The sequence below is a fragment of the Nicotiana sylvestris genome, chromosome 1 (genome assembly GCF_000393655.2).
Source record: "Nicotiana sylvestris chromosome 1, ASM39365v2, whole genome shotgun sequence".
Taxonomy (NCBI): Eukaryota; Viridiplantae; Streptophyta; class Magnoliopsida; order Solanales; family Solanaceae; genus Nicotiana; species Nicotiana sylvestris.
In genome coordinates this window covers 52042886-52114974 of record NC_091057.1, presented here as the reverse complement: position 1 = coordinate 52114974, position 72089 = coordinate 52042886, and the positions used below count along the sequence as shown (strand labels likewise).

The 72089-nt window shown below is 42.2% G+C and overlaps 2 protein-coding genes and 2 long non-coding RNA genes across 4 annotated transcripts; 2 read left to right on the top strand and 2 right to left on the bottom strand.

Annotated features, from left to right (window-relative positions):
* Positions 1–1275: 1275 nt before the first annotated feature.
* LOC138874876 (uncharacterized) lies at positions 1276–14528 on the top strand. The gene is made up of 3 exons (XR_011401654.1): positions 1276–1498; positions 7025–7090; positions 14466–14528. It is a non-coding gene; the product is annotated as an uncharacterized lncRNA (long non-coding RNA).
* Positions 14529–19924: 5396 nt separating this feature from the next.
* Positions 19925–37982, top strand: LOC138879546 (uncharacterized). The gene is made up of 5 exons (XR_011402701.1): positions 19925–21055; positions 25865–25932; positions 26905–26974; positions 34889–34961; positions 37930–37982. It is a non-coding gene; the product is annotated as an uncharacterized lncRNA (long non-coding RNA).
* A 21157-nt stretch (positions 37983–59139) lies between these two features.
* On the bottom strand, positions 59140–59448 carry LOC138870071 (uncharacterized). The gene has a single exon (XM_070147618.1). It carries the CDS (start codon positions 59446–59448, stop codon positions 59140–59142), a length of 309 nt encoding a protein of 102 aa, XP_070003719.1.
* A 4874-nt stretch (positions 59449–64322) lies between these two features.
* LOC138870070 (uncharacterized) lies at positions 64323–65084 on the bottom strand. The gene has a single exon (XM_070147616.1). The coding sequence runs from the start codon at positions 65082–65084 to the stop codon at positions 64323–64325; it is 762 nt and encodes a 253-aa protein (XP_070003717.1).
* Between the last annotated feature and the right edge of the window lie 7005 nt (positions 65085–72089).

Below are 72089 nucleotides of genomic sequence, written 5' to 3'. Positions count from 1 at the left end.
ACCACAAGTGTCACCAGCTGAGACCACCAGAGGCCATGGATGCGGTCGTGGTCGCGACAGAGGTAGAGCAATGAGGGTAGCACCTGTAGATCCACCAGCTGCCCTAGCTCCGGATCAGGCTCCAGCTATGGATGCTCCAGCAGCACCAGTTCAGGCACCAGCTATGCCCATCATGATTCCAGGTCTTCAAGAGGCCTTGGCACAGATCTTATCAGTTTGCACTGGCCTGGCTCAGGCAGTTTCAGCCACTACAGTAGTAGCTACTTCACAGGCCGGGGGAGGCAATCAGACCCCCACTACTCGCACACCTGAGCAGGTAGTGCAGGGACTTCAGACGTCGGGGGCACCTCCAGCCCAACCGGTTGCACCAGCTTAGGAGTTTGTTGTGCCAGTTATGCCGGATGATGAACAACGTCGTCTTGAGAGGTTTGGTAGACTCCATCCTCCGACATTTAGCGGAGCAGAGGGCGAGGATGCCTAGGGTTTCTTGGATAAGTGCCAGCGGATGCTCCGTACAGCAAGGATTCTTGAGTCTAGTGGTGTGGAATTTACTACCTTTCAGTTTTCTGGGGTTGCCTTTACTTGGTGGGAGGCGTATGAGAGGCGTAAGCCGATTGGAGCAGCGCCCCTTACTTGGCATGAGTTCTCCGTTCTCTTCCTGGAGAAGTATATGCCGCAGTCTCGCAGAGAGGAGTTGCGTAGACAGTTTGAGTGGTTGAGACAGGGGGATATAACTGTGTCACAATATGAGTCGAGGTTTTCTGAGTTGGCTCATCATGCCATCTAGATTGTTCCGACAAATCGTGAGAGGATCAGGAGATTTGTTGATGGCCTTAACTACCATCTCCGTATTTTGATGACTAAAGAGAGAGTGCCGAGTGCTATGTTTGAGGAGGTGGTTGATATCGCTCGCGAGATTGAGACGGTTCACCATCAAGATCGGGAGGAGAGGGAGGCAAAGAGGCATCGAGGATCTAGCAGTTACAGTGGTGCTCCTTCGAGGGGCCAGTTCCAGTATGGTAGAGGTCGTTCTTTCAGGCCTGCTCAGTCAGCCCGCCCAAGTTATCGTGGGGCATCTTTGGGTCATGGTTATCACGAACTCAGTAGGGCCAGTCATTACTTAGTGCCCTCCCAGCTTAGAGTTCATCTCGTGCCCCGTCAGCTCAGGGTTCTTCTATGCCAAGTGCGTCAGCTAGTCACTCTGGTGCGAGGGGTTCCCTTCAGTCCCCTTCTCCAGCACTTGGGAGTTGTTTTGAGTGTGGAGAGTTTGGGCATATGTGGAGGCAGTGTCCTAGTCGTGTTGCTAGTTCATCCCAGCAGAGGGGTCAGCCCTCGACTTCTGCTCCAGTTACTTCACCACCCGCCCAGCCAGCTAAGGGTGGAGGTCAGGCATCCAGGGGTCGCCCCAGAGGGGGAGGTCGATCAGGGTGCGGTCAGGCCCGTTTCTATGTACTTCCAGGCAGGCTAAATGCCATTGCTTTAGACGCTATCATTACAGGTAATGTTTCAGTCTGCCACAGAGATGCTTCTGTATTATTTGATCCCGGTTCCACCTTTTCTTATGTGTCATCATATTTTGCTCGTTATTTGGGTATGTCCTATGAGTTTCTTGCTTTACCTGTTCATGTATCTACTCCGGTGGGCGATACTGTTGTTGTGGACCGTGTGTACCGGTCATGTGTGGTGACTATTGGGGGTCTGGAGACCCGAGTGGATCTATTACTATTTAACATGGTGGATTTCGATGTCATTTTGGGCATGGATTGGTTATCTCCGTGTCGTGCTATTCTAGACTGTCATGTTAAGACCGTCACTTTGGCTATGCCGGGTGTACTGCGGATCGAGTGGCGTGATGTGACTAATTATGTTCCTAGTAGAGTGATCTCTTTCTTGAAGGCCCAGTGTATGGTTGGGAAAGGTTGCCTTTCATATCTAGCGTTTGTGAGGGATGTTGGAGCTGAGACTCCTAGTATTGATTCTGTCCCAATTGTGAGGGATTTTCCCGATGTTTTTCCTGCAGACCTGCCAGGCATGCCATCGGAGAGGGATATTGATTTTGGTATTTTTCTATTCCGCCGTATTGTATGGCACCGGCGGTGTTGAAAGAATTGAAGGAACAACTTCAGGAACTCCTAGATAATGGGTTCATTCGGCCTAGTGTGTCACCTTGGGGTGCGCCGGTTTTGTTTGTGAAAAAGAAGGATGGCACAATGAGAATGTGCATCGATTATATGCAATTGAACAAGGTAACAATTAAGAACAAGTATCCCTTGCCTCACATCGATGATTTATTTGACCAGCTTTAGGGAGCGAGAGTGTTCTTCAAGATTGATCTCCGTTCGGGCTATCACCAGTTGAAGATCAGAGAGTCAAATATTCTTAAGACTGCTTTCAGGACCAGATATGGTCATTATGAGTTCATTGTGATGTCTTTCGGGCTAACTAATGCCCCAGCAACGTTCATGCATTTGATGAACAACGTGTTCTGGCCTTATCTTGATTTGTTCGTTATAGTATTCATTGATGATATCCCGATGTACTCGCGTAGTCAGGAGGAGCACGCGGAGCATTTGCGAGTTGTATTGCAGAGATCGAGGGAGGAGAAGCTTTATGCAAAATTCTCCAAATGTGAGTTTTGGCTCAGTTTAGTGGCTTTCTTGGGGCACGTAGTGTCTAGCGAGGGTATTCAGGTTGATCCAAAGAAGATTGAGGCAGTTCAGAGTTGGCCTAGACCGTCCTTAGCCATAGAGATTCATAGCTTTCTTGGGTTGGCAGGCTATTATCGCCAGTTTGTTCAGGGATTCTCATCTATCACATCGCCCTTGGCCAAATTGACTCAGAAGGGTGTTTCATTCGTGTGGTCGGATGAGTGTGAAGAGAGCTTTCAGAAGTTCAAGACGGCTTTGACCACAGCTCCAGTATTGGTCTTGCCATCAGCTTTAGGTTCATATACCGTGTATTGTGATGCTTCGAGAGTTGATGTTCAAGCCTTGGCCAATCGGTTCGTAAGGTTGGATATTTCGGAGCCCAGTCGGGTGTTGGCTTGCGAGGTTTCTTGGTCTTCCTTATTTGATCGCATCAAAGAGTGCAAGTATGATGACCCACATTTGCTTGTCCTTAAGGACAAAGTTCAGCATGATGATGCTAGAGATGTGACCATCGGTGATGAGGTGTTGAGGATGCAGGGCCGGATTTGTGTGCCCAATATGGATGGGCTGAGAGAGTTTATTTTGGAGGAGGCCCATAGCTTGCGGTATTCTATTCATCCGCGTGCCGCGAAGATGTACCAGGATTATAGGCAGCACTATTGGTGGAGAAGAATGAAGAAGGATATTGTGGGATTTGTAGCTCGATGTCTCAATTGTCAGTAGGTGAAATATGAGCATCAGAGACCGAGTGGCTTACTTGAGCAGATGGTTATTCCTGAGTGGAAGTGGGAGAGGATCACTATGGACTTTGTTGTTAGACTTCTACGAACTTTGAAGAAGTTCGATGCTATTTGGGTGATTGTGGATCGGCTGACCAAGTCCACACACTTCATTCCTATTTGTACTACCTATTCTTCAGAGTGGTTAGCAGAGGTATATATCCGAGAGATTGTTCGGCTGCATGGTGTTCCAGTTTCTATCATTTCAGATCGGGGTACTCAGTTTACTTCCCAGTTTTGGAAGTCTGTTCAGCGAGAGTTGGGTACTCAGGTGGAGTTGAGCACAGGTTTTCACCCTCAGACGGACGGACAGTCCGAGCGTACTATTCAGATATTGGAGGACATGTTGCGTGCTTGTGTTATTGATTTCGGAGGTTCATGGGATAAGTTTCTACCGCTTGCAGAGTTTTCTTACAACAACAACTACCAGTCGAGTATTCAGATGGCTCCATATGAGGCTTTTTATGGGAGGCGGTGTAGATCTCCAGTTGGTTGGTTAGAGCCCGGTGAGGCTAGGCTATTGGGGACAGATTTGGTTCAGGATTCCTTAGAGAAAGTGAAGGTGATTCAGGAGAGGCTTCATACAGCGCAGTCGCCACAGAAGAGTTATGCTGACCGGAAGGTTCGAAATGTGTCCTACATAGTTGGTGAGAAGGTCTTGCTGAAGGTTTCACCCATGAAAGGCGTTATGTGATTTGGGAAGAAAGGAAAGTTCAGTCCACGGTTCATTGGGCCTTTTGAGCTGCTTTAGAGGATTGGGGAGGTGGCTTATGAGCTTGCTTTGCATCCGGTATTTCATGTTTCTATGCTCCAGAAGTATGTTGGAGATCCGTCTTATGTCTTGGACTTCAGCACGGTTCAGTTGGATAATGATTTGACCTATGATGTGGAGCCAATAGCAATTTTGGGTCGTCAGGTTCGAAAGTTGAGGTCAAAGGACATAGCTTCAGTGAAAGTGTAGTGCAGAGGTCGGCCCGTTGAAGAGGCTACCTGGGAGATCGAGCGGGAGATGCGGAGCAGATATCCTCACTTGTTTGAGGCTTCAGGTATGCTTCTTGACTCGTTCGAGGACGAACATTTGTTTAAGTTGGGGAGGATGTGACGGCCTGGCCAGTCGTCTCATGAGTTACCGCTCCCCCCTATTTTAGCTTCTTTATGCTTCGTTATCTGTGTTTTATGTGATCGGGTTGATTAGTTCGAGTTCGGAGAGGATTTAGTAAGAAATGAGACACTTAGTCTCTTTTAAGAAGGCTTAAGTTGGAAAAGTCAACCGAATGTTGGCTTATGTGTTAGAAGGCTGGGAAGTGAGTTCCGATGGTTCGGTTAGCTTCGGGAGGGGATTTGTGACTTAGGAGCGCGATCAGAATGAGTTTTGGAGTTGTAGAGAAGATTTAGGCTTAAATTGGCGGAGTTGATATTTTGGCGGTTCTAGTTGATAGGCGAGATTTTGATATAGGGGTCCGAATGAAATTCCGAAAGTGATAGTAGCTTTGTTGTGTTATTTGGGATGTGTGTGCAAAATTTTAGGTCATTCAGACGAGATTTGATAGACTTTTTGATCGAAAGTATAATTTAAGAGTTCTTGGAGTTCTTAGGCTTGAATCCTATGTTAAATTGGTGATTGATGTTATTGTGAGCGTTCCGAAGTTTTGAACAATGTCATGGGATGTGTTGGTATAATTGGTTTGAAGTTCTGGGAGTTCCGGGTAGGTTCCGGGATGTTTTAGGCCGAAAATCATAGCTGTTGCAGGTCCAGAAGGGTTGCGGGCCTCGGAACTCACCTGTGCGGTCCGCACAAAAAAGAAGTGCGGCCGCGGTAAGTGCTGTGCGGACCGCACAAATGAAGTGCGGCCGTGGTAGATGTTGTGCGGATCGCACAAAATGGTGTGCGGCCGCGGTGAAGAACATTCCGTTGGTCCTACTTCGGAAGCTCATATCTTTTGATCTACAAGGAAATTTGAGATGATTCAAAAATGAAAATTCTAGCCCTTTGTGTCCAGTTTCCAGAAGGGTAAAGATATCGCAATTTGGACATCTGTAGCGAAAGTTATGGCCAAAATACTAAAGCCTGCCACTGCAGAGGAAAACTTGTGCGGCCGCGGTCGTTTTTTGCAGACCGCACTAGTTTTCTGCGGACCACGGCCGATTTTGTGTAGCCTGCGGAGGTGGAAATCTGTGGGGTACTCTATAAATATGAGGTTTTTGGTTTTATTTGATATTTTGACCTAGAGAGCTCGGATTTTGGCGATTTTTCGAAGGTTTTTCAAGAATTTCATCGGGGTAAGTGATTCTAACTCAGATTTGGCTAGAGTACATGAATCTATCATTGAATTCATCGTTTAATTTGTGATTTGGGATGGAATTTGGGAAGAAAATTGTGAAATCTTTCAAAAATATAAAATGATGATTTGAAGGACCAAATGATATCGAAATTGGATAATTTTTGTATGGATAGACTCGTGAGAGTATAAAGATTCTAGTTTTGTGAATTTTGTCAAATTCCGAGATGTGGGCCCGGGGGTCGGGTTTGACCAATTTTTGGAATATTGTGGTAATTCAATTGTTTTCTCTTGGGCTTTGTTCCCTTAGCATATTGTGACGTATTCGTTCTTATTTTTTTGGATAGATTCGACGTGCGTGAAGGCCAATTCGAGGGGAAAAGGCATCGTGAGCTAGAGAATTAGCCGGTTTGAGGTGAGTAATGGTTGTATATGAGGTCCTGACGGTTTGAAACTTCGGATTGCACATCGTAGTGCTGTATTGAGGTGAGACACGCGCTGAGTGATGAGCGTGGGGTGTTTTACTACTGGGGATTGTGACTTGGTCCGTCCCGATTGATGATGTTACCGCGTATTTGGCTGAAACTTATTTGATATCGTCATGATTTGGGCTGATTGCCATATTTGGGCTTCGAGCCAACTATTTGAACCCTCCGGGGATTTTTATCACTAATTCCTCACTATTTGACTTATTACTTGAACTCAGTCCTGTTGATATTTATTGTTTTACAAACTCAGCCACTTTTATTCGTATTTAAACTTAAATGATATCTCTAAATGATGTTTTGGGCTGAGAGTTACTGCTTTACTAATGCCCGGGGGGATTGTGATGATTTTCGGACTGAGTGAGGTCGAGGGTCATATGTGAGGATATGCTGAGTGATATGAGGCCGAGGGCCTGAGATACTTTTTATTGCCACGAGATGGCTTGATATTGCTGCTTAGGCCGTAAGGGGCCCCTCCGGAGTCTGCACCCCCACAGTGAGCGTGGGTACCCATCATGATTTGAGAGTGAGCCCAAGGGGCTGATATTGTACCGAGAGTGAGCTTGAGGGGCTGATACTATTCAGAGTGATTGTTACTATGCCCGAGGGGCGGATTTCTACTTGTTATTCACCTGCTAAATTACCTATTTTACTTGGTTTAAATGAACTTCATTTGATTTCGACATGGATTTACTGCCTTAAGTGATTTTACTGCTTGATATAGAATTGCTTTGTGCCTTTACGTGTTTTCTTGCTTTCAGCCATTATTTATGATTATTACTCACTGAGTTGGAGTACTCACATTACTCCCTGCACCGTGTGTGCATATTCAGGTATCGTAGAGTCCGCTCCTGAGTGCTGATCCTCCCAGTCCAGGCAGTATTTTCGGAGACTACGAGGTAGGTGTTGGCGTCCGCAGCCCCCGTGCCTCCCTTATCTTACTATTTTCATGTTCTTGAACTTTTGTAACAGATTTCATATCTAGTAGATTGGTATCCGAAACTATTAGTTGCTCATGACTTGTGATACCCCGGTTTGGGCTGTGTCGAGATGGTTTCTACTGCTGTTATTATTAAATCCGCAAATTATGGTTATTATATCATGTTTTAGAACTACTTATGGTATTTAACTGTTTAAAAGAGGTGGTCTGTTTTGGTATGGCTGGCCTTGTCTTCACGAGAGGTGCCATCACGACCGGGTTCGGGAAATTGGGTCATTATACTCTTAATTAAGGATTGATTCTTTATGAGATTTTCCCTTAAATTAAGTGGTACTTATTTGATTTTGTCATCTTAATTGATTCCTGACTAATTGCTAATTGATTTGCATACCTTATGTATGTGTGATTGATTCATTACCTTATGTGACCTATCCTATTGCATGCTATAAAAACCTGTTTGTTCTAATTTTCAGGACACTTACACGAACACTCAGAAAAAAACACACACACACATAGAGGAACACACAAATTTCTTGCTCTTATCCTCCATCGCAATCTTCCTACTCTTTGTTTGTTGCACTGTATAGCCGGCTGAAAGCCAAGGCTAGACCCTTGGATCCTGTTTGCTTTACTTTCCTCTTGCTATCTATTAACTGGTATGTCTCCACTCCTGCTATTATGTCTACTTCGATGTAATTAAACTTGTGTACTTCCTGTTTTTCAGTATGTCTATTTCTATTTAAATAGACCTATATGCTTCATGTTATTACTCTTGATCAGCATGCCTACTTACATGTGATTAGACCTAGATGATTTCTGTTTTCAGTATGTCAGCATGTCTATTTCTATTAACTAGGCCTATGTGTTTCCTGCTTTCAACATGTCTACATGTTTGCTTATATGTAATTTAGACGTATGTCTACTTATTTCTCAACTAGCATGTTCTTTCTCTCCTATTTTAAGTATTCACCCCTAACAAACTTCTAATTAATGATTTCCATGCTCCCAACCCCTACTGCCCTTCATATATGACTGTCTGATTGGTAATCTGATCCCAGCATGCCATTTATTTGTTTAATACATGTCCATATGCCCATTAATGAACTAAGTTGAATCTAGGCAATATGAAAATTTGCTTGAAGTTCCTGTTTCTATCTACTGTTTGATCGCTGGAATCTTTGTTTGAATTCTAACTGTTGAAATGACTCTGTTTGTTCCTATTTACCCCAGAAAATCCAAACTGTTTTCTTAAAACTACTTTCTATATTCAACTCCTACTCTTAGAACATCTAGGGTCTTGCCCCTCTAGTGTGAGCACTGCTTAGGAGTCTACGAGACTCCTCTGAACTCTGACGCATTAGGGCTGACTCTCCAAAACTTGCTCACAAAATATTTGTTTAAATTTTTTCTGGTGTGAGCATTGCCCGGAGTCCCTGAGGCCTATCCAGGCTCCCTATAGTATAGCAGGTTCATTCTGTAATTCATTTATATTTGGTTTGTAATAATAATTCCTTGTAAAATAGATATTGGGGTTATTAGTAAAACTGGGAGGGATTCTTTTATATATATATATATATATATAAAATCATGCCTATAGGTTGCTGCGATGTTTGTTTACTTATGTTCATTAGACACCATGCCTATAGGACTCATCTAATTCCTTAAAATCCTGAATTTTCATCCTTCGCATCATTAGAAAACCTATTTCTAAGTCGTTTCTAAGTTTTGAATCGATAATCATGTCTTCAAAACCTTCATGTGTGCATTTGAAATCATGTTTCTAGGAATTTCCTTGTTAAGTCAGCTTGACAATTGATTGATGCTTTACTCGCCTAGAAATCATGCCTATAGGAAACACATATAGAAATCAGTCTTGACACTTAGTCATTCATGCAAATAAGGTTTTAATTCAGTTTCTGCATCTAGATATCATGCCTATAAGGTTTTAAATCGGTTCCTGCATCTAGATACCATGCCTATAAGGTTTTAAATCATTTCTGCATTTAGATGCCATGCCTATAAGGTTTTTGAATCAGCTTCTGCGCTTAGAAATCATGTCTATAGGATTTAAGATAAAATCCAGCCGCTAAAATCAGTAATTGGTTACAGCTTAGACACCCGGTTTATAAAAATCTTGTCTGGTTATCATTTAGGCAATCTTGTAGGTTGATTGAGTTCTGGGTTTTAAAACCATTATTTTCCTACTGCCTGAAACTGCCCAAATTCAGGAAGTAATAAAATCAATAGGCAAACAGATTACGTATTTACTGCTCCACCTTAATAAAACTGCTACATATGTTGTGCTCATCTAGATATCCTGCTATAGGACTTTTAAATTATTTTAAACTGTTTATTTGAGGCGTGCAATTGTTTGTATATTTGTGGAGGTAAATATGAGCCTTTAATTGCATTTTTATGTAATAGTCCTATCTGCATTTTGTTTTTCGCTTATTTATCTCCTTTTTAAACAATATAGGCGAGTTTAGAACTTCCTTAAATAAAGGTCCTAAACACCTCCAGGGCCATAGGCAAGGGACATGTAATGCACGCATAAGGCACGTACTTGATACTATTAGAGCACTTAGGTAACAATAATTAAGGGGAGGGTAATCGGGTAGTAAGGATATGATGACCTGTGTGCTAATGCTATGTGTAGCACCCCAACTTGGGGACGATTATCAAGTATTGCACAGAAGTGATCGTATAGGCTAAAAAACCTATGACCCCTTTACTCCTTGTTTTAAACGTAATATCTATTTGTCTAAATTGCTTTGTTTGCTTATAAGACTAATTCACCTAATTCGAGTTTGGACGGGACCCACCATTGTGGACCTCGAGGGGTGCCTAACATCTTCCCCTCAAGGTTATTTCAAGTCCTTATCCAATCTCTAGTTATGCAAACCGGTTTATGAGTTATTTGCTTTAGGTGCCCTAGCGCACTTTAAATCTGTTAGGTGGCGATTCTTCAAATTTCATACCCAATTCCCAAAAGGAAATGAGTTGTCTCAAAGAAATGTCGAAACCCAGACTCCGTGAGGAAAAGGGGGCGCGACAATGGTGTTTCAGACCCCTACTTGAGGATTTAAATGTCCTACGGTGATGATAAGTTACTCGAATGTTGCTATGGTTCCCTTGGAATGAGTTAAGTGAAAGGTTTCTGTATGATGGAGTTTATTCCCTATTAGTAGTTTGGGAAATATGATGAAATATTTATACTCTCGCATATTAGCATGATCTGTGCAGTGAGCGGTATGAAAAATATTTGAAAGTGAGGATCAAGTTTGTGGTTCGGTATGGTCAAGGATGTCACGAGCTTGAATGAGAAGAGAAAGGGATTTGAATGTTTAGCGTAAGCTAGTATTAATTTCAGTGTCACCCGAGGTCGGTGTTTTGTGAAAGAGGCTTTGCATCCTAGTTCTGGATTCTTGATTTGCTTTACACCGTTAGTGCGTCTGGTGGTATGGATGTGTTGACTTGTTATCTGGTGCGGAAGGTCGTGGGAGCGTGTGTCATGAAGAGATTATATGAGTGCGACATGTAGTCACTTAATTGATAGAAAATTTAAACCAAGTGTGAAGGTTGTGGTAATATCACCGATTTGAGAGTTTATGCCTAAAGGGCACTCAATTTATTGGGTTGTGGACTATGGAGGTTTACTCCGGTTATGATGGTTTTTCTTATGAATCATGGGAAAGAGGGATTGTTATGGACCCTTGAAAGGTTATTAGCCTAGTACGGTGCGATCGGGATCGACTTGAGGTAGGTGGGTAGATTTAAATATGAATATGCGCTCTATATCAGGCCAGATGTGTTCAGTTCAGCGTAGCACTCCTTATGGAGGAGTATTCGAGCGTGGGATACTGTTTCATCATTGGCTATTTCATGAAATGCTATATTGTGTCGTGTGAGTTGTGAATGATTTGATAATTTTCGTATGTGTTGAAGTTCCACGTAGCGATGTGTTATGAGCAGTATGGCTGTTGAGTTTCAGATCATATATTGCACCTCAGTTGTGCTTGTGTTTTTTAGCTTATGGCACTATATGTCTCCCAAGGGATGGTATTATGCACTTAGCATGCTTGTGACCGATATTCAGTATTTTGTAAGTAATGAGCAATTTAGCTTGGTGTGTATATCCTCATGTGAATTTTATGTGTGGAACGGGTGGCACGCTGCAACGGGCATGTTATTTAGATCAGGTTGCACGCCGTAACAGTATGATGTTGATTATAGTTTTTATATTCTATTTTGTGTGTTTTGTTGCTCCTTTTTTTGAGGGTTGGGTAGTCCCTTCCAGAGTTCGTTTTCATTATGTATCACATTCGAATTGGTAGCCTATTGGCACATCATGGCAGCATATGAGACTTTTGGTCATGACTGGGATGGCTTGTTGCTTGAGCAGTTTGTACTGGGTGAGACAAGGTTATTGGATCTAGGATCAGTGCGTCCAAATTATATGAAGTATGTTAAAAAGCAAATACCATCATTTGGTTCAATATAAGGTGATGATTCTTGTCAGGAGTATAGACTCAATGGTTTGTCGGTTCGACAGTTGATTATGAATTCTTCACATCTCTTCCATTGTTGCGGTATTGTAAGAGTTGGAACAAGACTTATATATATCATGAGGTGCATTGGGAGCATCAGATTTGTGGAATTTCAACTATTATTATTAGAGAATGCTATTATGGTCATGTGAATTATGCAACGCATAGTGTGGACTTAGAAAGGGTATGCAATCATGTATCAATGCATCATGTGGTGATTGATACGGTGTTCGTAGGTTGGCAGCGGGCCTGGCAGAGAATTTTGAATGTTGAAATTTGGGTTCTGTGATGATCCGGCCAGTCGTCTCATGAGTTACCGCTCTGTTTTCTCTATTTCTGCTTCTTTATGCTTTGTTTATCCATGTTATGTGGTATCGAGTTGGTCGGATCAAATTCGGAAAGGAATTGGTAAGGTTTGAGACACTTAGTCTCTTTTGAGGAAGGTTAAGTTGGAAAAATCAACCAGATGTTGACTTATGTGTTAGAGGGATCGGATGTGAATTTCGATGGTTTAGTTAGCTTCGGGAGGTGATTTATGACTTAGGAGCGTGATCGGACTGAGTTTAGAGGTTCGTAGTAGATTTAGGCTTGAATTGGCGAAGTTGATATTTTGGCGATTTCTGGTTGGTAGGCGAGATTTTGATACAGGGGCCGAAATTGAATTCCAAAAGTTGCAGTAGTTTTGGTGTGTCACTTGGGATGTGTTTGCAAAATTTCAGGTCATTCGAACGTGGTTTGGTAGGGTTTTTGATTAAAACCAAAATTCAGAATATTTTAGAAAGTTTGGCTTGAATCCGACGTGTTTTGGTTAATTTGATGTTGTTTGAGTTGTTTTGAAGATTCGTACAAGTTTGAATAAGGTATTACGATATGTTTGTGATTTTGGTTGAGGTCCCGGGGGCCTCGGGGTGATTTCGGATGGTTGACGGAAAGGTTTGAGACTTGTTACAGTTGCTGAACTTTGCTGCTTCTAGTATTTCCGCACCTGCGGATTGGGGACCATAGGTGCTACGCCGCATGTGCGGGCGATTGATCGCAGAAGCCAAGAAGGGCTTGAAGTGCAGAGACCACCGAAGCGGTTAGGGTGACCCATCTGTGATGTCGTAGATGCGGGTAGGGGATCGTAGATGCGGACTAAGGGGAGTTAAGTGATTTCCGTAGAAGTGGAGGAAGAACCACAAATACAGTACCGCAGAATCAGATATCGGGGTGAAGATGCAAAAATGTCTGGGCAGAAGGTATAAATTGTGGCCTTTGCGAATTTTTAGCTATTTCACCTTTTTTTACTTCGGCTTTGGAGCTTTTTGGACGATTTGAAAGAGGGATTTCAAGGGAACTTCATTGAGGTAAGGAATTTGGACCTAAAACTCGTTCCTATGCTATTATTTCACGGATTAGAGCTAGAAATTATGGAAATTAAGGGTTAAAATTGAAGAACTAGGGCTTAGAAATTCAGACCTTTGATTGAGGATTTGAAGGACCATTTGAGGTCGGATTTCAGAACTTTTGATATATATGAACTCGTGGGGAGATAAGGAATCTATTAATGTAAAAATTATCGAATTCTGAGACGCAGGCCTAGGGGGGTCGGGTTTTGGTAATTTCGGGATTTGTGTCATATTTTGATTATTTTTGCTCGGGCTTCATTCCCTTAGTATATTTTGACATCCTCATTCTAATTTTGGATAGATTCGACGTGAGTGGAGGCCGATTTGAGGGTAAAGGCATCGTGAGCTAGAGATTTGACAGGTTCGAGGTGAGTAATGATTGTAAATGATGTTCTGAGGGTTTGAAACCCCGGATTGCACATCGTAGTGCTATATTGAGGTGACACACATGCTTGATGAATGCCATATTTTCTATTGTAGTCAAATACACGGTCAAATCGCGACCCAAAGGGTTCATCGTAGTGTTATATATATGAAATCGTAGTGACTACGATGTGTCACATCGTAGTGCTCGCGACTGTGTATTTGACTGAAATCTATTTGCTATCATCATGATTTGGGTTGAATGCCATATTTGGGCCTTGCGCCAACTATTTGAATCCTTCGGGGATTTTTACTGGTATTTCCTCACTGTTTTGACTTTATACTTGAACTCAGTCATGTTATATTTCATTGTTTTTGTACTTAGCCATGTTTACTCTGTTTTAACACTTACATGATCTTCTAAATGATATTTTTGGGCTGAGAATCATGTTTTACTATTGCCCGAGTGGCTTGTGAGGATTTTGACTGAGTAAGGCCGAGGGCCTATGTTGTGAGAAACATTTGAAATTGATTATGAGGCCGAGGGCCTGAGATATGTACGCCACGAGGTGGCTTGATTTATATGAGGTCGAAGGCCTAGTGATGATGCCACAAGGAGGCTTGATATTGCGCTTGGGCCATAAGGGGCCCCTCCATGAGTCTGTACACCCCCCCAGTGAGCGCGGGTACCCATTGTGATATGAGATTGAGCACGAGGGGCTGGTATTGTTCTGAGATGTTGCCCGAGCGACGAAATTGTTGATACTGTGCCCGAGGGGCAAACCTTTATGTGTTTAATTTTCATAATTGACTGTCAATTACCTGTTAAAATGTTGTAAAAGGCTTTTCATGAAGTGAAATTTGGGTTAAAGGGTTTATACCTATCTTTCACTGGTTTTTACTATTTTTAATGGTTTTACTGATTCATTATAGCATGCTTTTGTACCTTACATGATTTCCTGCTTTCAGTCTTTATTTATGATCATTACTCACTGAGTTGGAGTACTCACTTTACTCCCTGCACCCCTGTGTGCAGATTCAGGCGTATCTGGTCCCTCTCCCGAGTGCTGATCATTCTGGCTCAGATGGAATCGAGGAGTCTCTAGGTAGATATTGGCATTCGCAGCCCGGAGCTCTTCCCTATCTTATTCCTTTCTATTCTTAGTTTTTGTATTAAACTCTGTAGTTATATATTTGGAGTATTTTGCTTTGTTAGATGCTCATGACTAGTGACACCCTGATATCTGGCTGTGTTGGTTATTTTTATGCTATTATATGTTAACTTTGGATTATTTTATCATGTTTTAGATTTAATTCTTATGGTTTAATTGTTAATAATTGGATATAGGAAGTGTCGGCTGGCCTTGTCTTCACGAGAGGCGCCATCACGACTATGTTCGGGTTTAGGGTCGTGACAAGTTGGTATCAGAGCCTAGGTTACATAGGTCAATAGAATCTTACGGATCGGTACGGAGACGTTTGTATTTATCACAGAGAGGCTGCAGAACCTTTAGGAAAAACTTAAAATTCTTAAAATTCTTGTTGTGAGAATTTGTTTATCCAAGTACTAAACTTCTGTTATTCAATTCTCTTACAGATGGTGAGGACACGTGCTACCGGTAAGGAGGGACGACCACCAATACCACCAGTTGTGGCCACCAGAGGTCGAGGACGCGGTCGTGGTTGTGGTAGGGATAGAGCACCTAGGGCAGCACCTATAGACCCACTGGCCACCCCAATTCAAGATCAGGTCCCAGTTATGGGCCCTCCAGCAGCACCAGTTCAGGCACCAGTTGTGCCCATTGTGATATCAGATCTATAAGAGGCCTTGGCTCAGATCTTATCAGTTTGCACCGGTCTAGCTCAGGCGGTTTCAGCCACTAAGTTGCAGCAACTTCTCAGGCCGAGAGAGGCAATAAGACTCCTGCTGCTCGTAAGCCTGAGCAGGTCGTGTAGAGACTTCAGATGTCGGGGACATATCCAGCCCAGCTGGTTGCAGCTGCTCAGGACTAAGTAGTTCCTACGATGCCGGAGGATGAGTAGCGTAGGTTGGAGAGGTTTGGTAGACTGCAGCCTCCGACCTTCAGTGGTGCAGAGGGCGAGGATGCCTAGGGTTTCTTACATAACTGTCAGAGGATGCTTCGTACAACAGGTATTCTGGAGACCAGCGGGGTCGCTTTGAATACTTATCAGTTTTCTAGAGCTGCCTTCACTTGGTGGGAGGCTTTTGAGAGGTGTAGGCCTATTGGTGCAGCACCCCTTACCTGGTAGAAGTTCTCCGTTCTCTTTCTGTAGAAGTATGTGGCGCAGTCCCCCAGAAAGGAGTTGTGTAGGGAGTTTGAGTGGTTGCATTAGGGAGAGATGACTGTGACGCAGTACGAGATGAGGTTCTCCGAGTTAGCTCGTCATGCTATTTGGATGGTGCCAACATATAGAGAGAGGATTAAGAGGTTTTTTGATGGCCTCACTTATCAACTTCGTATTATCATGACCAGGGAGAGGGTGATTGGTGCTACCTTTGAGGAGGTTGTAGACATTGCTCGGGAGATTGAGTCTGTTCGTCGCCAGAAGCGCGAGGAGAGGGAGGCCAAGAGGCCTCGAGGATTTGGTAGTTACAGCAATACTCCTTCGAGATGTCAGTTTCAGCATGGTAGAGCCCGTCCATCCAGGCATGCTCAGCCAACTTGCCCAGGTGATCATGGGGCGTCATCGGGTCATGGTTCTCATAGTTATTATCAGAGCCAGTCATCACTTAGTGCCCTTCCAGCTTAGAGTTCGTCCCGTGCTACATTGGTTAAGGGCTCTTCTATGCTAGGTGCATCTGCTAGTCACTCCAGTGTGAGGGGTTCTGTTCAGTCCCCTTCTCCAGCACCTGGGAGTTGTTATAAGCGTGGTGAGATGGGTTATTTATGGAGGCAGTGCCCTCATCGTCTTGCGAGTTCATCTCAGCAGAGGGGTCAGTCATCGGCTTTACCGCTAGTTACTTCACCACCACTCGCCCAGCCAGCTAGGGGTGGAGGTCAGTCAGCTAGGGGTCAGCCCAGAGGGGGAGGTCGATTAGGTGGCGGTCAGGCCCGTTTCTATGGACTTCCAGGCAGACTTGATACTATTGCTTCAGATGCTGTTATTATAGGTATTATTTTAGTCTGCCACAGAGATGACTCTATATTATTTAATCCCGGTTTCACCTTTTCTTATGTGTCATCATACTTTGCTCGTTATTGGGTACGCCTCATGAGTTTTTGCTTCACCTGTTCATGCATCTACCCTGGTGGGCGATACTGTTGTTGTAAACCATATGTACCGGTCATGTGTGGTGACTATTGGGGGTCTGGAGACCAGTGTGGATATTTTATTATTTTGTATGGTGGATTTCGATGTCATTTTGGGCATGGATTGTCCATCTCCGTATTGTGCTATTCTGGACTATCATGCTAAGACAATCACATTAGCTATACTGGGTGTGCCACAGACTGAGTGGCAAGGTGTGACTGATTATGTTTCTAGTAGAGTGATCTCATTCTTGAAAGCCCAACTTATGGTTGGGAAGGGTTGTCTTTCGTATCTAGCCTTTGTGACGGAGGTCGGTGCTGAGACTCCCAGTATTGATTCTGTTCCAGTTGTGAGGGATTTTCCCGATGTATTTACTGCAAACTTATCGCGCATTCCACCGGACAAGGATATTGATTTTTGTATTGACCTTGTGTCGGGCACTCAACCTATTTCTATTCCACCGTATCGTATGGCACCAGTGGAGTTAAAGGAATTAAAGGAGCAACTTCAGGAACTCCTTGATTGTGTCACCTTGGGGTGCGCCGGTTTTATTTATGAAGAATAAGGATGGCACTATGAGGATGCTCATTGATTATATGCAATTGAACAAGGTAACAATTAAGAACAAGTATCCTTTGCCTCGCATTGATGATTTATTCGACCAGCTTCAGGGAGAGAGAGTGTTCTCCAAGATTGATCTTCGTTCAGGCTATCACCAGTTGAAGATTAGAGACTCCAATATCCTTAAGACAGCTTTCAAGACCCGATATGGTCATTATGAGTTCTTGGTAATGTCTTTTGGGCTGACCAATGCCCTAGCAGCATTCATGCATTTCATAAACAATGTGTTTTAGCCTTATCTCGATGCATTTGTCATAGTCTTCATTGATGATGTTCTGGTGTACTCACATAGTCAGGAGGAGCACGCAGAGCATTTGAGAGTTGTGTTGCAGAGATTGAGAGAGTAGAAGCTTTATGAAAAATTCTCCAAGTGTGAGTTTTGGCTTAGTTCAGTGGCTTTCTTGGGGAACGTGGGGTCCAGCGAGGGTATTCAAGTTGATCTGAAGAAGATAGACGCGGTTCAGAGTTGGCCCAGACCGTCCTCAGCCACAGAGATTCGCAGCTTTCTTGGATTGGCAGGTTATTATCGTCGTTTTGTTCAGGGATTCTCATCTATCGCAACACCCTTGACCAAGTTGACGAAGAAGGGTGCTTCATTTGTATGGTTGGACGAGTGTGATGAGAGCTTTTAGAAGCTCAAGACAACTTTGACCACAACTTCAGTGTTAGTTTTGCCATCAGCTTCAGGTTCATATACCGTGTATTATGATGCTTCAAGAGTTGGCATTGGTTGTGTATTGTTGCAGGAGGGTAGAGTTATTTCTTATGCTTCTCGTCAGTTGAGGCCCCATGAGAAGAACTACCCCGTTCATGATTTGGAGTTCGCTTCCATAGTTCACATGTTGAAGATTTGGAGGCATTACTTGAATGGTGTGTCTTGTGAGGTGTTTACTGATCATAGTAGCCTCCAACACTTGTTCAAATAGAAGGATCTCAATTTGAGGTAGCGGAGGTGGTTGGAGTTGCTTATGGATTAAGATATCACTATATTGTACCATCCGGGAAAGGCCAATGTGGTGGCCGATGCTTTGAGCCGAAAGGCAGTGAGTATGTAGAGTTTGGCATATATTCCAGTTGGGGAGAGACCTCTTGCAGTTGATGTTCAGGCCTTGGCCAATCGGTTCGTGAGGTTGGATATCTCGGAGCCCAATCGGGTATTGACTTGCGTGGTTTCTCGATCTTCTTTATATGATCGTATTAGAGAGCGCTAGTATGATGATCCGCATTTACTTGTCCTTAAGGACAGAGTTCAGCATGATGACCCCAGAGATGTGACCATTGGTGATGATGGGGTGTTAAGGATGCAGGGCCAGACTTGTGTGCCCAACATGGATGAGCTTCGGGAGTTGATTCTGGAGGAGGCCCATAGCTCTTGGTATTCCATTCATCCGGGTGTCACGAAGATGTATCAGTATTTGAGGCAGCACTATTGGTGGAGGAGGATGAAGAAAGACATTGTGGGATTTGTAGCTCGGTGTCTCAATTGACAACAGGTGAAATATGAGCATCCGAGACCGGGTGGCTTGCTTCAGCAGATGGATATTCCCGAGTGGAAGTGGGAGAGGATCACTATGGACTTTGTTGTTGGACTTCCTTAGATTTTGAGGAAGTTCGATGCTATTTGGGTGATTGTGGATCGGCTGACCAAGTCCGCACACTTCATTCTTGTGTGTACTACCTATTCTTCAGAGCGGTTGGCAGAGATCTATATTCAGGAGATTGTTCGTTTGCATGGTGTCCCAATTTCCATCATTTCAGATAGGGGCACTCAGTTTACTTTGCAGTTTTGGAGGTCTGTGCAGCGAGAGTTGGGTACTCAGGTTGAGTTGAGCATAGTTTTTCACCCTCAGACGGACGGGCAGTCCGAGCGCACTATCCAGATATTGGAGGACATGTTGCGTGCTTATGTCATTGCTTTTGGAGGATCATGGGATCAGTTTCTACCGCATGAAAAGTTTGCTTACAACAACAACTACCAGTCGAGTATTCAGATGGCTCCATATGAGGCTTTATATGGGAGACGGCGTAGATCTCCAATTGGTTGGTTCGAGCCCGGTGAGGCTAGGCTATTGGGGTCAGACTTGGTGCAGGATGCTTTGGAGAAGGTGAAGGTGATTTAGGAGAGGCTCCGTACAGCGCAGTCGTGACAGAAGAGTTATGTTGACGGGAAGGTTCGAGATGTGTCCTACATGGTTGGTGAGAAGGTTCTGTTGAAGGTTTCGTCCATGAAGGGTGTTATGAGATTTGGGAAGAAAGGAAAATTGAGTCCTCGGTTCATTAGGCCTTTTGAGGTGTTTCGGAGAATTTGGGAGGTGGCTTATGAGCTTTCTTTACCACCCAGCTTGTCGAGTGTGCATCTGGTATTTCATGTTTCTATGCTCCGGAAGTATATTGGGGATCCGTTTTATGTTTTGGATTTCAGCACAGTTTAGTTGGATGGTGATTTGACTTATGATATGGAGCCAGCAGCTATTTTAGAGCGTCAGGTTCGAAAGTTGAGGTCAAAGGATATAGGTTCAGTGAAAGTGCAACGGAGAGGTCGGCCCGCGGAGGAGGCTACCTAGGAGACCGAGCGGGAGATGCGGAGCAGATATTCTCACCTGTTTGAGGCTTCAGATATGTTTCTTGACTCGTTCGAGGGCGAACGTTTGTTTATGTTGGGGAGAATGTGACGATCCGGCCAGTCATCTCATGAGTTACCGCTCCGTTTTCCCTATTTCTACTTCTTTATGATTTGTTTATCCGTGTTATGTGGTATCGGATTGGTCGGATCGAATTCGAAAAGGAATTGGAAAGGTTGGACACACTTAGTCTGTTTTGAGGAAGGTTAAGTTGGAAAAGTCGACCGAATGTTGACTTATGTGTTAGAGGGCTTGGATGTGAGTTCCGATGGTTCGGTTAGCTTCAAGAGGTGATTTATGACTTAATAGTGTGATCGGAATGAGTTTTAGAGGTTCGTAGTAGATTTAGGCTTGAATTGGAAAAGTTGATATTTTGGCAATTTCCGGTTGGTAGGAGAGATTTTGATATAGGAGTCAGAATGGAATTCCAAGAGTTACAGTAGTTCCGTTATGTCATTTGGGATGTGTGTACAAAATTTCAGGTCATTCGTACGTGGTTTGGTTGGGTTTTTGATCAAAAGCGGAATTTAGAAGATGTTAGAAAGTTTGGCTTGAATCCGACATGTTTTGGTTTATTTGATGTTGTTTGAGGTGTTTTGAAGATTGGTACAAGTTTGAATAATGTATTAGGATATGTTTGTGCTTTTGGTTGAGGTCCTGGGGGCCTCGGGGTGATTTCGGATGGTTGACGGAAAGGTTTGAGACTTGTTGCAGCTGCTGAACTTTGATGCTTCTGGTATTTCCGCACCTGCGGATTGGGGACTGCAGGTGCGGCGCCGCATGTGTGGGAAATTGGTCGAAGAAACGAAGAGTGGCTTGAAGTGCAGAAACCGCAGAAGCTGTTAGGGTAACCGCATCTGCAATGTCGCAGATGCGGGTAGGGGACCACAGATGCAGACTAAGGGGAGTTAAGTGATTTCCGCAGAAGCGGAGGAAGAACCGCAAATGCGGTACCGCAGAAGCAAATATCGGGACTGTAGATGCGAAAACATCTGGGCAGAAGGTATAAATTGTGGCCTTCGCGAATTTTGAGTTATTTCACCATTTTTGACTTTGGCTTTGGAGTTTTTTGGACGATTTGAAAGAGGGATTTCAAGAAAACTTCATTGAGGTAAGGAATTTGGACCTAAAACTCGTTCCTATTGTTGATATCCAATTTTTTCGTATATATTTTTTATATGAAAATTACCTTTCAAATAGAATATGTATGCATATATAAGTATGTCCAAGGGTTTTCTTATTTTTCATTAATTTTTAAAGATTTTTGGATCAATTTATTGCCCTGTTTTATCAAGAAAAACCCAATAATTATTCTCAAAATTGTCATTTTGGCAATTCACTTACTAGATTCTCATATTTATACTAAAATATAGCTAACATAATTTTTGCATAATTTTACAAATATATTTAGTATTTTTAAAAGCTAAATTGCATATAATTTCAATATTTGCTTATTTTAAGATTTAATTGTGTTTATAATTATAAAATTGACTCCAGTATTATTATTTTTATAATTATATATTATTAATCATTTAGTACCTCTTATTATTTCCAGAAATTATTTTACTAGTTTTTATAAAATAAATAAGGGAAAATGGCTATTTAAATGTTAGCCCATTTGTATTTCAATTCTGGCCAGATGGGAATCCCTAATTGAACCCAATTTCAGATCCCATTACCCGGCCCAAATCCTAAATTTACCCGACCCACAACCCTCTTAATAATCCGCTCGAATCCCTCTTTCAATCCGAGCCATTGATCATTTAGATCAACGACTCATACTCACCCTTTCCTTTTTAATTTCCCAATACCCCCAAACCCTAATCATTTCTCACCGGTAGCCGCCCCCGGATTCCCCCTCTCCTAAATTCTCTTTCAGAAACCCTATCCGACTCCCTCCACTTCCACCCTAAAACCACCGAAATCCATGGCTTCCAAGGCCATAAAAGTCCTATACCGGCCTCCTATAACTCCTACACGTTTGGTTACTGAAGTTTCAATGCCTGACCATGAAGAAGCTTGGCCCAGAGTTTGTTTGATTCGAGTTCTATGGCCACCTCCGGCCTTGCTCCGGCATGCCACGACTATTCGAGCCTGATCTCGACTTCTCCTGCTCAGATCAACGACTCTCCAAGCCTTTCTCACCATCTGGTTTCTTCTGAAACCCTAACTTTTGAGGTTCTTCTGATTTCTTTAGATCTGTTCTAGATCCGTGTTTTCCCTAAACTTTTAAATGGTTTCTCGAGATTTCTTTCAACAAACTATGCTTTCAAAACCTTTATCTTTCCGATATAGGGTTTTTGTTAAGTTATTTAGATGTTTCTCTGATTTTCTTTTTATCTTGTGTGTTTCTTCTACTATGTTTCTTATTAGTTTCTTCTACTGTGATTTTTATGTGTCTCTCCTAGTGTGTTCTTACGAGTTCTTCTACTGTGTCTTCCTATGTGTTTCTTCTACTATGTTCTTATGAGTTCGTTTACTGTGTTTCGCATATTGTTCTTTTACTATATTAATCATGAGTTTCTTCTACTGAAAGATGCATGTTAAAGGTCTCAGTTCCTTTCTGAAATCTCTGAACTTGTTTCGTTAGTATCTTTTCCTTGATTACTTGTGATTTCATCTCTACACTCGATTGATGGCAAGAACTCTAGAATTTGGGGGTTCATTCGAGTTTTGAGACCATTAGTTATGTGATTTGTTTGTTCTTCATCTCTGAACTTGTTTGATTTAAAAAAAAAGCCCTAACTTCTTTGTACCTATTTCGAGTTTCTGAAGTTATCTCATCTACTACTCGATTAGGCGTTCAAAGCTTTGTTTCGACCTTTATTTCTTTATATGGTTTTGATTCCCTGTTAAACTCTTCTAAGGTCTTTCTACTGGACCCTTTGTATGCTATTTGATACTCTCTCTCTTCTACATTGCTGAGTTACTGAGACTGACCTATGTGACTACCATGTTCCTATAGTTTAAAATCCTTAATTAAAGGAAGTCTCGTACTAATTGATTTTAATTGATACCAGTTCCTTAATTATCGCCGTACCTTCTTTCTGCCTGTTTTCACACTATAAATACCTGCTCTTCATTGACACCAACACTCATGGTCTTTCTGAACTTATACCCATACTCAAAAGTATTTTCTCTTGTCGCCTGTTTGCAAGTCCTACTACATGCTTTTCTCTATTTGCTTCTTTGAAACTGGTATGTCCTGATTTAAGGTTTTCAGCACCACAACAATGTGTTTATTTACTACCTTTGTATGCATGTCTACCTACTGCTTCTGTATAGTTCAACACTTATTCTAGCATGCTAAAATTTCTTTCAGCCTGTTCTATTATGAATCCCAAACCCCTACCCCTATGTGTTCATGCTATGGTTTGAGGCACGACAATACTGCAAATTATTGTCCATGAATCAAACTTGATCCCCTGGGATCCTAGCCTCTAATAATGTGTGTTCTAGAAAACTTATAGGTATGCTAGCATTCTCCATTGCTGGGCATGCCTAAAGCCTGCCCTTGCATAAGCAATAGGCTCTTCACAATTTCCCTATTCCCCTGGACCCTTTATGGGTACTTATTTGTAGCTGTTTCCCTCTCTTTTCCCCCTTTTAGCATTTTGTTCTTCACTTGCACACTTTCTTAGTCTTTAAGTTCTCCCCCCCTCTTGTGAGCCTTGCCTTAGGACCCTTTGAGCTCCCTATGAACTTGGACACTTGAAGGCTAGCCCTTCCACACTGCACTTATCCCTGTTTTAATAATACGTTTGCGTGTCAGCATTGCCCTGAGTCCCATTGAGGCTCTTAGGGAACTTTGACACACTCAAATGGGAGAAAGGCTTTGGATCATGATCTCTTGGAGTTGGTTTACCTCATAACTCAGTGAGGAAGTCAGAATCAGGCTTCCTCTAGTTGTACTTTTATTTATGTTTTTTCTGATGTATTCTTATTTTATTCCGGGCTGTAATAATTTGTAATAAACTCATGGGGATGGTTAGTGAAAAGGGTGGGTAACTATGTATGCAAAGGGTAGATACCTTGTCCATAGGTATTTTGAATTCTACATATTCAAAATGCATATAGAAATCATGCCTATATGTCATTTTGAATTTTGCATCTCCAATTCTCACATAGATACCATGTCTATAGGTATTTTGAATTCTGCATACACAAATGTATATAGACATCATGCCTATATGTCGTTTTGTATTCTGCATATCCAATTCTCATATAGAAGTCAGTCCTGTAGGATTGTTCAATTCTACGTATTCAATTACACATAGATACCATGCGCATAGGCCTTAAGCAAAATTCTGCAAACTAGATACCATGTTTATAGGATTAAAACCAGTCTTACACATCTAGATACTATGCCAATAAGTTTTTTTTTGCATTTGTACACCACGTCTACAAGGTTCAAAATCAACAACGCATAGAGAGCATGCCTATAGGAACTCCTAATCGAAGCTGAGCCGCTTCATTCACGTATAGAGCTAAAATTGGAAATAATGGGTACTGTCAGTTGTAGAACTTGTAACCAATTCATTAAGACTTGCCTCTCTTTTAACAATCTGACTACCCTTATTTAGCGAGTTTAACCAGTATATTTCAGGCCCTACTATTTCATTGTTTTTCTGAATCCAGTAGATATTATGCCTGTAGGATCCTTGTCCAACGCTTAGGCAAGCCTTAGGGTAAAATTATAAGCTGAATTTGTTTCTGTTAATTATTATAACCAACAGGAAGGCCTGATTCGGACTTATTATATGAGTTATGTAATAAACTAAAAATGCCTCAGTAACCGTCCATCTTCATCTATAATAATCAGACCTAAACAGTATGTGTAAGTCATGCTGATTACGTGTTTCTTTGTTCAAGGAGGTATATCTGAGCCTCTGCTTGTTATGTGATTTCCCTCAACTTTCAATACGTGTTTTGTATGTCGCCTTAGGTTTTTTACCTTTGAAACTACAAATAAGCCCAATATCCCTCCTTTAGGATTAGTAGTCCTAAATGCCTCCGGGACTGATAGGATTGGGACGGGTAATAGCATGCAATAAGTAAACGAGACCAACCCGCGCATTAAATACCTTAACGGGGTGGGAAGGGTAGATATGGATATGATGACCACGCGATAACGTCATGTGTAGCCCCTCATTGAGGAAGATTACCGGATGTTGTGTGGGGTGATCCATATTTTTAGTAAACCTAGACCCCCCTTTCCTTTATTCTTATTTCTTTAATATTTTCATTCTAGAATTCGCTTCCTCAAATTGCTCTTTTAAACTTTGTCTATTTTCAAACCTTTATATGTGAAATCCCCTCCTATTTGAGCTTTATTTGTCTACATGTTAATTGCACCCCAAATTCACAATAATTGTCTGGCCGAGAACCACACTAGTGGATTCTGAGGGGTTCCAAACACCTACCCATTTGAATAATTTCAAGCCCTTACCCAATCCCTGGTTACTCAAATCAAACCCTCTTGGTGTCCTAATGAACCCTAATCATTAGGTGGTAACTCCTCAAATCAAACCCAATTCCCAAAAGGAATGAGTTGTCCCTCCAAATGTTACAAACCCGATTCCGAGAGGAAAAAGGGGGCGCGACACCTATGCTATTATTTCACGGATTAGAGCTTGAAATTATGGAAATTAAGGGTTAAAATTGAGAACTAGGGCTTGGAAATTTAGACCTTTGATTGAGGATTTGAAGAACCATTTGAGGTCGGATTTCAGAATGTTTGATATGTATGAACTCGTGGGGAGATAAAGAATCTATTGATGTAAAAATTATCGAATTCTGAGACGCGAGCCTAGGGGGGTCGGGTTTTGGTAATTTCGGGATTTGTGTCATATTTTGATTATTTTCGCTCGGGCTTCGTTCCCTTAGCAAATTTTGACGTCCTCATTCTGATTTTTGATAGATTCGACCCGAGTGGAGGCTGATTCGAGGGGAAAAGGCATCGCGAGCTAGAGATTTGACCGGTTCGAGGTGAGTAATGATTGTAAATGATGTTGTGAGGGTTTGAAACCCCAGATTGCACATCGTAGTGCTATATTAAGGTGACGCACACGCTAGATGACGAGCGTGAGGTCGTGCACTGTTGGGGATTGTGACTTGGTCCGTCCCGAATGACTATTTTACCGCGTATTTGACTGAAATCTATTTGCTATCATCATGATTTGGGCTGAATGCCATATTTGGGCCTTGCTCCAACTATTTTAACCCTTCGAGAATTTTTACTAGTATTTCCTCACTGTTTTGACTTTATACTTGAACTCAGTCATTTTATATTTCATTGTTTTCGTACTCAGCCATGTTTACTCTGTTTTAACACTTACATGATCTTTTAAATGATATTTTTGGGATGAGAATCATGTTTTACTATTGCCTGAGTGGCTTGTGAGGATTTTGACTGATTAAGGCTGAGGGCCTATGTTGTGAGGAAACATTTGAAACTAATTATGAGGCCGAGGGCCTGAGATATGTACGCCACGAGGTGGCTTGATTGATATGAGGTCGATGGCCTAGTGATGATGCCATGATGAGGCTTGATATTGCGCTTGTGCCGTAATGGGCCCCTCCAAGAGTCTGTACACCCCCAGTGAGCACGTGTACCCATTGTGATGTGAGATTGAGCGCGAGGGGTTGGTATTGTTCTGAGATGTTGCCCGAGCGGCGAAATTGTTGATATTGTGCCCGAGGGGTGAACCTTTATAAGTTTACTTTCATAATTGACTGTCAATTACCTGTTAAAATGTTGAAAAAGTCTTTTCATGAAGTTAAATTTAAGTTAAAGGATTTCTACCTATCTTTCATTGGTTTTTACTATTTTTAATGGTTTTACTGCTTCATTATAGCATGCTTTTGTGCCTTACGTGATTTCCTGCTTTTAGTTTTTATTTATAATTATTACTCACTAAGTTGGAGTACTCACTTTACTCCCTGCACCCCTGTGTGCAGATTCAGGTGTATCTGGTCCCGCTCCCGAGTGCTGACCTTTCTGACTTAGGCGGATCCGAGGAGTCTCTAGGTAGTTGTTGGTGTTCGTAGCCCGGAGCTCTTCCCTATCTTGTTCCTTTCTATTCTTAGTTTTTGTATTAAACTTTATAGTTATATATTTGGAGTATTCCATTTTGTTAGATGCTCATGACTAGTGACTCCCCGGTATCGGGCTGTGTTGGGTTATTTTCCGCGAATTATGCTATTATATGTTAACTTTTTATTATCTTATCATATTTTAGATTTAATTCTTATGGTTTTAACTATTAAGAATTGGATATGGGAAGTGCCGGCTGGCCTCGTCTTCACGAGAGGCGTCATCACGATCGGGTCTGAGTTTAGGGTCGTGACAAGTTGGTATTAGAGCCTAGGTTACATAGGTCTCACGAGTCATGAGCAGGTTTAGTAGAGTCTCACGGATCAGTACGGAGACGTCTGTATTTATCCTCGAGAGACTGTAGAACCTTTAGGAAAAACTTCAGATTCTTGAAATTCTGGTCGTGCGAATTTGTTGATCCAAGTACTAAATTTCCGTTATTCTATTCTCTTACAGATGGTGAGGACACATGTTGCCGGTCAAGATGGACGACCACCAGTACCACCAGTTGTGGCCACTAGAGGCCGAGGATGTGGTCGTGGTTGTGGTCCTAATAGGGGTAGAGCAGTTAGGGCAGCACCTGTAGACCCACCAGCTGGCCCAGTTCAGGATCAGGTCCCAGTTATGGGCGCTCCAGCAGCACCAGCTCAAGCACCAGCTGTGCCCATTGTGATTTTGGGTCTATAGAAGGCCTTGGCTCAGATCTTATCAGTTTGCACTGACCTAGCTCAGGTGGTTTCAACCACTACAGCCGTAGCTACTTCTTAGGCCGGGGGAGGCAATCAGGCTCCCGCCGCTTGTATGCCTGAGTAGGTCGTGCAGAGACTTCAGACGTCGGGGGCATATCCAGCCTAGCCGGTTGCAACTGCTCAGGACTATGTAGTTCCTGCCATGCCGGAGGATGAGCAGCGTAGGTTGGAGAGGTTTGGTAGATTGCAGCCTCCGACCTTCAGTGGTGCAGAGGGCGAGGATGTATATGGTTTCTTAAATAAGGGCCAGAGGATGCTTTGTACAACAGGTATTATGGAGACCAATGGGGTCGTTTTCACTACTTATCTGTTTTTTGGAGCTACCTTCACTTGGTGGGAGGATTTTGAGAGGTGTATCCCTATTGGTGAAGCACCTCTTACCTGGCAGAAGTTCTCCATTCTCTTTCTGGAGAAGTATGTGCCGCAGTCCCGCAGAAAGGAGCTGCGTAGGGATTTTGAGTGGTTGTGTCAGGGAGAGATGAATGTGATGCAGTACTAGATGAGGTTCTCCGAGTTAGCTCGTCATGCTATTTCGATGGTTCCGACATATAGAGAGAGGATTAGGAGGTTTGTTTATGGCCTCACTTATCAGCTTCATATTATCATGACCAGGGAGAGGGTTATTGGTGCTACCTTTGAGGAGGTTGTAGACATTGCTCGAGAGATTGAGTTTGTTCGTCGCTAGGAGCGTCAGGAGAGGGAGGCCAAGAGGCCTCGAGAATCTGGTAGTTACAACGGTACTCCTTCGAGAGGTCAAGTTCAGCACGACAGAGGCCATCCATTCAGGCATGCTCAGCCAGCTCGCCTAGGTTATCGTGGGGTGTCATCGGGTCATGGTTCTCATAGTTCTCATAAGGTCCAGTCATCTCTTAGTGCCCTTCCAGCTCAGAGTTTGTCCCGTGCTCCATCGGTTCAGGGCTCTTCTATGCCGGGTGCATCTGCTAGTCACTCCGGTGCGAGGGGTTCCCTTTAGTCCCCTTCTCCAGCACTTGGGAGTTGTTATAAGTATGTTGAGATGGTTCATATATGGAGGCAATGCCCTCATCGTCTTGCGAGTTCATCTTAGCAGAGGGGTCAGTCATCGGCCTTAGCGCCAATTACTCCAACACCACCAGCCCAGCCAACTAGGGGTGGAGGTCGGTCATCTAAGGGTCACCCCAGAGGGGAAGGTCGATCAGGTGGCGATCAGGCCCATTTCTATGCACTTCCAAGTAGACCCGATGCTATTGCTTCAGATGCTGTTATTACAGGTGTTGTTTCAGTTTGCCACAGAGATGCCTCTGTATTATTTGATCCCGGTTCCACCTTTTCTTATGTGTCATCATACTTTGCTCGTTATTTAGGTACGCCTCGTAAGTTTCTTGCTTCACCTGTTCTTGTATCTACCCTGGTGGGAGATACTGTTGTTGTAAACTGTATGTACCAGTCGTATGTGGTGACTATTGGGGGTCTAGAGACTCGTGTGGATCTTTTATTATTGTGTATGGTGGATTTCGAGATCATTTTAGGCATGGATTGGCCATATCTGTGTCATGCTATTCTGGACTATCATGCTAAGATAGTCACCTTGGCTATACCGGGTGTGCCACGGATTGAGTGACAAGGTGTGACTGATTATGTTCTCAGTAGAGTGATCTTATTCTTGAAAGCCCAAGTATGGTAGGGAAGGGATGTCTTTCGTATCTAGCCTTTGTGAGGGAGGTCGGTGCTGAGACTCCTAGTATTGATTCTGTTCCAGTTGTGAGGAATTTTCCCGATGCGTTTCCTGTAGACCTGCCGGGCATGCCACCGGATAGGGATATTGATTTTGGTATTGACCTAGTACCGAGTACTCAACCTATTTCTATTCCACCGTATCGTATGGCACTAGCGGAGTTGAAGGAATTAAAGGAGCAACTTCAAGAACTCCTTGATTGTGTCACCTTGGGGTGCGCCGGTTTTATTTATGAAGAAGAAGGATGGCACTAAGAGGACGTGCATTGATTATAGGCAATTGAACAAGGTAACAATTAAGAACAAGTATCCTTTGCCTCGCATCGATGATTTATTCGACTAGCTTCAGGGAGCGAGAGTGTTCTCCAAGATTGATCTTCATTCAGCTTATCACCAGTTGAAGATCACTGTCTCGGATATTCTTAAGATGACTTTCAAGACCCGATATGGTCATTATGAGTTCTTGGAAATGTCTTTTGGGCTGACCAATGCCCCAGCAGCGTTCATGCAACTGATGAACAGTGTGTTTCGGCCTTATCTCGACTCATTTGTCATAGTCTTCATTGATGATATTCTGGTGTATTCGCATAGTTAGGAGGAGCACACAGAGCATTTGAGAGTTGTGTTGCAGAGAGTGAGAGGGGAGAAACTTTATGCAAAATTCTCCAAGTGTGAGTTTTGGATCAGTTCAGTGGCTTTCTTGGGGCACGTGGTGTCCAGCGAGGGTTTTCAGGTTGATCCAAAGAAAATAGAGGTGGTTCAAAGTTGGCCCAAACCGTCCTCAGTCGCAGAGATTTGTAGCTTTCTTGGTTTGGCGGGTTATTATCACCGTTTTGTTCAAGGATTCTCATCTATCGCATTTCCCTTGACCAAGTTGACTAAGAAGGGTGCTTCATTTGTATGGTCGGACGAGTGTGAGGAGAGCTTTTAGAAGCTCAAGACAACTTTGACCACATCTCCAGTTTAAGTTTTGCCATCAGCTTTAGGTTCATATACCGTATATTGTGATGCTTCGAGAGTTGGCATTGGTTGTGTATTGATGCAGAAGGGTATAGTTATTACTTATGCTTCTCATCAGTTGAAGCCCCATGAGAAGAACTACCCCGTTCATGATTTGGAGTTGGCTGCCATAGTTCATACGTTGAAGATTTGGAGGCATTAATTGTATGGTGTGTCTTGTGAGGTGTTTACTGATCACAGTAGCCTCTAACACTTGTTCAAATAGAATGATCTCAATTTGAGGCAGCGGAGGTGGTTGGAGTTGCTTATAGATTATGATATCACTATATTGTACCATCCAAGAAAGGCTAATGTGGTGGCTGATGCTTTGAGCTAAAAGGCAGTGAGTATGGGGAGTTTGGAATATATTCCAGTTAGGGAGAGACCTCTTGCAGTTGATGTTCAGGCCTTGGCCAATTGGCTCGTGAGGTTAGATATCTAGGAGCCCAATCGGGTATTGGCTTGCGTGGTTTCTCGGTCTTCCTTATATGATCGCATCAGAGAGCGCCAGTATGATGATCCGCATTTGCTTGTCCTTATGGACAAAGTTCAGCACGATGATGCCAGAGATGTGACCATTGGTGATGATGGGGTGTTGAGGACGCAGGGCCAGACTTGTATGCCCATTATGGATGAGCTTCGGCAGTTGATTCTGGAGGAGGCCCATAGCTCGCAGTATTCCATTCATCCGGATACCGCAAAGATGTATCAGGATTTGAGGTAGCACTATTGGTGGAGGAGGATGAAGAAAGATATTTTGGGATTTGTAGCTCGGCATCTCAATTAAGAGCAGGTGAAATATGAGCATCAGAGACCGGGTAGTTTGCTTCAGCAAATGGATATTCCCGAGTGGAAGTGGGAGAGGATCACTATGCACTTTGTTGTTGAACTTCCTCGGATGAGGAAGTTCGATGATATTTGGGTGATTGTGGATCGGCTGACCAAGTCGGCGCACTTCATTCCTGTGTGTACTACCTATTGTTCAGAGCGGTTGGCAGAGATCTATATTCGGGAGATTATTCATTTGCATGGTGTCCCAGTTTCCATCATTTTAGATAGGGGCACTCAGTTTACTTCGTAGTTTTGGAGTTCTATGTAGCGAGAGTTGGGTACTCAGGTTGAGTTGAGCACAACTTTTCACCCTCAGACGGACGGGCAGTCCGAGCGCACTATCTAGATATTGGAGGACATGTTGCGTGCTTGTGTCATTGATTTCGGAGGGTCATGGGATCAATTTCTACCACTTGCAGAGTTTGCTTACAATAATAGCTACCAGTCGAGTATTCAGATGGCTCCATATGAGGCTTTGTATAGGAGATGGTGTAGATCTCCAGTTGGTTGGTTCGAGCCCGGTGAGTCTAGGCTATTGGGGACAGACTTGGTGTAGGATGCTTTGGAAAAGGTGAAGGTGATTCAGTAGAGGCTTCGTACAACGCAATCGAGAAAAATGAGTTATACTGGCAGTAAGGTTCGAGATGTGTCCTACATGGTTGGTGAGAAGGGTCAGTTGAAGGTTTCGCCCATGAAGCATCTTATGAGATTTAGGAAGAAAGGGAAATTGAGTCCTCGGTTCACTAGGCCTTTTGAGGTGCTTCGGAGGATTGGGGAGGTGGCTTATGAGCTTGCTTTGACACCCAGCTTGTCGAGTGTGCATTCAGTATTTCATGTTTCTATGCTCCGGAAGTATATTAGGGATCTATCTCATGTTTTGGATTTCAACACGGTTCAGTTGGATGATGTGGAGCCAGCAGCTATTTTGGAGCATTAGGTTCGAAAGTTGAGGTCAATGGATATAGCTTCAGTGAAAGTGCAACGGAGAGGTCGGCCCATGGAGGAGGCTACCTTGGAGACCGAGCGGGAGATGCGGAGCAGATATTCTCACCTGTTTGAGGCTTCAGATATGTCTCTTGACTCGTTCGAGGACGAATGTTTGTTTATGTTGGGGAGGATGTGACGACTCGGCCAGTCGTCTCATGATTTACCACTCCATTTTCCCCATTTCTGCTTCTTTATGCTTTTTTATCCGTTTTATGTGGTGTCGGGTTGATCGGGTCAAATTCGTAAATGAATTGGTAAGGTTTGAGACACTTAGTCTGTTTTGAGGAAGGTAAGTTGGAAAAGTCAACCGAATGTTGACTTATGTGTTAGAGGGCTTGGATGTGAGTTCCGATGGTTCGGTTAGCTTCATGAGGTGATTTATTAATTAGGAGCGTGATCGGAATGACTTTTGGAGGTTCGTAGTAGAATTAGGCTTGAATTGGCGAAGTTGATATTTTGGTGATTTCCGGTTGGTAGGCGAGATTTTGATATAGTGGTCGGAATGGAATTCAGAAAGCTGCAGTAGTTCCGTTGTGTCATTTGGGATGTGTGTGCAAAATTTCAGGTCATTCAGACGTGGTTTGCTTGGGTTTTTGATCAAAAGCGGAATTCGGAAGATTTTAGAAAGTTTGGCTTGAATCCGACGTGTTTTGGTTGATTTGATGTTGTTTGAGGTGTTTTGAAGATTGGTAAAAGTTTGAATAAGGTATTAGGATATGTTTTGCTTTTCGTTGAGGCCCCGGGGGCCTCGGGGTGATTTCGAATGGTTGACGGAAAGGTTTGAGACTTGTTGCAGCTGCTGAACTTTGTTGCTTCTGGTATTTCTGCAACTGCAGATTGGGGACCGCATGTGCGACGTCGGATGTGCGGGTGATTAGTCGTAGAAGCGAATAAGGTCTTGAAGTGCAGAGACCGCAGAAGTGGTTAGGGTGACCACATCTGCGATGTCGCAGATGCGGGTAGGGGACCGCAAATGCAGACTAAGGGGAGTTAAGTGATTTCCGCAGAAGCGGAGGAAGAATCGCAAATGCGGTACCGCAGAAGCAGATATTGGGCCCGTAGATGCGAAAATGTCTAGGCAGAAGGTATAAATTGTGGCCTTCGCGAATTTTAAGCTATTTCACCATTTTTGACTTCGGCTTTGGAGCTTTTTAGACGATTTGAAAGAGGGATTTCAAGGGAAATTCATCGAGGTATGGAATTTGGACATAAAACGTGTTCCTATGCTATTATTTCATGGATTAGAGCTAGAAATTATGGAAAATAAGGGATTAAATTGAAGAACTACGGCTTGGAAATTTAAACCTTTGATTGAGGATTTGAAGGACCATTTGAGGTCGGATTTTAGAACTTTTGATATGTATGAACTTGTGGGGAGATAAGGACTATTGATGTAAAAATTATCGAATTCCGAGACATGGGCCCGGGGGGTCAGGTTTTGGTAATTTCGGGATTTGTGTCATATTTTGATTATTTTTGCTTGGGCTTCATTTCCTTAGCATATTTTGACGCCCTCATTCTGATTTGGATAGATTCGATGCGAGTGGAGGCCAATTCGAGGGGCAAAGGCGTCGCGAGCTAGAGATTTGTCCGGTTCGAGGTGAGTAATGATTGTAAATGATGTTCTGAGGGTTTGAAACCCCGGATTGCACATCGTAGTGCTATATTGAGGTGACGTGCACTTGATTACGAGAGTGGGGTCATGCACTGTTGGGGATTGTGACTTGGTCCGTCTCGAATGACTATTTTACCGCGTATTTGACTGAAATCTATTTGCTATCATCATGATTTGGGCTTAATGCCATATTTGGGCCTTGCGCCAACTATTTGAACCCTTCGGGGATTTTTACTGGTATTTCCTCACTGTTTTGACTTTATACTTGAACTCGGTCATGTTATATTTCACTGTTTTCGTACTCAGCCATGTTTACTCTGTTTTAACACTTACATAATCTTGTAAATGATATTTTTGGGCTGAGAATCATGTTTTACTATTGCCCAGGTGGCTTGTGAGGATTTTGACTAAGTAAGGCCGAGGGCCTATGTTGTAAGGAAACATTTGAAACTGATTATGAGGCTGACGGCCTGAGATATGTACGCTACGAGGTGACTTGATTAATATGAGACCGAGGGCCTAGTGATGATGCCATGAGGTGGCTTGATAATGCGCTTGGGCCGTAAGGGGCCCCTCTAGGAGTCTGTACTTCCCCAGTGAGCGCGGGTATCCATTGTGATGTGAGATTGAGCCCGAGGGGCTGGTATTGTTCTAAGATGTTGCCCGAGGGGTAGAATTGCTGATACTGTGCCCGAGGGGCAAACCTTTAGGTGTTTATTTTTCATAATTGACTGTCAATTACCTGTTAAAGTGTTGAAAAAGGATTTTCATGAAGTTAAATTTGAGTTAAAGGGTTTCTACCTATCTTTCACTGGATTTACTATTTTTAATGGTTTTACTGCTTCATTATAGCATATTTTTGTGCCTTACGTGATTTCCTGCTTTCAGTCTTTATTTATGATTATTACTCACTGAGTTGGAGTAGTCACTTTACTCTATGCACCCTGTGTGCAGATTCAAGCGTATTCGGTCCCTCTCCCGAGTGCTGATCATTCTGGCTCAGGCGGATCCGAGGAGTCTCTAGGTAGTTGTTGGTGTTCACAGCTCAGAGCTCTTCTCTATCTTATTCTTTTCTTTTCTTAGTTTTTGTATTAAACTCTGTAGTTATATATTTGGAGTATTCTATTTTGTTAGATGCTCATGACTAATGACACCCCGGTATCAGGCTGTGTTGGGTTATTTTCTGTGAATTATGCTATTATCTGTTAACTTTGAATTATCTTATCATGTTTTAGATTTAATTCTTATGGTTTAACTCTTAATAATTGGATATGGGAAGTGTTAGCTGGCCTTGTCTTCACGAGAGGCGCCATCACGAACGGGTCCATTTTTAGGGTCGTGACAGGTTCTAAGCTTATTGCTTGAATACAAGAGAATATCTTCCGATTTTATCGAGATAATGTGCTCAACCGAGTGGTGATAGAACGGTTAGGTGCACAAGGTGTTTAACAGCGATTTCAGACAACTCCAGCGTAGTTCTTAGCACTTTGGAGGACAAACGTATGTTTAAGTGTGGGAGAATGTAACGACCCGACCGGTTATTTTGAGCGTTAGCGCGTTCTTTGCCAGTTTGAGGCCATGAGTAGCTTCACTTCAGGTATTATGACTTGTATATTAGGTCGGAATCAGAATTCGGGAAGTTTGGATTTGGATTTGGAAAGGAAATTCTCATTTCAAAAGCTTTAAGTTGGAAGAGTTGACTAGAATTGGATTTTTGATTAAATGACCTCAGAATCGGGATTTGAAGGTTCTAACAGGTTTTTATGATGATTTTCGGACTTGGACGTATGCCCGGATCGGGTTTTGGGGTGACCCGGGAGCATTTTGGCGCCTATTGTGGAAGTTAGCATTTTTAGAAGAATTTCATAAATTTGGGTTGAAGTGCATTTCAATGCTATTGATGTTCGTTTGGGATTTCATGTCTGGGAATAGCTCCGTATTGTGATTCTGGTATTGGGAGAGTAATCAGAAGTGAATTTGGAGGTCTGTAGGTCATTTTGGAGTCATTTGGCGAAAGTTAGAAATTTGAAGGTTTTTGAGAAGTCTGACCAGAGGTGGACTTATTTTATATTGGTGTTGGAATCCGATTCCAGAAGTTGGAATAGGTCTATAATGTGGAATATGACTCGTGTGCAAAATTTTAAGTCAATCGGATTTGATTTGATAGGTTTCGGCATCAGATGAGGAAGTTCGAAGTTCTGAAGTTCATCAAGTTTGAAATGGGGTATGATTTGTGATTTAGGCATTGTTTATTGTGATTTGAGTCCGCGAGCGGGTTCTCATGATGATTTGGAGCTGGTTAGTGTGATTAGACGGTGTCCCAGGGGACTTGAGTGGAATTCGGGTGGTCAATGGATCAGAAATGAAACATAAGGAATGGCTGAAGTGCACCAGTTCTGGTGTAATCGCACCTGCACAAGTTTGGCCGCAGGTGCATGATCGCAGAAGCGAGGGAATGGTCGCAGGTTCGGTTAGGGTGAAGAAGGGCAGTGACCGCAGGTGCGGTGATTTACCTACAGATGGGGGTGCGCATCTGGGCTGAGGAGACTGTAGAAGCGGATTTTGGTCTTGAGCCTGGGACCGTAGAAGCGATACATGCGTCGCAGAAGCGGTCTATGCACCGCAGGTGCAAAAATGCTAGAGGCAGTAAGGTTTCTTTAAAACGGGGGTTTGGCCCATTCTCTTCCATTTTACTCTTGTTTGGACGATTTTTGGAGAGCTTCAAGTGGGGTATCCATCATCAATGACAAGGTAAGCTATCCCCACCTATCTTGAGTTAAATGCATTGATTATGTATAGATTTTGGCATGAAAATTGATAGAAATTTGGGAGTTTGAGGAAAACCTAGAAAATTAGTATTCCTGGATTTTTACCACGATTTTGGCATGAAATTGAGAGTAAATTATATATTTGAGTTCGTGAGGTTATGGGTAAACTTTATCTTCCAAGAATTTCGGAATCCAGGCACGTGGGCCCGAGGGAAATTTTGTCAACTTTTCGATTGGGATTAGGAATTGTTATAAATTGGATTATAATGAGTAATTGATAATATATTAATGAGTTTACATAATTATTGGCTAGTTTTGGAGCAATGTGCATCGATTTGAGTCTTCGGAAGGGCATGGAATGCCGGTTATAGAACTCCGGAGCGAGGAGTCTCCTTTCAAACCTTGTAAGAGAGAATTGTCCCCATAAGTGAATTAATTGGATATGTGCTCCTATTTGTGGGGGCTACGTACGCACAAGGTGATGAGAGTCCGTGCGTAGCTACTATTATGCATAAGTCCGGGTAGTCTAGGACCCAAAAGCATGATCCACTTGTAATATTTGGAATTTTGTTGTCAATTTAAAATGCTTAAATCATATTGAATTGGTAAATAAATTTCTAAAGGAATTAAACATTATTTTCTTGACCATTAAAGAGAATTGCCATTTCTTTGGATAATTGTTTTTCCTGATGATGTCTTGATTGACTGTTTGAATGCGTGTTTCTATGTGTATCGCGTCGCATGTATGATTCGCGAGCGGGGTGATTTTTTATTTATATTTGACAACGTCACATGTATAATTCGCTAGCGGGGTAATAGATGCATCTATGGTTTGCGCCATTCGACCCTCTAGCAGTGCACAATTTAAATATTATTGGATCGGGCCGTACGTCCTCGGCATGATTTGCACATGCTTGTATTGCTTGCCTTAATATTTATAAATGAGGATATTGCTTCCCTAGGTTGAGAATAAATGTATAAATGACGAAAATGAATTTGGGAATTTCCTATGAATATAAGAATTGTTTGCTTGCTTCATGCTATTGAGTTACAACCATTTTTATAAAATTCTCGATTTACTATATTATTGGTATATCATTATTGGACCACTAGCAAGTGTCGAAGTCGACTTCTCGTCTCTACTTCTTCGAGATTAGACGGGATACTTACTGGATACACGTTATTTTCGTACTCATGTTATACTTGCTGTGTATTTTTGTTGCACAGGCACATACATATCTAGTAGCCTGGTTTGACGCAGCAGCATGGTTGATCCGGATACTTAGGTGAGCTACACTTCTCGAGACGATCCGTAGCTAGCAAAGTCTGCTTTAGATTATTTTATTGTATTTTCTTGCTACTGTCCAACTTGTTCCCGGACAGTTATTGTATTATTTTTCTGGAAATTGCTCATGCACTTGTGATACCGGGTTCTGTGATGTCTATGGGATTATTCGATATTTTAAGATTGTTAAAGGTATCATTATTTATTTCAGTGAAATTTATCATTTATTATTTAATGTCTAAAACGAAATAATTTCAAAAATATTAAAACAAGAAATTACTAGTTATTTGGTATTGGCTTGCCTGATAGCCCTCACAACCCTTAGTGGATTTTGGATTGTGATAGATATGATCACAGACCTAAATAGTCAGAGATAGGAAACAAATAGTTAGAGTGCAAGTGATAAAGGGATAACTTGTAGTTGGACATCTTGATATAATATAACTTAATGTATGTCATTAATTACGAGAAGTTACAGAAAAAAGACTTTAAATGTAACCCATGGATAAGAGTTCATATTAGTATCTTTTGCCCACTTACTCCGCATCTGTGGACTTTTCATCGCACCTGCTCCATCGCAGGTGCAGAAATGACTTAAGGGATTGGGTCCACATCTACGAGCAATTGGCCACACCTGCGGGCCCATGTCCGCTTTTGCGGTCTTCTTCCACTTCTGCGGGTCCTGGAGCGCATCTGCGATTCCCGCAGATGCAACAATTCCCTCACACCTATGACCCCTGAACATTTCTTCCAAATACGCTTCTGCGCCTGATCTTCTGCACGTGAGTCCGCACCTGCGGTTTCCTCTCCGCATGTGTGAAAACACAAGAAACCAGCAAAACTCAGCAATTGCCTAAGTCCAAATTTCATTCCGTTAAGCATCCAAATATAGCAACAAGTCTTAAAACACCATCCGAACTTAGTCGAGCCCTCAAATCACATCAAACAACACTAAAATCACGAATCACCCTCCAATCCAAACTTTAAGAACTTAAAACTTTAAAATTCTACAACGATGCCCAAAACCAACCAAACCATGTCTGATTAACTCCAAATTTTGCACACAAGTCATATTCAACACTATGGACCTACTCCAACTTCCAGAATTGGATTCTGACCCCGATATCAAATTCTCCACTACCGACCCAAAACTCCAAAAATTTGGCTTTCGCCATTTCAAGCCTAAATGAGCTACGGACCTCAAAAACACAATCCTGACACGCCCCTAAGCCCAAAATCACTCAAAGGAGCTAACCGAATCAACAAAACCCCATTCTAGAGTCGTCTTCACACAGTTCCGACTACAGTCTGAATTCTAAGTCTTAAGCCTCTGTTTTAGGGACTAAGTGTCCCAAACACTTCTAAAACCCAAAATGAACCTCCTGGCAAGTCACAATGGCTCAAATAAATACAGGGGAAGCAGTTAATAGGGGATCTGGTCTCTAACTCTCAAAACGACCGACTGGGTCATTACATCAATGTTCTATAGGTATGGTTCCTAACAGTTGCGTGATTAGGCAATGATAGCTTTGAGAGTCTAGTATTAACAACATTAGTCTTATTCACAACAACATCATATAGCTAGGATTTCTAACAATTGACGATTAAGTTAATTTTATAACATTTTACTCCTATAGACATATCATCTAGGCGGGGCAGTGTAATAAAAATAACGACACTAATCGATTAAAAATTAGAATCCAATAGTCATAGTATCTATATGGGTAAGGCATGTGCTATTACATCATATAGGCATGTTGTCTAGTAGTATACATGAAAATAGGTATAGCAAAGACTTGAACTAACATGTCTTGACAAGTTAAGTGAAGTGTGTGTGTAACCCCTATAGGCAGGCTTTCTACACATGAAACCAAAGGCATGTAAGAAAAATAGCAAATACACCACATAGATCCTATATGCATGTTTTCTACCCATTCGTGTGAGAATTAAGGTACCCTATCCCCCTTTTTAGTAATTTCCCCATTTGTTTCGTTTATAAATTATTACAGGCCCAAAATAATGAATACAAGTGCAAATATTACATACTAAAGGACTACAGGCCTAATAAACAGAGAAGTCCCAAAAGAGAAATAACTCAGTACTGCCTGGGCCTTCAGTAAGCTCACTTTTCACACGAATAGCAGAGTGTATCAATTGCGCAACTCGGGGCCATACATGAACTCATACCAGGATTAGATATAGGGACCATACATGGCAACTAATTGACAACTCTAAAGTCTATTAACAATAATACTTCATAGGGACACGATTACATAAACTTATCATCACTTTTTATAATATAAGGGAATAATTTTGGTCAAACAAGAGGGCTTGAACATGCTAACTAGGTGGACAACTTAACATAGCAAGTTTGACATAGAAAACTAACACCATATTGAGCAACCATTCAACAAAAGAAAGGGTGTAGCATGCTGAACACAGTCACACATTAGGAGGGCTGAAGAAGCAGGTCCCCAGGGAAAACATACACACACATGCTAAGCTCCAGAAGTCAAGTTTAGCAAAACACATTAGCCAGAGTCAGTCAAAAAGACTTTAGACAGGTGAACCTTAATCACAATAGTTATAGTTAGAGGGATAGCTATTTCATATGAAGATTTCTAACATAGGAGGCTAACAGGATCATAAGCAGTATAACAATAGCCTAGTGGCATGGTCTACAACAAACCATAACAATGCCAAAATCTAGAGAACTCATCAACTCCAGAGGAATAGGACATGCAAGCATAATAACTCGTACTAGTTACCCAGAATAATAGAAGAAGCTAACATAGAAATTTTCCCTAGAAGCAATGTTAAAGACATAAGATTGATAAATCAAACATACATTAGAACTTAATTATAATGGAAACATGCCTTAGCTAATCAGCACAGCCTCAGAAACTTACCAAGTTGGGCAAGAATAACTCAACAAGGTTTGAAATGCAGGCATTGATTTATCATAGAGATACAGGACAATGTAGGGAATACACATTAGTTACAAATAGCACTTAAGAAAACCGGAATCCATTCACATAATGTGGCATATTACATATGTTGAAGCCTCCTGAGTTGAATTACTAGAGAACATGGAGCTGCAGAGCATTGTTAAGACAACAGAATTGTTGCAACGCATACACCAACACAATACAAGTGATTCGTTAATAGCAAGGAAAAAGCTGAATCGTGCTACTTACAAAAGTTCAAACAATATTGGCACACAGAACACATGTCATAAACAAACAAAAAGGGAGATAATTGAAATTGCAAGAGTCAAGGACACTAACTAGTAGCAAAGTTAAACAAGAAAAATAATGAGGAACCTAGAATATCAATAGTGATTCAGTAGCAGCAATTGAAAGAAGATAATGAAACCCCAAATCCTCGATGCTTCGGAGTTCACAAGAGCCTCAAGAAGGGCTCCGAGCATTGCTTGCACCAGAGGAGGTTGTTTAATAACTTTATGTCCTTGGCTTTCAGCCGGCCAAGAATTCAACAGTTTCAGAAAAAATTTGAGTGTAATGAAGTGAGTGAACGAGTGAAAGAGGAGAATAGTAAAAGTAATAACAGTAAAATCAGGTCCCTCCTAGGGAAATAAGGGGATGGGTTTATATAGTGGTTAATTTAAACGAAAAAACATGAAAATACAATCAATCAAACACAAGAAAGGAAAGAATATATCACATTCAATCAGTAATAGAGCCGGTATAGGAAAAGACTGAAATTTCAAACCCTAGTTCGACGAAAATCATTGATTGGCTGAGGATCTTGGAAAATTGGAACCATATAACTTGGTAGTGAGTATATATAGACGATATTGTCTACGTCTCAAAGGTGAAGCCGATTTCCCTTGGTTCGAACTGATATTTGCCAAAAGTGAGGCAAATACTAAGTAACACCATAATCTTGTAGATAGCAATGAGGTAATGCATGAAAGGCAAGAGAATCACAAAAGGAATCCATGATTTGATTGGATTCGAAGAAGATTTTGGGAGGTGGCTAGGGTTTGAGAATTGAGTGGGTTTGAGAGCGTATAGAGGCAGCTACTGGGGAAAATGGGATTAGGGTTTGTGTGAGGGGATATAAGGAAAGGGGGGAAGGTTATTATGGGTCGTTCATCATCAGAGATCAACGACCAAGATCAAAAGGAAATAGGGCGGGTCAGGATAACGGGTCCAGACTAGGTTAAAAATAAAAGGGGTCGTCTAATTTGGGTTGGGGAAATTGGGTCAGGTGTTTTGGACTTATTTATTTGAACCTTAACTGGTCCGAAATTAGCCCTAATTGGGGCTATAAATTAAATATTCAAGTAATTTAAATGCAAGAAAATTAATCTTAAAACTTAAAACAAATTATAGAAATTACTTGTATAACTCTTGTAAACTAATTAATGATAAAAATAATATTTTAAAAGTATATCTACTATTTGAAAAATATAAGGACAAAATTGGGGATCAACAGCTGCCCCTCTTTACTCGGGAATGATGAATGAGTTGTCGGGTAAAAAAATGATGATTATTTTTGTCTGAATTGAGTGAGGTATGATGTATTTTTTTCAAAATTAGGTTGAACCCTGGTTCTTGAGTTGCCTACATATCCCTGGTGTTACGGAAATCAGGTTGTGTGTAGTTTTGGATCCAACGGCAGACGAAACCGATGGAGTTATTATAAGAGTGGTTGTGTCCCGCCCCCCTTTTTTCCCTCGCGGGGAGTCTGGGTTTCGACATTCATGGGGGAAATAACTCGTTTCCTTTTGGGAATTGGGTATTTAAAGAGTCTCCACCTAATGGATTATGGTGCATTAGGGCACCTATAGCGATTAACTCATGTAACTAGTTTGCATTACCAGAGAATTAGGGTAAGGGCTCGAAATAACCTTGAAGGGAAGGTGTTAGGCACCCCTCGGGGTCCATAATGGTGGGTCCCGACCGAACTTAAACTATGTGAATTAGTCATTTTAATAAATAAAAAATTTCAACACGTATTCTCAAATAAAGGCATGTTTTCACATGCATAATTCAAATAGAGAAAATAAGGAAAAAGGTTTGAACAACTTACACATATGTAAAGACAAGTAAATTCATTTGAACAAGGGGTGTTGGGAAAGAGGGGTCCTAGGTTGGTTAGCCTACAGGATCATACCCACACAATGCCCGGTAATCACTCCTCAATGAGGGGCTACACGTGATATTAGCACGTAGTCATCATATCTTTACTATCCAATTCCCTCCACTTGGTCATAACCTAAAGCGTTCTAGTAATCTTGAAAGATATCTTATGCGTGTACTATCCGTCCCTTCCTTGTGGCCGTGGAGGTATTTATGACCTCTAATTTAGGTAGTTCTAGACCATCCTAAAGTACTTAAAGGAGAAAAATCTAGGCGTCAATCAAAACAATTAGGAATGCATTAAAAGAACAATTAAAGGCTCATATTTACCTCCACAAACATAACAAGTAAGTGCACGTCTCAAACAACAATTTCAGGTATTTAAGAGAAAATCTTAGAACATGATATCTAGGTAAGTAGAGATTATACAATATAGGACCAAAGTGTCAAATACCTATTCAGATTGCCTACTGATTTTAGACCTATTTGAATATAAGTAGTCACAGATAACAGAACATAGTTTTACAGTTGCAGGATTTTTAAGCGCCATGTATGCTTGCCTAGGCATATAATAGTGATATCCTATGAGCGTGGTATCTATTATTGATTAGAAAGTTAGCAAATCAGTAAACAATTTTAAATGGGTGATTTAGATCCTATAGGCATGCTTTCTAGTGATATTGATTAGCACGAAAATAGTAGGTTATTTAATTAAAATGATTCAAAACTTACCAGTATAAGCTTAGAGTCAAACTGATTTTAGGTCTAACTAAACTGGTTTTAGATCCTATAGGCATGATTTCTATTTGAATATAAGGTGAAGCAAGCAGAATTCATTTGGCCAAAACGAGATCCCTATAGGCATGATTTCTATTACAGCTGATTTTAAATCCTATAGGCATGGTATCTAATTATTAAAAGTTGATTTGATCTTATAGGCATGATGTTAAATTATATAAAGCAATCGGAATTCATTGAAACCAACGAAGATCCTATAGGCATATTATCCAACAAACACATTTGAACTAAACGAGCCCCTATAGGCATGTTATCTACCCAATTTACCCACAATATACGACTACCCTCCCTTTTTCACTAATCACTCACTGCTTGTTTACAATTAATTATTACAGACAAATGATTAAATAAAAATTACATAAATAGAACATAAATTAAGCTATAGGGAGCCTGAACTAGGCCCAAAGTGATTTCCCAGTTTCTAGTAGTCTCAAATGCCCAAAGTTCCATAGTCAATTTCATGTCTAGGTGTGTTAGAGTTCCCTAAGGACCTCAAGGATCCCGGGCAGTGCTCACACCTAGACCATTCTCAAATAATAACTGATTTATGTGCAGTGTGGAAGTGTCAGCCCTGATATGCCAGAGTTCAAAGAGATCTCAGGGGTCTCTAAGCAGTACACATACTAGATGGGCAGGACTTAATAATCTAGGAGGAAGTGAAAGTGCATAATGGTTTGAGACAGTATAAAGAAAGGTCTTAGGATTGAAAAGAATTACTGAAAACCAGTGTTGATTTAGTGATAAAATAGTTTGAGGAAAGTGTAAGAAACAATTTGCAATCAGAACATAAGTCATAGAACAAACAAGCTTTAGGAAGTACTTTGCCAAACAACTTTCACAGAAGGGAAGTGGGATTGGGAACATAGAGATTATACCTTAATGGAGCACTCAAACAACATGATACATAGAGTTTTGAGGGGGTTCTATAGAACTAGTAGGTCAGATAGAAGTAGGTCATGCAGTAAAGGATCACGGTAGAGATAGGCAGAGCATGTTGGTTAAGTATTAACAAATGAAGGCATGCTAATTACATAGAAACAGAGTTTTAGGCATGCTAGATAAACAATAGTCAGTCAAACATGCTTAGTTTCATATGTAGAAATGTTAAACAAGATAGCAAACAAGGAAGTAAAGTGGAAACATGCTAATTATATATTTGAATAGGCGGTATTAGGCATGCTGGGTAAGCAGTAAACAAAAGCAAGAATGGACTCAAGCCACATGAATTAAGGTAGTAAATAAATACATAGGTTTAGATTCTTAAAATTAATCAGAAGCATACCTAGTTTAAGAAAGAAAACACAAAATGTGAGAAAGGTATTGTGCAATTTCTAGCCTTGGCTTGTAGCCGGCTAGAATAACAGAGATCACAAGTAGCAGAGAGAGTAGAGAGAGCCTTTTAGAGTGTAAAAGTGGTAGTTTCTGAACTTTTGTTTGTGTCCAGTAGTGAGAATAGGTAATGGCATATATAAAAATCAAGAGTTAAACAAAATAAGGTAAAGAATCAATTATGTAGAAATTAGGGAAATTCACATAATCAGTCACACACGTGAAATCGGTAAAGTCTTCCCCTTAATCAAGGGATAATCACTTATGTGACGACCCGACCAGTCGTCTCATGAGTTACCGCTCTGATTCCCCCATTTCTACTTTTTATTGTTTTGTCTAACGGTTCTATGAGTGATCGGGTTGGTTGGCTCTGGTGCGGAAAAGATTTGGTAAGGCTTTAGACACTTAGTCTCTTTTGAGGAAGTTTAAGATGAAAAAGTCAACCGGATGTTCACTTATGTGTTAGACAGCTCAGATGTGAGTTTTGATGGTTCAGATAGCTTCGGGAGGTGATTTGGGACTTAGGAGCATGATCAGAATGAGTTTTAGAGGTTCGGAGTAGATTTAGGCTTGAATTGGCGAAGTTGGTATTTTGGCTATTTCCGGTTGATAGATGAGATTTTGATATAGGGGTCGGAATGGAATTCTGAGAGTTGCAGTAGTTTTGTTGTGTCATTTGGGATGTTTGTGCTAAATTTCAGGTCATTCAGACGTGGTTTGGTTGGGTTTTGGATAAAAAGTGTTATTCGGAAGATTTTGAAAACTTAGGCTTGAATCCGATGTGTTTTGGTTGATTCAATGTTGTTTGAGGTCTTTTAAAGATTGGTATAAGTTTGAATAAGGTTTTGGGATATGTTTGTGCATTTGGTTGAGGTCCCAGGGGCATCGGAGTGATTTGGGATGGTAGACGGAGAGTATGGAAATTTTGGTGAAGCTGTAGATTTTCTGCTTCTGGTGTTTCCGCACCTACGGATTGGGGACCGCAGGTGCGATGTCATAGATGCGATGAAAGGGACTACAATAGCGGAAAGAAGCCAGGGAGGCTGTGACCGCAGAGCGATTGGTGAACCGCACCTGCGATGGCGCAAGTGCAACTTATGCATAGAAGATGTGATTTTGGCCATTTAAGTGAAAACCGCAGAAGCGGTTCAACCGCAAATGCGGCATCACCGAAGTGGAAATTAGGCCGCAGATGCGAAATCCCTGGGCCAGAAAGTATAAATTGTTTCCTTTGTAATTTTTGAGCTATTCCACCATTTGTAAGTCGGCTTTGGAGATTTTTGGGCAATTTTAAAGAAGGATTTCAAGGGGACTTCATTGAGGAAAGGATTTTGGACCTAAAACTTGTTCCTATGGTATTATTTCACAGATTAGAGTTGTAGTTAATGGATTTTAAGGGTTAAAATTTGGGGAAACTAGGGCTTGGTACTGGAGATCTAGACTTGAAGATTTGAGGGGCCATTTGTGGTCGGATTTTGGTACTTTTGATGTGAATTTTATCGAATTTTGGTATTTGAGGTCTTGATATGAATTTTATCGAATTCTGAGATGTGAGCCCGGGAGTTGGGTTTTGGTAATTTCGGGATTTATGCCATAAATTGATTATTTTTGCTTGGGTTTTGTTCCTTTAGCATATTTTGACGTCGTGATACTGATTTTGGATAGATTTGATGCGAGTGGAGGCCAATTCGAGGGGAAAAGGTGTCACGGGCTAGAGTTTGGATCGGATTGAGGTGAGTAATGATTGTAAATGTTGTCCTGAGGGTATGAAACCCAAGATTTGCACATCGTTGTGCTATATTGAGGTGACACACACACTAGATAACGAGCGTGGGGTCGTGCACTATTGGGGATTGTGTCTTAGTCTGTCCTGAATGACTATTTTATAGCGCATTTGATTGAAAGTTGTTTGCTATCATCATGGTTTGGGATGAATGCCATAATTGGGACTCGTGCCAACTATTTGAACCCTTAGGGGATTTTTATTGATATGTCCTCACAGTTTTGACTTTATACTTGAACTTAGTCAGGCTTTATTCTACTGTTTTTTATAACTCAACCATGTTTACTCTGCTTTAACATTTAAATGATATTTTGGGCTGAGCACTATGTTTTACTGTTGCTCGAGTGGCTGTGAGATTCTGACTGAGTAAGGCCGAGGGCCTATGTTATGAGGAAACACTGATAATGACTTTGAGGCCGAGGGCCTGAGATTTATACGTCACGAGATGGCTTGTTGAAATGAGGTTGATGGCCTAGTGATGATTCCACGAGATGGCTTGATATTACGCTTGGTCGTAAGGAGCCCCTTCAGGAGTTTGCACACCCCTAGTGAGCACGACCCAGTGTGATGTGAGAGATAGCCCGAGGGGATGGTGTTGTTCTATGATCTGCTTGAGAGGCGATCCTTTATGTGTTTATCTTTCCTATTTGCCTGTCATTTGCTTGCTTAATTGCTAAAAAGGCATTTTTATGAAGTTTTAAACTAAACTCAGTAGTTTTACACATCTTTACTACTTCACTGTTTTACTGGCTTTTACTGCTTCCTTACAGCCTATAATGTGCCTTACGTGATTTCTTACTTTCAGTCTTCATTTATGATTATTACTCACTGAGTTGGAGTACTCACTTTACTCCCTACACCCCATGTGCATATTTAGGCATTGCTAATCCTGCCAGCGAGGGTTGAGAGCTCCCGGCAGATTCGAAGTTCACGAGGTAGCTGCTTGGCGTCTACAGTCCCGTTCTTCTCCCCCTTTATCTCATTCCTTTCTCTTTCTTAGTTATTCTGTAATAGCTTGGTAGACATTTCAGACTTGTAGTGCATCGATAAATGCTCATGACTGGTGACACCCCGGTATCGAGCTGTGTGGGTTTTATTTCGCAAACCGCAATGTTCACTACTTATCACTTTTGGATTATTTATTACGTTTCAGACTTAATTCTTATTGTTTAACTACTTAAAACTGAAATAGGAAAGTGTCGGTTGGCCTTGTCTTTACGAGAGGCGCCATCACGACCGGGTTCGGGTTTAGGGTCGTGACAAGTTGGTATCAGAGCCTAGGTTACATAGGTTTCACGACTCATGAGCGGGTTTAGTAGAGTCTCGCGGATCGGTATGGAGACATCTGTATTTATCCTCGAGAGGCTGTAGAACCTTTAGGAAAAACTTCATATTCTTGAAATTCTTGTTGTGCGAATCTGTGATCCAAGTATTAAAACTTCTATTATTGTATTCTCTCACAGATGGTGAGGACACACGCTACTGGTCAGGATGGACGACCACCAGTACCACCAGCTGTGGCCACTAGAGGCCGAGGACGCGATCGTGGTCGAGGTAGGGGCAAAGGTGTGACCCGCACAGCAGCTAGGGCAGCACCTGCAGATCCACTAGTCGCCCCAGTTCAGGATCAAGACCCAGTTGTTGATGCTCCAGCAGCACTAGCTGTGCCCATTGTGATTCTGGGTCTTCAGAAGGCCTTGACTCAGATTCTATTAGTTTGCACTAGCCTAGCTCAGGCGGTTTCATTCACTACATCCGTAGCTACTTCTCAGGCTGGGGGAGGCAATCAGACTCCCGCCGCTCGTACACCCAAATAGGTCATGCAGGGACTTCAGACACCGGGGGCGCATCCAGCCTAGCCAGTTGCAGCTGCTCAGGACTATGTAGTTCCTTCCATGCCAGAGGACAAGCAGCGAAGGTTTGAGAGGTTTGATAGACTTCACCCTCCGGCCTTTAGTGGTGTAGAGGGCGAGGATGCCCAGGGTTTCTTGTATAAGTGCTAGAGCATGCTTCATACAACGGGTATTCTGGAGACCAGCGACGTCGCTTTCACTACTTATCAGTTTTCTAGAGCTGTATTCACTTGGTGGGAGACGTTTGAGAGGCGTAGGCCTATTGGTACAGCACCCCTTACCTGGCAGCAGTTCTCCATTCTCTTTCTAGAGAAGTATGTGTCACAGTCTCGTAGAAAGGAGTTGCGCAAGCAGTTTGAGTGGTTATGTCAGGGAGAGATGACTGTGACGCATTATAAGATGAGGTTCTCCGAGTTAGCTCATCATGCGATTTGGCTGGTTCTGACAGATAGAGAGAGGATTAGAAGGTTTGTGGATGGCCTCACTTTTCATCTTCATATTATCATGACAGGGTGGTGCTACTTTCGAGGAGGTTGTAGACATTACTCGTGAGATTGAGTCTGTTCATCGCCAGGAGAGAGAGGAGAGGGAGGCCAAGAGGCCTCAAGGATCTGGTAGTTACAGTGATGCTCCTTTGAGAGGTCAGTTTTAGCACGGTAGAGGCCGTCCATTCAGGCATGCTCAGCCAGCTCGCCCAAGTTATCGTGGGGCATTGTCGGGTTATGGTTCTCACAGTTCTTAGCAGGGCCAGTCATCACTTAGTGCCCTTCCAGCTTAAAGTTTGTCCTGTGCTTCATTAGTTTAGGGCTCTTCCATGCCTAGTGCATCTGCTAGTCATTCCGGTGCTAGGGGTTCCCTTCAGTCCCCTTCTCCAGCACCTGGGAGTTATTATGAGTGTGGAGAGATGGGTCATATGTGGAGGCAGTGCCCTCATCGTCTTGCGGGTCCATTCAGCATAGGAGTCAGTCATCGGCTTCAGCGCTAGTTACTTCATCACCACTCGCCCAGCCAGCTAGGGGTAGTGGTCAGTCAGTTAGGGGTTGCCCTAGAGGGGGAGGTCGATCAGGTGGCGGTCAGGCCCGTTTCTATGAACTTCCAGCTAGACCTGATGCTATTGCTTCTGATGCTGTCATTACAAGTATTGTTTTAGTCTGCCACAGAGATGCCTCTATTTTATTTGATAACGGTTCCACCTTTTCTTATGTGTCATCATACTTTGCTCATTATTTGGGTACGCCCCGTGTGTCTCTTGTTTCACCTGTTCATGTATCTACCCCGGTAGGCGATACTGTTATTGTAAACCATGTGTATTGATCGTGTGTCGTGACTATTGGGGGTCTGGAGACCCGAGTGGATGTTTTATTATTGTGTATGGTGGATTTCGATGTCATTTTGGGCATGGATTGGTTATCTCCGTATCGTGCTATTTTAGACTGTCATGCCAAGACAGTCACATTGACTATACCGGGTGTACCACGAATTGAGTGGCGAGGTTTGACAGATTATGTTCCCAGTAGGGTAATCTCATTCTTGAAAGCCCAACGTATGGTTGGGAAGGGTTTTCTTTTGTACCTAGCCTTTGTGAGGGATGTCGGTGCAGAGACTCCTAGTATTGATTCTGTTCCAGTTGTGAGGGATTTTTCCGATGTGTTTCCTGCGGACCTGCAGGGCATGCCACCGGACATGGATATTAATTTTGGTATTGACATGGTATCGGGCACTCAACCCATTTCTTTTTTGTCGTATCGTATGGCACCAGCGGACTTGAAGGAGTTAAAAGAGCAGCTTCAGGAACTCGTTGTTGTGGGGTTAATTCGGCCTAGTATGTCACCTTGGGGTGCGCCGGTTCTATTTGTGAAGAAGAAGGATGGAACTATGAGGATGTGCATTGATTATAGGCAATTGAACAAGGTAACAGTTAAGAACAAGTATCCTTTTCTTCGCATTGGTGATTTATTCGACCAGCTTCAGGGAGCGAGCGTGTTCTCCAAGATTGATCTTTGTTTAGGTTATCACCAGTTGAAGATCAGGGACTCGGATATTCTTAAGACAGCTTTAAGGACCCGATATGGTCATTATGAGTTCTTGGTAATGTCTTTTGGGCTGACCAATGCCCCAACAACGTTCATGCATTTGATGAACTGCGTGTTCCGACCTTATCTCGACTCGTTTGTCATAGTCTTCATTGATGATATTCTGTTGTATTCGCGTAGTTGGGAGGAGAACGCAGAGCATTTGAGAGTTGTGTTGCAGAGATTGAGGGAAGAGAATCTTTATGCAAAATTCTCCAAGCGTGAGTTTTGGTTGTGTTCAGTGGCTTTCTTGGGGCACGTGGTGTCCAGTGAGGGTATTCAGGTTGATCCGAAGAAGACAGAGGCAATTCAGAGTTGGCCCAGATTGTCCTCAGCCACAAAGATTCGTAGCTTTCTTGGGTCGGCGGGTTATTATCGCCGGTTTGTTTAGGGATTCTCATCTATTGCATTGCCCTTGACCAAGTTGACTCAGAAGGGTGCCTCATTTGTATGGTCAGACGAGTGTGAGGAGAGCTTTCAGAAGCTCAAGACAACCTTGACCACAACTCAAATGCTAGTTTTGCCATCAGTTTCAGGTTTATATACCGTGTATTATGATGCTTTGAGAATTGGTATTAGGTGTGTATTGATGCAGGAGGGTAGAGTTATTGCTTATGCTTCTTGTCAATTGAAGCCCCATAAAAAGAACTACCCCGTTCATGATTTAGAGTTGGCTGTCATAGTTCACGCGTTGAAGATTTGGAGGCATTACTTGTATGGTGTGTCTTGTGAGGTGTTTACTGATCATTATAGTCTCTAGCACTTGTTCAAGCAGAAGGATCTCAATTTGAGGTAGCGAAGGTGGTTGGAGTTGCTAAAAGATTATGATATTACTATATTGTACCATCCGGGAAAGGCCAATGTGGTGGCGGATGCTTTGAGCCAAAAAACGGTTAGTATGGGGAGTTTGGCATATATTCCAGTTGGGGAGAGACCTCTTGCCGTTGATGTTCAGGACTTGGCCAATCAGTTCGTGAGGTTAGATATTTCGGAGCCTAGTCGGGTATTGGCTTGTGTGGTTTCTCGGTCTTCCTTATATGATCGCATCAGAGAGCGCTAGTATGATATCCGCATTTGCTTGTCCTTAAGGACAGATTTCAGTATGATGATGCCAGAGATGTGACTACCGATGATGATGGGGTATTGAGGATGGAGGGCCGGATTTGTGTGCCCAATGTAGATGCACTTCGGGAGCTGATTATGGAGGAGGCCCACAGCTCGCGGTATTCTATTCATCCAGGTACCACGAAGATGTATTAGAATTTGAGGCAGCATTATTGGTGGAGAAGAATGAAGAAGGATATTGTGGGATTTGTAGCTCGGTGCCTCAATTGTCAGCAAGTGAAATATGAGCATCAGAGACCGGGTGGCTTGCTCAGCGGATGGATATCCTAGAGTGGAAGTGGGAACGGATCACTATGGACTTTGTAGTTGGACTTCCACGGACTTTGAAGAAGTTTGATGCTATTTGGGTGATTGTGGATCGTCTGACCAAGTCCGCGCACTTCATTCCTGTGTGTACTACCTATTCTTCAGAGCGGTTGGCAGAGATCTATATCTGTGATATTGTTCGTTTGCATGGTGTCCTAGTTTCCATCATTTTAGATAGGGGCACTCAGTTTACTTCGCAGTTTTGGAGGTCTATACAGTGAGAGTTGGGTACTCAAGTTGAGTTGAGCATAACTTTTCACCCTCAGACAGACGGGCAGTCCGAGCGCACTATCCAGATATTGGAGGATATGTTGCACGCTTGTATCATTGATTTCGAAGGGTCAGGGGATCAGTTTCTACCACTTGCAGAGTTTGCTTATAACAACAACTACCAGCCGAGTATTCAGATGGCTCCATATAAGGCTTTGTATGGGAGGCAGTGTACATCTCCAGTTGGTTGGTTCGAGCCCGGTGAGGCTAGGCTATTGGGGATAGACTTGGTATAGGATGTCTTAGACAAGGTGAAAGTGATTCAGGAGAGGCTTCGTACAACGTAGTCGAGACAAAAGAGTCATGCTGACAGGAAGGTTTGGGATGTGTCCTACATGGTTGGCGAGAAGGTCCTATTGAAGGTTTCACCGATAAAGGGCTTTATGAGATTTGGGAAGAAAGGTAAATTGAGTCCTTGGTTCATTGGGCCTCTTGAGGTGCTTCGGAGGATTGGGGAGGTCGCTTATGAGCTTGCTTTGCCACCCAACTTGTCTAGTATGCATCCGGTGTTTCATGTATCTATGCTCCGGAAGTATATCGGGGATCCGTCTCATGTTCTGGATTTTAGCACGGTTCAGTTGGATGGTGATTTGACATATGATGTGGAGCCAGTAGCTATTTTGGGTCGTCAGGTTCGAAAGTTGAGGTCAAAGGATATAGCTTCAGTGAAAGTGTAGTGGAGAGGTTGGCCCGTGGACGAGGCTACCTAGGCGACCGAGTGGGAGATGTGGAGCATATATCCTCACTTGTTTGAGGCTTCAGGTATGTTTCTTGACTCGTTCGAGGACGAATGTTTGTTTAAGAGGGGGAGGATGTGACGACCCGGCCAGTTGTCTCATAAGTTACCACTCCGATTCCCCCATTTCTGCTTCTTATTGCTTTGTCTATCGGTTCTATGACTGATCGGATTGGTTTGCTTGGGTTCAAAAAGGATTTGGTAAGGTTTGAGACACTTAGTCTCTTTTGTGGAAACTTAAGATGGAAAAGTCAATCGGATGTTGACTTATGTTTTAGAGGGCTCTAATGTGAGTTCCGATGGTTCGGATAGCTTCGGGAGGTGATTTGGGACTTAGGAGCGTGATTGGAATGAGTTTTGGAGGTTCGGAGTAGATTTAGGGATGATTTGGCGAAGTTGGTATTTTGGCGATTTCCGGTTGATATGTGAGATTTTGAAATAGGGGTCGAATGGAATTCTGAGAGTTTTAGTAGTTCCATTGTGTCATTTAAGATGTGTGTGCAAAATTTCAGGTAATTCAGACGTGGTTTGGTTGGGTTTTGGATCAAAAGCGTAATTGAGAAGATTTTGGAAACTTAGGCTTCAATCCGATGTGTTTTGGTTGATTCGATGTTGTTTGAGGTGTTTTGATGATTGGTATAAGTTTGAATAAGGTATTGGGATATGTTTGTGCCTTTGGTTGAGGTCCCGGGGGCCTCAGAGTAATTTTTGATGGTTGACGGAGAGTATGGAAATTTTGGTGAAGCTGCAGATTTTTTGCTTCTGGTGTTTCCGCACCTGCGGATTGGGGACCGCAGAAGCGGAAAAGATCTAGGGAGGCTGTGATCGCAGAAGCGGTTGGTGAACCGCACCTACGATGGCGCAAGTGCGACTTGTGCATCGCAGATGCGATTTTGGCCGTTTAAGTGAAAACCGCATAAGCAGTTCAAGGACCGCAAATGCGGTACCACAGAAGCGGAAATTGGGCCTCAGATGCGAAATCCCTAAGTCAGAAAGTATAAATTGTTTCCTTCGTGAGGAAACACTGATTATGATTATGAGGCTGAGGGCCTGATTTATATGCCACTAGATGGCTTATTGATATGAGGCCGAGGGCCTAGTGATGATGTCATGAGATGGCTTGATATTGTGCTTGGGCCGTAAGAGGCCCCTCTAGGAGTCTGCACACCCCCAGTGAGCGTAGGTACCCAGTGTGATGTGAGAGATAGCCCGAGGGGTTGGTTTTGTTCTATGATCTGCCCGAGGGGCGATTCTTTATGGGTTAATCTTTCCTATTTGCCTGTCATTTGCTTGCTCAATTGTTAAAAGGGCATTTTTATGAAGTTTTAAACTGAACTCAGTAGTTTTACATATCTTTACTGCTTCACTATTTTACTGGCTTTTACTGCTTCCATATAGCCTATAATGTGCCTTACGTGATTTCTTACTTTCAGTCTTCATTTATGATTATTACTCACTGAGTTGGAGTACACACTTTACTCCATGCACCTCGTGTGCAGCTTCAGGCATTGGTGATCCTGCCAGCGGGGGTTGAGAGCTCCCGACAGATTCGGAGTTCATGAGGTAGCTACTTGGTGTTCACAATCTCGTGCTTCTCCCCCTTTATCTCATTTCTTTCTCTTTCTCAGCTATTCTGTAATAGCTTGGTAGACATTTTAGACTTATAGTGTATCGATTGATGCTCATGACTGGTGACACCCCGGTATCGGGTTGTGTTGGGTTTTATTTCCGCAAACTGTAATGTTCACTACTTATCACTTTTGGATTATTTATTACGTTATAGACTTAATTCTTATTGTTTAACTACTTAAAACTGAAATGGGAAAGTGTCGGCTGGCCTTGTCTGCACGAGAAGCGCCATCACGACCGGGTCTGGGTTTAGGGTCCTGATAACCCAACGGTAAAAGCAGGACAGATATTTAAGGAAGGAAATCAAGTAAGGCTTAAGTACAGAGTAGGTAATTAGGGGTGAATGAACAAGAGTTCAATTTAAGGAAACAATTAGTAAGAATCAGCAAATAACAAATAAGCCAAGAGAAAACTAATTAAGCCAAGAAGTCCAATCAAACTGAGTGAAGAAGTAAGAATCAAAGGTTTTGTTAAGGAAAAGAGATCAAATCAAACCAGAAAATAAGAACTTCAGAATAGTCAAGGGTTCAATCAAAGAGAAAATCACGTAAAGAGTTAGCAAGTCTTACATACAAAAATAAGGCAAGAAATGAATAGTCAGGATTCGACATATAACTTTAACGAAATAAATTGGTAAATCAATAAAACGACACTTATTTAAGGAGAAAATATAGGTTTACCATGAACAGCCAAAACGAATATAGACATATAAAATTAGTAGAAAATTGAACCAAGGACCTTAGTAGAGGCATATCAAGATAAAAATCACAAGACATCTAGTTAGCTAAAGAAAAATCACAAGAACTAAAGCAAGGACAAAGTCAGCACACAAGCAACTCAGAAACCAAACAAGAAAAATGTCGAAAAATTAGGGCTTTTAATATAAACGAGTTAAGGCTAGAGAAAGCCTTACAAAATCGGTTAAAACATATAGGAAACAGAAGTTTAAACACTCAAAATTATCAAATGTTTTGGAAAAAGAAATTTCCGGGAAACCTTAGTTTTAGAAAAATGGAAAGTCATTCGAAAATCAAAGGGTTCTTCTAAAAATTAGAAGGTTCTTGTAAAAATCATATGAAATAGGTCCAAACCACCTCAGATCTGTACAGATCTAAGAAGTTCAGAATGAAGAAATTAGGGTTTCGAGAAGAGCAACACAGAGCTGAAGAAGCAAGCTTAGAAACCCATAGATCTAAGCCGATATAGGAAGCTCTTACTCAAAATCAAACCAAAACAGTCTGAAATAGGCGAGCAAGGGGCATAGATGCAAGCAGACTGACCTTGGTCCCTTGAGGACCCTGGAGATGGTGATACCAGTAGAGGAGAGGCCGTTAGAGGCCTGGGCGTGGTGAGAACCACCATGAATGGCCATAGATAAGTGACAGCGAGGTCCGATTAGGGTTTAGACTTGAGAGCATTTGAGAGAAGAGAGGATTAGCCGACGACGGGGGAGGTGAGGGAAATGTGAGGGTTTTGTTTTTTTTGGGGGGGGGGAGGTCATTAGGTTTAATTTTGGAAAGGGGGAACTTGGACCGTTGATCAAAATGATCAACAGCCAGGATTTGGCCAGGTATTGGGTTGGGGCAGATGGGTATTGGGCCTGGGGTTTCTGGGCTGGTTTAAGGGGTTAAAATTGGGCTAGTTAATAGGCTAATTTTAACTGAAAAGGGGATATTTGTTATATACGTAATTAATTTCTAAAATAATTTTTAAAAATGGTTAATAAATTATAACAAATGATTTTAATGCATGGAAATGTTTTAAAGTAATCACTTAATAGTTAAAAAATATGAAAGGCTATTTTCAGGTAAAATAATACAATAATGCATGCATAGGCTATAATTGCAAAGTAATTCCAATTATATCCTAAAATACAGATGTGGCTGTTTGTGAAATAACTGAAACTTAATACGAATGCAAATGATAAAATTAAGTCACAAAATTATTAATACTATTTTGTGATACAATTTATTGATTGTTTTATGAAATAAATGCTGGGAGAAATTAGTTAAAATATTTAAAAAATGCAAAAATTATATGAAAAATACTAATTAATGCCCAGGCATAGTTTGAAACATTATGGGAAAATTTGGGTATCAACAACTGCCTCTCTTTACCCGAAAAGGATGGATGAGTTTTTGGGTAAAGAAATGATGGCCACTTTTGACCGGACGGGATGTTTTGAAAGACAGAGGTCGGACTCTGGTCTTTGAGTTGCCTACATATCCCTACTTTTACAGGAATTATTCCACGTGTAGTTCTGGGTTTGTTGGTGGGATACTAATGAAATCATTACAAGAACAGACACAAAATTTCGGACTGGATGCAAGATTGGTTATGGTGAATGGTCCAGGTTTGAGATAGTTGAAGGCACTGGAGCGAGGTCTCTCTTGCTAGGATAACGGTTTCTTGCTGGTCACTTGCAAATAAAGGGATGCTACAAACATATATTTGTGCGAAATTTTAAACATGATGCAGATTCCCTTTGGACAATGAAAGTTGTCTTCGGACGGTTAAGGATGACGTCCTCGGACCATGATGTCCTGGACCATGAGTTGTTTAGTGAGGGATTTGTAGGCCGTGAAATGATGTTCTCGGGCCATGCAGATGATGCCTCCGAACCATTACGCCTTTGAATAATGATATGTAAATTTTAGGGATCCTCAGGCCATGGCATGGTGTCTTCCGGCTATAAGGATGATGCCTTTTAGACTATGATGCCTTTGGATAGGTTGGCAATATTTTAGCCCATGAGATGCAATAATATGATGCTACCAAGACAAGGCTTAGTCTTGTAAAGGGAAAAGCTTAGCCTAATCGAAAAACAAACAGATAGTACCAGAATAGATCAATATTTATGCATAGAGGGACAATGCTTAGTCCACATGTAAACGTAGAGGCAAGGATTATCCTCATGCAGATATGGAGGCAGGGATTAGCCTCATGCAAATATGGAGGCAATGATTAGCCTCATGTAGATATGGAAGCAGGGATTAGCCTCATGCAAGATATGAAGGCAGGGATTAACCGCATGCAAATATAGAGGCAGGGATTAGCCTCATGCAAGATATAGAGGCAAGGATTATCCTCATACAGATATAGAGGCAGAGATTAGCCTCATGCAAGATATGAAGGCAAGGATTAGCCTCATGCAGGTATGGAGGCAGGGATTAGTCTCATGTAGATATGGATGCACGGATTTTCCTCATGCAGATATAGAGGTAGAGATTAGCCTTATGCAAGTATAGAGGCAAGGATTAGCCTTATGCAAATATGGAGGAAGGGATTAGCCTTATGCAAGATATGGAGGCAAGGATTAGCCTCATGCAGGTATGCGGGACAATGCTTAGTCCCATACAAAGAGCGAGTAGCAAATAAGAGTAGTATATTTCTTAGCTGGAGATATATTCGGTGCCTGATAGCCTGATTGATAGTAACCTTCTCATGTGTATATACTTGTGGACGCTATCGTTACGTCAGATGTGCCTGTGTTCAAAGAAAAATGGTAAGTTTTGTGAGGGGGAGGTTGGTTTGTGCTTCTGTCTGTTGGCCTTGCTTTGCTCCGTTCTGGAGGCCTTTTCGAGTTTCCTTGGGTAAAATCTGACCATTATGGAAATAGAGTTTTCGAAAATATGCAATTATTGATAAAATAGAGTCATTTTAGAAACATATTGATATATCAAGTAATTTTAGATAAACTAGTGACTGTAACACATTTCAGAGGCATTGGAGCTTTCTCATGTTAGCATTTTGAGGGTCCTCCTCATAATTCTGCCCCAATTTGGCAGATGATCCCTCGGCCGTTTGTGAGTAATGATACTTGTTGACCCTTTCTCGGAATTTTGAGAATCCTTTTCAAAATTCTGCCCCAGTTTCTTAGCCGATTTCTGACCATCTGGTATGTGTTGGCATTGACTGGACCTACTCCGAAATTTTGAGGGTCCTCCTCAAAATTCTGCCTCAGTTTATGACTTTGGGGGGGAAATTGAAATTTTATTATGATATGACCGAACCTATAAGGCTTCCTACGTATCTCCTCTTAAACGGGAATCAGGTCAAGCGTAGTTCAATTACATCAGATGAAGAAATATAAATAGTCTAAGCATAACATCTCTTGATCGCGTCTGAATTGATTGGTTTTGGCTAGATTTCTCCATCCATCTTTGTGAGTATGAGTGTTCCTCTTGTTAACACCCTATGAACCATGTAAGGACCTTGCCAGTTGGGAGAGAATTTTCCTTTGGCTTCATCTTGGTATGGGAAGACTTTCTTTAGCACTAACTGTCCTGGTGCAAATTGCTTTGGTTTGTCTCTTTTGTTGAAAGCTCTAGATATTCTGTTCTGGTAAAGCTGACTATGACATACTGCATTCATCCTTTTTCTATCTATGAGGGCCAATTGTTCATAGCGGCTCCTTATCCATTCTGCATTGTTGAGTTCAACTTCTTGCATGATTCTTAAAGAAGGAATATCTACCTAGGCTGGGATGACAACTTTGGTACCATAAACCAGTATGTAGGGAGTTGCTCCGGTTGATGTGCGAACTGTAGTACGATATACTAACGGAGCAAAAGGTAGCTTCTCGTGCCATTGTCTATGGTTTTCTACCATCTTCCTTAGTATCTTCTTGATGTTTTTGTTGGCGGCTTCTACGACTCCATTCATATGAGGTCTATAGGCTGTGGAATTCTTTTGTTTGATTTTGAAAGTTTCACACATGGTTTTCATCAGATCAGTGTTGAGATTGGCAGGGTTATCAGTAACAATGGACTCGATAACTCTGAATCGGCAAACGATATGATCTTTGACAAAGTCTGTGATGACCTTCTTGGCTACAGCTTTGTAAGATGCAGCCTCTACTCATTTTGTGAAGTAATCAATGGCTACCAGAATAAACCTATGTACGTTTGAAGTAGTGGGCTCCGGTAATGCAGAGGCCGATAAAACCTAACGAGATGGCTAAGCGTGAATTCGAGCCCAGCCCTATCCTCAAAGTACCTTATCATCAGCACTATCTTCCAAAAGGATGGGTGAGCCTGCACCAAAGTAACCTGATATCTCCTATAGAATTCAAGCATGAACCTACCGGGGGTACCCAACATAAAAAGATACGTATACACGCTTAAACACCCCTCGGCATGGGTCATGATGCTCTCCTCTGGGGAAGGTACCTACAGTACTACTCCTTCTCCCCATCCGCAGTCTTTACTAATCATTTCGAGGTGTTCCTCACTTATTGAGGAGATGAACCTCGATACATGATCCCGTAAGTTGGCAGCTTGCTCGACTTACGATAAGCGCAAATGGCGAGACATTTCCAAGGGGAGATGGGATGCAAAGCATCATGGTAGGTGTTTAGTGGCTCATTTCCTCAGAAAAGGTACTTTCTTTTTAACACACTAACTCTGCCACCGCATGTATTGGAGATTTTCCCAAGATTAGGTCGTGCCCCCTGGGGGAGGAGGAGAGATCGCCAGCCTTGGGGCCGAGGATTGATCATAAACGTAAGGATTCTTTGATGTGTGAGGATGCTCGCAGTGGGGCGAGTCCTCCTCTGAGGTTCAAAAGTAATGGGTCGGCCGAGCTTCTGGCTTCGGAGGCTTCTGTTTTTGAAATAACACTTCATGTTCCCGTCGAAGGTACTTCGAGGGACGAGGGTCATCTGGTGCCTTCCTCCTCTCCTACTAAAGGCATTTCGGGGGAAACTAAGCCATCGGATATAGGCTCGACCTTTAGCGAGGTTCAGCGGCTTAGCTTTATGGTAAGCTTTGGTAGCCGGTATAGGCTTCTTTCGGTTTCGCGCCCTCCCTTTTTTATTGAGTTTTCTTTTGTAGGCCTTTGACAAGATTAAGTCTGAGCTGCTTCACCGTGAGGACAGTCTATAGAAAGCTTTGGATAGGGAGAAATCCCTTAGGCTCCTTTGTAAGAAAAAAGAAGGTGAGCTAGTATATCTGCGGTGCGAGGCAGATTGAAGTCGGAACTATTAAAGCTATCTCGAAAGACAGGTAACCTGCATTTTGTGTTGATGTACGGTCCCCCTTACACTTTCAGAGATTAATATTTCGATATTTCAATTGGAGAGCAAAACAAAGGAGCTGGAACGACTTTTGGGCAAAGTTGGTCGGGTCAAACGTGAGTTTAACGGGCTGAAGGCTCAGATAGATACCCATGTTGCGACGAAGGAGGTTGCTTTGGATAAGGCTTCTGCCCTCGAGGTGCAAATCCGGAACGCTTTTGCAAATGATTCTGTCAGAGCAAATATTATCACAAGGCTCGAGTCTGAGCTCTTGAAGGCGAAGGCCGAGGTTGTGAATGCTCGGGCTGAGGCTGTAATGAGCCGCACTAAGGCTGACCAGAAAGTGGTGGCCTATTTGAAGGGTGCTACTGATGCTAGAGCTGAGCTGAGGAAGGCTCTTGACTGTGAGAGCAGTAATAAAGAGTATGTGAGGTGTAAATCTGGGAGGGAAACCCTCGAGAAAGTCCATATCAGGAGCTTCGACCTCTCGAAAGAGATTAAGCAGGCGAAGGTGGAAGAATACAATGCTAAATCCCTTCTATCCGATGCCGAGGATAGCGAGGATGGGGCCGATGGGCCATAGTCCCCAAGGGGGACGTAGATTTCCTTTTCCGTTTCTGTATATAGTACTTTCAAAGTACGTTGTAAATGGAGCTTGTATTTTTTCGCATGTATGTATTAAGAGGAAACCTCACGATTTTGTTTCTTTTGCATTTCTTTTTGCCTCGATTTTAGCCAGATGAACTGGTCTTTGCATTAAAAGGAATCATTAGATTCGTGGTATAGCCCTAGGGCTCATTAGGCTGGCCCGTAGGCTCTTACGCGCTTGGTCGGTACGACCTTTTAGTGTAAGCCGGCATTTTGAGCTCTTATGCTTTTTCTTTGAGGCATATTTAGTTAATTATTTTGGGTTTAGTCTCCGAATCGGATTTTGACTCGAGCTCATTCGACCCTCAAGTTTTTGAATTTCAAGCTGGCCTTTAGGCTCTTACGTGTTGGGTCGATGCAACCATTTATGTGGGCTGGCGACATTGGCTCTTACGCTTTGGGTCGATGCGACCTCTAATATATGCTTTATTTTTTCATTGATAAGGATTGTTTTTAATATTTTTTGCCTGACTCTTCGATGGTTTGATAAAAACCTCGATTGTGTGTCGTTATATGGCGATGATCGAGCACCTCGGGAGGTTTGGCTCGGTGGCTGAGTATCTCGAAGCCTATGTTTAGGAGCTGACATAGTCGAAGCTCTTTTGCCTATGTCGAGGGTAGCATGTTTAACCGGTTCTTTCCAAAGTATATTCGAAGTAATTGAACGCATGTGATTTTATAACAATGGTCGGGCGTCCCTGAGTCGCGTTAGTTTGGTTAGTACAGCCTTGTAACCGTAGACATTTATATTTGGCTGGAGCCTTTCAGTCCCGAATGAAATAGTTTCGGCATCTATATCGAGGGTATGCCTTTTTAGGGGTCTTACAACTTCGATATATAGCCTTAACTTTAAGATCGGGTTTATGCCTTTAGTAAGGTCTTACAAGTTTTACATGCCTTTGAGGTTTTACAGTTTTGGATACTTGGACAAGTATGGTTCAAGCCTTGCTTGAGGTCTTAAATATATTGTCACTTGGTACAAGTGTGGTTCATGCCTTGCTTGAGGTCTTACAAATATTGTTGTTTCCTTATATAGGTCTTACAAGACCGAGGCTGCCCGCATGTGGTCTTATGGCCTCAGCTTTTGATAAGTCGATGGAGATGGCGATTAACGGTAGTCCACGAGTTATCGAGGATTTCTCGACTCGGGAGCCATTAGTTGTAAACTTGGTATTGCCTCATTGAGGTCTTACGATTTCAAAATTTCCGACCTGGAGGTCATGTGGCCTTGAGTTGTTGATGCCAGTCCCCGAGTGTTCGGGATGTTTTTTGGCTCTAGAGCTGTTTTGTGACCTTGTTGTTGCCTCATTGAGGGCGTACGAGTTCGAAGCTCCGACCCGGGGGTCTCACTGTTTCGAGTTGTTGACGCTAGTCCCCGAGTATTCGGGTCATTTTTTGGCTCCGGGGCTGTTTTTTGCAAAAAATATCGATCTTCCTTGAAATGCAAAATGCTTTTGGGAAGTATTCTTTGATTACTTGGTACAAGTATACATGTCTTTGCCGTTAAGGGCTCAGTTGTTCTATACGGATATAGTTCGTTCGACTGTTTGGCCCGATATAATATTTTCTTACCGAGACCCTTTTTGGCGTATCTTGGCTTCTCCGAGTAGGTGACCTTCCGAGGGGATGACCCCCAGTATTCAAGGTTGCTTGCAAAAGAAGTCTTGAATACTTTTTGATTCTTCCTTAGGTAGCATATGGATATTGCCTCGCTAAAAACCTTGCCGGTAAAAACCCTTTTTGGGATAAAAACCCAATCGAAGGAAAAGAGTGCAACGTATGCTTTTGAAACCTAAGGCCTTCGATTTGGAGAGTGCTTTGGCAGTTTTGATCGGATACCTACACTCAGGTTAGTGTAGAATGTAATTGAAAGAAAAAGGAGACGGTCATACCTTAGTGTAGAATGTGTCGACGGTGTTTCAAGCCCTGATATGCTTTAGTCGCCTGTGATGAGGACATAGTACGGTCCTCTGCTTTGTTCGTTAGGGTACAGTCGAGAGCATGCCTCGTGGTCGCTATTTCACTATTTGTTTATCCTTCAGCCCCTTTGACGGTGGAGATATTGGTATTTTGGGTTGTGCCGGCCACATTGACTGGTATGGTAGTTTCCCCTTTCGTTGTTGTATTCGCCGTGTTGAGTCTGTTGAGGACTTCGAAAGGTGGTCATAATTTGGTCAAGCAGTCCGAGCTACTCTGTCACCTTTGATCTGATAATATTGGCCGAGCTACCTGGACCCACAAGTACATGTTTAATTTGAAATGTGTTCACAATAAAAGAAGTTACCACTGTGACATTATGGGGATGGGATAGAGCCTCGAGTTCGCTTTTCCCTGTCAAGGGATGTTTTCGTTCGCATGACCGTGGGTTCCTGCAGGGCACCGACGCCTTAAAAGATCATATGGGTGACATGTTGCGGCTTATCTGCTTCACTCTCTTTGGTCACCTCTCTTTCCCAGAACTAATATTTGGCCAGATCGCTGAGGAATTCCCGGAGGTGACCTTTGCTGAGTAGTCGGGCCACTTCTTCCCAGAGTTGTCGGCAATCTTCGGTCTTGTGCCCATGCGTGTTGTGAAATTCACATACTAAATTATGGTTTCTTTGTGAAGGGTCTGATTGTGCAGGCCTTGGCTACCTGATGTCTTTGATTTTACTGATGGCAATCATGATGTCTGATATGTCGACGTTGAAGTTGTATTCCGACAAGCGAGGTGCCTCCGTCGGCCTTGTGTACCTGTCGAATCCGGATCTATTGATGAGTCCCTAGGGATTCTGGGCTCGGTCCATCCTTCGATCATTGCGAGGTATGTTGTGCCTCTGGGCGTTTCTCTTGTCTTCGGTGTATGGCTGGTACTTTTTTTATATGGATTTTGCTCATTTGCCAGAAGCTTACTTGGATATACCGAGCCCGAGGGGGCTCCTAGTTGGTCGTCATCGACCCTGATTTTTGATTGATATCGATTGTGAATGTCCGACCAGGTCACGGCGGGATATTCAACCAGATTCTGTTTCAGCTGCTTCGAAGCCACCGAGCTTTGTTCATTCAGACCTTGAGTGAAGGCCTGCACTGCCCAGTTATCGAAGACTGGTGGTAGTTCTATTCGTTCCATTTGAAATCGATATATGAACTCTTGCAGCATCTCATTCTCCCTCTGCTTGATCTTCAAGACGTCGGATTTCCTTGTTGCTACTTTGATGGCACCGACATGTGCCTTTATGAAAGAATCTGCCAGCATGGCAAATGAGTCTATGGAGTTAGGACCTAGGTTGTAATACCACATCATGGCCCCTTTCAAGAGTGTTTCCCCGAACTTCTTTAGCAAGACGGACTCGATCTCATCATCTTTTAGGTTGTTGCCCTTCACCGCGCAAGTGTAGGTGGTGTTGGGGTTCGAGGTTCCGTTGTACTTCGGAAGCTCAGGCATTCTGAACTTCTTTGGAATGGATTTTGGGGTCGCTTCATACGGGAACGGCTTTTGCACAAACTTCTTCGAGTCTACCCCTTTTAGAATCGGGGATGCGCCCGGGATTTGATCGACCCTGGATGTGTAGGTCTCTACCTTCTTGTCGTTGACTTCTATCTTCTTCTCGCCTGACTCGATCCTCTTTGTGAGGTGATCGAGGCTCGAGCATCTTTACGATGGCGGGGTTGGCTGCCGATCCATTGTTGCTTGATCTCACCGGTACTTGCTCGGCTGGGGGAGCCGTCCCCGGTGCTACCGTGCTGGGAGTTTTCTGGTGACTTTGCAGCTAAGCAATCGTCAGCTATTGCGTCTGCAACATTTCGAAAATAACGTGAAGGCTAACCTCCCGTTCTTCTCTAGCTGGGGTTTTTTGAGCTTCTTGTTGGTCTCCTTGGTGCACGCTCCTATTAGTGTGGGAGCTTACATCGACTTGTTGAGCATCGCGTGAGACTGCGTCCATATGAATTGGTTCTGGTGCGTTCTCAGGGTTTCGTGGTGGTACACCAACACCTTGAACATCCACACCATTTTCTCCATGGTTCTCAAGATTGTTGTTTACCGAGTCAGACATTTTGACCTGAAATCAAAGATCTTGGGAAAGAAAAAGTGTGAAAGATAACTTGTGTTACATAGTAAAACCAACAAGAAAATAATCACTATTATTTTTAGCCCCACGGTGGGTGCCAAACTGTTTACCGTGAAAATGGTAATAACAATTAAATTTAATTTTGTGGTTCTAAAAATATGTGATCTATTTTTATGCTAGTTGTTAGGGCAATGGATGCTAAAGTAAGAGACTAGAGAGCAAGATTATAGCTAAAAAATGATATAATAGTCAAACCGAATGGCTATCGATCGGGGCCTCGAGCTTGCTTATTCGGGGCCTTGGGGTCGAGTCTAGTGTCCCGCCGAGGGTAGTTGATGGAGACTAACAGTTATAAATAAATTAATGAAGGCTCTTTATGGCTAATAATAAGTAGTAAGTGAAGAACAATAATTAGAACATAATAAATACGAGCAATAACTAAAGTAACGAGATCAAGAGAATATGTTAGAGAGCAGAGAGAATGTTCTTATGTATTTTCTATTGAGCAACAGGTATCTATAAAATGATAAGGATTCCCTTTATATATGAGGGGAAATCCCAACATAGTCTAAAAAGCATTAGTTACAAAGATATGGGGCTGGTACAGCCATTTAATGCCTTGATTCGCTTTTTTGGCTAGTCCACTAGACTTGGACAGCTATATGTATGGGCCTTGGGAACATCACCTTGATCCGTTGAGACCGCTAATTTTCACTGCCTCGAGGCCGGTCGTTACTTACGCTACCTCGAAGTCGATCGCTGAGAACCCCCGGAGTTGACCACTGAAAACCCTCGGAATGCCTTGATGATTGTAAAATCCAACCGCCAATTTCTACCGTATACACATTTTTACAACAATGAGGGAAGCCGCTCGGTGTTGAAGTTCTTCTTTATGTTGGTCAACCTGTATATAAAGATTCTCTCGCGCGGACCTCACAGATCGGAGGCTAACATCGAGATCGTGGACAGTAGAACTGAAAAGTCTATTATGCTCAATAGTCCTCTTATACTTCTCCTCCAACTGGGCATATGTCACCCTAGCAGTAGCAAGCTCCTCAGCTTTGGAGTTAAAGGCTTCCTCCAAATTGGTCAATCTTTCAACGGAGGCAGCCTCGCAACCGGATGCAGCAAGAACGGCACCATGGACTTCAGCCCATTTGGCCCTAGCCTCTTCAAATTGAACCCTTAGTGGGGCGATCTCTTGGCTAAGGGTCTCCACCACTTGCTCACTTTGCTACAAATGAGCCTCCAACATAACGGCCTCAACAACTTTGGCTTCCAGTTCTGAGAGGCGAGCAGCAGTTTGGTCCCGCTCAACCAAAAGTTGATCCCAGTCGGAGGTAAGTTCCTTCTTTTCCCGAATCAACCTCAGAAAGCCCTCGAAAGCAAGGAAATTAGCATGCGAAACAAGAAAGGAAAATTCAAAAATAATACAAAATCAAAGATAGAAGAAATGACAAAGGAAAAGAGGAATATACCGTTGCGGCGTTGTGTATGGTATTATTCAACAAACGCTCTCCCGAGAGAGCATGTATCTTTTCCTAATCTTTTTTTGAAGCAAAAGGCTTCAGATAGTTAGCAAGTTCCACCGGTCGGGAAAATAGATTGCACCCGGTGGAGACCGAGAGAGTAATGCTCCTCCTCCTTTTGCGGATATTCTGAGGGGGCGGCATAAGTTTGCCCCAAATTCCTATGAGTTGGGGACTGGGAAGAGGAACATCCTCTTCTCGAACAGATGCGGCCGGTAGAGATGATGTAGTAGATACTGATGGAAGAATGGGTGAAGAAGGTAATTAAGCTGATGGCATTAAAGGGTGAGAAGCAGTTGCGGCAAATACAGTGCTGGTTGTTGGTTTCTCATCAACCAAAGACGGTAGGGGCCCAGTACTCAGCCTCACGGTACCGGGCGCAGTGACTGGGATTGGACAACGGGAGTTGGCATTTCCTACCATCTCAAACTCCCCTCAAAGTGGCAAGACATGTCCTTGGTTGGTGTAATTAACTCAACAGGTTGAGCATTCTGTTGAGTTGATGGGGATCGTGGTCGTCTATGTGGAGAAGCTCCCTCATCACTTGCTTCTACATCATTGTCGATCATCACGGTGTCTATGGTCGGCCCGGGTAGAGGGCTCATCACCACAACTTTTGGAGACGACTCGGGGGCGACGTTCTTCGCCCTCTAATTTTATCCCTCAGCCGCGGAGGAGCCCTTTCTATTTGGTTTCTTGTTCTCTAGCCAGAGACTCCGAGAAGAAATACATGCACCCAAAGCAGGCCTAGAGACACCTATTCGAGTAAGCGCCTCCTAAAGTAGTCTCGTTGCATCAGCAGGATCAACCAAAATGTCCTCCTCAGGGATAACAACCGAGCCCCGTGGTAGACTTGAATTCATCAAAGAGAGAAAGGATTAATTAATTTCCTCACACAAAAAAACAAAGACGAAATGAGTCTAAGTTACCATGATTTGTGGCCTTCCACCCGAATTTTATCTATTTACTCATAAAACGTTACAATCGTCCTTTAACTGTTTATCTGTAAAATGGTACAGTTGAATTTATACATGGTTTCTAGACAAGTGAATTAATTTGATCCTGAAATAGTAAAGGAATTGAACAAATACGCAATACTTAGCCTTAAGATGAAGATGAAATAGTAGAAACAGTAATTCCAGGAGTAGACAATAGCATTGAAATCAAAAAGAAAGAAGATAAAATTGTACAAAACTTCAAATAGATTATAGTGTAAGTTTGCTAGAAAATTTGAGTCCCTTACAATGATAATAGAGCTCACTATTTATACTTGTACCTAGGGAACAAGGTCCTAGGATCATGCCCTTCTTTAATGTAAATTATGAGCGTCATTGAAGAATGTGTAACAGCGGGCATGAATGATAAATTCTTTGTAACGAGCATTGTATTAAATATTGTAAAATATTCTCCATTAAACGCTACCGGGTGGCAGGCATTTATTGCATCTTTATGAGCATTATTCTTTCCGGTAACAAACAGAATAGTTGTCTTCGGTTTTAGCTACCCTCTACCATCGGCTCCACGTTTCACTCTCTAATACATTTACTTAACATAACATATTTTACCCTATACAACCTCACGTGTTCTTCAACTCTCTGAGATGGATGACACCTCAGTGTCCACGTCAAGTTTTCTGTAATAAATCATTATCATTTTATTTTTTACATTATTTTAAAAAATTAATCTTTTTTATTCCACCACTTTCCTTCTCCCTCAGCCATCTGTATTCTCCCTCATTCCCTACACATTAACCAACACCTTCAAATTTTTTATATTTAACCACTAATTTAAAAAATCGCCTAATTGGGGTCCCTCTTTGATTACCCTTCACCTACAAAGCTTCTTCACAACCAACACTCCACTATAACACCCCAATCAACCACCAAAAGAATCGCCCATCAGAAATGACCACCCAAAAGACCAACATCACCCAAAACTTCTTGAAATTTCACTACAAAAAAACTAACCGAAAACAGGTTTCATCGGCGATCTTCTTCCACTATTTCTATTTCTTTTCTTTCCAAAGTCTATCTTCTAAGTTGGGTAATGGAGATGTGGGAAAAAGATTTTCCCAAATATTTGCTGCCATTTTGGTAATGGTTTTGGATCTATGCTGACGAAGGATGTTATTGGTGGATGAAAAGGTGGTGGAGGAGGGTTATGTTGTGGTGAGTTTTGGGTTCAAATGGCGTAGGGGGGAGCAATGTGAATGTAGGGAGATGGAGAAAAACTGGGGGAGGGGGGGGGGGGTGAGAGCAAAGTGAAAGAAAAAACACTCTTTGACCTTTCTTTATTTATTTTTTATATTTTTATTTTTCTTCTTATTTTTTCCCTTATTTTAATTATTTTTTTGTTTAAATATTTATGTTCATGCTCCTTATACGTGTGAAATACATGTATTTTGTCTAGTTCAGCAATTAAGTTACAACATAGACTTGGTGAATGGTAAGAGGGGTTTAAAATATTAGCTTTGAACTACTATAAGTGTATGGATGAAACTTTATATTGAGTACGGGAATCGGGATGACAAACGCAAATAAGTACAAGTGTCTATTTGGATATTCTACCTAAAAAGGTAAGTATTATTTTCATAAAATCTCCTCTATTAGTCATAGCTAATAACTATCTAATCTCACAATCTAAAATCTCAAAGTCTTTCAAGTAAAGTTGCATGCATTGGCTGATGTGCATGTGAAGATCTTGTAAGATGATGTCTCGCATGATGTGTCACAAGCAGGGAAAGCAGGGAACTTTATATTGAAAGTCATCGCTTTATTGCTTAAGGCGATGACGCAATGTCAAGCGAAGAATACTCGTCTTCATAGGCGAATCAATGGGCTTCAAAGAAGTTTGCTCTTCATATAATGGCACACCGTTCTCCCAATGAGATGCGCACAATTCTTTAAATCTCAATTTCAAGGAGTTGGATTAATGTCAGTATTGTAATGTACTGGATTATGAATTTATTTATTTTAATTGAAATTTGAATATTATAGTATTAAATTCATATATGTTTGGTATTTTTTAATCTGTCACAAAATGTGCATTTCACTTTATTGGAAAGTGTGTGCCTCACTTCTCACTTTTCTTTTCAAGCTTCGTAGATCTTGTCACGCTGCCAGCGTGACGCTGGAAGAAACTTCCCACTTGATGGGTTTTGCCACTTTTTATTTGACTGCTCTCTCCATCTTTTCTGACCTATCTCTCCTTATCAAGCAATGTACCCGTCCTCCTTGCTGGATTTGGCACAAATCCTATATCATAATGCAAGATGACATAACTCAAAAGAAGGTGAAGCTACGTGACACAGGTTTTAATTAATTAAACCTTCAAGCTAGTGTGCTTAAGTTCAAGTCGTAAAAATAAGCAGCGTTGGCGGTAGGATGGCAAACGGTGTGGGGCGATAGCGGTTGCGGGGCACACCCGCGCACACCCACGAAGACTCTAATCCGCCCTGCCCCGCAAAATAAAATTTACTGTTTTTAACCGCCCCGCATATTTGTTTTTAATTTTTTTTTAATTTGGTATCTTTTAATAAACCAGATGCAGGTACTAAAAACTACACAATCACATGTATTTTGACAATGTCAGTCTACCAATAAAATGGAAAATAAATAAATAAGAGAACCACGAAATTGAATGGCCATAAAAAACTTTCCAACTAAAATTGATACATTTTGGATAATTACATTAACAATAAAACTGGTTGTGATAAACAAATTCTTTTTTCTTGTAAAATAACTGATCTCCTTTAGTTTTTTGTTGTTTAACTTTCCAATCTCTAGCTTTGAAACTCTACTGGATATGGCATATATTATATACATTGGTCCAATAGATCACATGAAACTTATTTGGGACATTTACGTAAGATTTCTCTCATTGTTATTACTATTACTTACTAATATTTAGACAAATCAAAACTGGAGCGGACACAATTCTCACTTCAAAGGCTTTGGAACATAACTACTCAAATGGAAAACGAAGACACAAAATTCTTCTCCTTACACGATCTTTTCTGGCATAGAAAATGGAACATCATAGCATACTAGCATAGACTTTTAGTTCAAGATTTAGATTTTAAAAAACCCGCAACCCGCGACCCCTCCCCTCCCCCCCCTCCCCCTGCGCGTTAGTTTTTTAAAAAAAAATTAGGCCCCGCCCCGCAAATATTGTAACCCGCCCAGCCCCGCGAATGCTGAAAACCGCCCCGCCCCGTCCCGCCCCGCACCGCCCCATTTGTTATCCCTACTTGGCGGAATAAGCAGTCCAAAGAAGAAGCAAGACCTTAGTAAGGGAAAAACGTAGAAGAAGATAGGATCATAGGAGAGGAAACTGTTGCGTTTTTATTAATGGGTGTGGATAGGAAATGGAAGAGGCACCTCTTGGATTGCACCTATTCGTCTCACCCTTTCATTGTCTATAAATTTAGAGGTTTGGCCTCATTTTTAAGATATGAAAAATCTGAAATCTTCTCCCTTTTCTATATTGTTGCATTATTTTCTAAATAAACATAAGTGTCGAGTGTAATTTACTCTGTTTGTTGAGTTCGCTGAAGTTTTGTGATTTGAAGTGCCGCTATCACAGAATAATTATTCCGTTCTATCCTGGAAGGAATTAATCCGTATACCTTGGGCAACAGTGAGGAGATTAAATTCCTTAGGACACACTGTAAATTCAGTGAACTCGGAATTATTTTACGATTTATTTATTGAACTAACGTTTATTTGCTTTTCTATTTTTCAGATTTTGAACATAATAAAACAAACCATCTTAAGGAATTTAATATTTATTTTCTGTGTTGGTCTTAACATCAGTTTGTTTTGGAAACTAAACGAGAAAGAGATTATCATT

What these genes read in the sequence shown, in the direction of transcription:
- LOC138870071 (XM_070147618.1), bottom strand. Translation starts at nt 59,448, where the DNA reads ATGCAAGAAGTTGAACTCAACAATGCAGAATGGATAAGGAGCCGCTAT.
- LOC138870070 (XM_070147616.1), bottom strand. Translation starts at nt 65,084, where the DNA reads ATGCCTGAGCTTCCGAAGTACAACGGAACCTCGAACCCCAACACCACC.